We start from the raw sequence: 52,149 nt of genomic DNA, 5'->3' as shown, positions 1-52,149 counted from the left end.
AATTAGACTATGCATGTTTTGGTTTTTCTTTCATGTAAATGTTGAACGTTCTCATGTTAAGAAGTGCAGAAAAAGTGACATAACTACTGATTAAACAAAACTTCTTGTGAACATTGTCACTAATATAATGTAAAAATTCTTTCAGCAAATGCAAAATTATAAACAACATGTTGGATTTTATTTAAAAAGTCCTGAATTGCATCTAAATTGTAAATTATGACACTAAATAACAAATTCCGGTGAGATATTTTTCAATGAAGATAAAAATATGTTAACAATATAAAGTATAGTAAAATAAATTACAGAAATAAATTACCATATTAAATTAATTATGTTGAAATATATATTAAATATATTAAACTATAATATATTCATGCATAAAGGAACATAATCAAGTTGAATAACATGTTGATTGTCTTGGATATTTCTGCTATATCATCTACCTAAACTTCTCTTTCTTATGCTTTGACACTTCTCACATCTTGTGGTATCATTGTTTATGTGGAGACAAACGGTACAAATATACCATGTTTCTTGGTCATTAGAGCTTGGTGATTGTGTTACCTCTGATCCACTGGGCATTTCGCTGTCAGTGTGCATTCCATTCTGCATTCCATTAACCATCCCAGCTTGCTCTCCATTGGGTTGCGATGCCTCATTGCTGTTTCTTGCCATTGTTGAACGTAACAAGTTCGCTCTCGTTGCCCTATCAATAACCTTGATGGCGTGTATGAGAACACCAGAGCAACCATACAGTATCCGTTGTAGATTTAAGACATCTTCTCTTGGAAATATCCTTTGAGCAATTCTATGTTTGATGGTATTGGCCTTCTACTTGGATAGGGATATTGGAGCATATTAGGAAATCCAAGTAATCCTGGTTGCTGCTGTGGTTCGTTTTCCGGTTCTGGTTCCTTTTCCGGTTCTGGTTCCTTTTCCTGTTCTGGTTCGTTTTCCTGTTCTGGTTCGTTTTCCTGTTCTGGTTCGTTTTCCTGTTCTGGTTCGTTTTTCTGTTCATTCATTTTTCTATATATTGTTTTTTTTCTCTGAAACAATGACATATTTCAAATATTAATTTTTGCTCATACGAACATGATTCATAAAAACTTTGAAGCAGTTTGGCACGTCAATGCTTGAACAGTGTAAAGACTAATCTTGTTTATGAAAAAGCTGGAACATAGAAGGCCAATTCTCCAAAATACAGACTGCGTGGCAACTTGCATGCTCAAAACTACGTTTATAATGTTTAAAATATGTAGATGTGTCTATTTCAAGTCAAATTATATGATAATTGGATATGATATTTTATATGTTTTCATCACTATTTCATTTATAAAGTGGTATAAATTGTAACATACCTTTACGGAACCAAGACACTTCTTTTTTGCTTTTGTCGCTGAATGATCGTTGAGCGTGTCTACAGGAGAACAAGCTTACTTGAGAACGCTACTTTCTTGTTCGGCTACAAGCTAGTTAATGGATCTGTAAAAAATTCAACGGGTTAATCTACAGCATTCTTGAATTCTCATTACTGCATCACAACCAATTGAAAATGAAGACTGGCTGATTTGTATTCAGAAATACCATATTGACGTTGTCAGCATCTTTTGGCAGCAACATCAATCATTTCTTTTGAATATATCGACTGTCAACTTGTGTGGTACAGACTTCATTACAATTCTTTGTTCACTAAACTGTAAATTTTTTTGAAAAAGTTTGGACAGGCGTTCGATAATTGTAGGGGCCCAAATTCATAGATGCACGACATGCCGTATTAGTTTCTTTTGAAATCCATTGTTTTTTACGGATTATAAAATGTATGTATGAATATACCTCCCCCCCCCCATTTATCCTTCTGGCTACATGCCTGAGTTTGGACACAAATGAAAGCACTATAAATTCAATTTTGCAATGTTTTCATAATAACTCTTGAATCGTTGGCAATCGTGGCAAGCATTGGCATCGTGTTTAAACAATACTAAATTTCGTTGCAAACGTCTGTTGAAATAAGTTAATAACTCCATCTCTCTGTGAGGCTCCTGAATTCCTTATATGCTCATGTGTATTCGACATCGTCTTTATATGATTTAATTTTATTGAATGTAATAATAATAAACTCGGTGCAGTCTCCCAAAATCAGACGCCACAAAATTATCTCACTTTTCATAAACCACAGTTAAACGTGCGTGTGTGCACACCAGGAAACTGAGGAAATGAAATTCTCTGTGACTATGAATATCGTATTCACTACAAATGAACTTTTGTATTTTAGTAATCTTACGTTAGTGTTTGTTAATGTTATATTGTTATGTAAATATTTATGATAATTCGGATATGTAATTGAACATTAATTGTTCGAAATTAGCATTAATTGACGACCATGTTTCACAAGTGTTGTTTCCTCTTTATTTCCTGCTTTGAGTACAATTCTGTTTTTCTATTGTAGCATAACGCGTGTCTTTTTGTGTAATGATAACGAAATTGGTGGATATGGCTGGATTGTTGTTTTGCAGTTTAGTATGTGTTGTGAGATTCGTAATGGTTCTGCTGCCCATGGGACACATTCAAGTGATAGTATCACCATTGTCTCTGGAGGCCTTGAAGATACACGTTGCGATATACTCGAGCTTGAAATGGTGGACTATAAGAGGTTAAATTCACCCAAAAGATCAGGTAGAGTACAATTTCTTGTATTCTTGTATGTTTGGATATTGATGTATTTATTCAACAATGTCGTACAGATATTTTCTTGTGAGAAGCAGAAACATCATTTCACGATTAAATAAGTTGCATGCAATACAATTCAAAAAGGCAACTATAAAAAACAGGTGCGGTCTTCTTCATGCGTTCAAAGTTCTTTTATAACTTCTGGTGTATGGTTTGTTTTCTAAAACTTTTATATAATGTAGCTTATTATAATTTATATATACATTGAACTGTGTCCGAAAATCGCCAGAGTTATTTTTACTTTTATCATAACACGAGACAAGGGATTAAGTATAAATATCTTAAACAGTGCAAGCTAAAATTAATCGCGTGAATTATAGTCTTTGCATAAAAAATATACTTTTGCTGCAATTATTAACTCAAGTTATATAAGTTAAGAAATGATCCTCACTTGATCTGTACGAACAGTAATTTAGAGCCAACAGAGTTTGATCGATCAATTAATTTGATGTGTGAATAATCGTCGTTTTTTTTCGTTGTTACTAAATACAATTAATTTTATTCTTTTAAAATGAAAATTTGCTCTTAGTTTAGAAAATCGAAAGTTGTTATCATTATCGCTGCAGTTTTGCGGAGTAGCTGTGACGAACTATTCAAAACGAAAAAGATTGTACACCCGACAGGGTTCGTGTTTCTGTTTGATAAAAGTTTTCATTGTAATAGTTGAATACGGTTGAATTTTCTTGGTAGTGGTCATCGTCACAAGTTGGTTGTCCTGCAGGATGCGGACACTTGTATTTTATGGCATCTAAGGGTTATGGCTCTGGGATAAAATTATATATAGGTCTATCCCTATTAATGAAGAATATTCCTGCATAAAAGAGCGCTCAATATCCTATATATTAGAAGAGCGTAAGATAAAATGAAATAAAATGGACAAGTTTTACTGTCGCTACTGGAGTTTCACGCCGTAGGGCGATCTTCAGGTAGGTCTATCCCTATATATACTAGGTCGGACGAAGTCCGACCTATCCTTCGTTGGTGGTTTACAGCATTCTGAAGGATGAAACAGTACTAGGTCACGTGATAGCATTACATCATCAACAACCAATCAGCTTTAGGGACGTCATATGTGGTCTATATAAGCGGCCGTCCTTATCGGACATGCTCTTTCGGTTTGGATGTACCGAAGTGGTTGCGCCAGCTCTAAAGTTATGCCGGATTTTTTCAAGAACTCTCACCTTTTGGTCTGTTTTTCAAGTAAGGGCTTTGTATCAGATGTATTGGATTGGCTTAACAATAACAAAGATGAATACATTTGGGTCCTTTTTTACCATCCTTGCTCCGACGGGACAAGCTGTCATGGTGTGGCTGGGGACCACTATCATTTCGTCATTAGCTGGGATGGCAACAAACGTTGGGATGATATGAGTCTGAGGTGCATTTCGTCGTTTGGCGAACAAGTATACTCCTCAACAGGCATCGCGTGATGGTTCGTTTCGCATGTTTGCCCATGTCAAGGCAAAAAACGTACGTGCGTGTCTTACGTATTCAAGATGATGTTGCACAAATGTTACAGCCCAGACTTTAAAGTTGAAGAATATTTTGATAGTATCGGAGATGAACATTATCGCAGGATGGGAGATTATGTTGATCGTCGTGACCGAGAAGGACAGGACAAAGCTCCTGTTGAAGAAATTACAGCCGAAGTTGGCAAAGTTGATTTGCAGTTTGTAGTGGATGCTATCCTTGCGGACGGTTGTTACAGCTTCGACCATTAGCAAGAAAAAGTTTTTATGCTTCACCCGGAGCATGATTCAGAACAACGTAAAATGCTCATACGCACCCTTCAATGTGGTCGGTCGGAATACCACCAACGTGCTACTACTGGTTATCTCGCTAAACACTTTAGAAATTTCGATTGGGTAGAGAGCATGATATATCAGAAACCCTTACTCTACAAAGAAACGTATGACGGCAAGTACTTAGACATTGACGAAAGCCAACATTGGTTACGTAAGATACTTAAGTTTAATCACATTGACCCTGACGACTTCATTAATAATGTATTTAGTGTGTGTATGAGGAGTGACAAGAAGATTAACACTTTGTTTTTGTATGGAGAGAGTAATGCGGGCAAGTCCCTTCTTGCTCGTAGTATTTTGAATGGGTTTTGTACTGTTGGTAACGTCACACGATCAGAGACTTTTATGTTTATGAACTGTGTTGATAAACAGGCAGTTAACCTTGAAGAGATACAAGTTACGAAAGAGAATGTTGATAGTATGAAGCGTATGTTTGAGGGCTCAGAGATGCAGGTAGACATTAAAATGAAGGCGTCACAAAAACTTCCGCGCACGCCGGTGATTGCGTCATCTAACTCTCGCTCTGAGCGATGGGTTAATGAGGAGTACAACGCTTTGCATAACCGGATGTACTTCTACACTTTACACACATGCAAACTTCTTAAAGGTTGCACACGTGACATCAATCCTTTAGTTTGGCTTCACTTTGCAATGAAGATGGAACTGACTGAGTTTAACGTGAAAAAATACCTTGAAGCTAACCGTCCTTCAAGGACGGTGAAGCGCAAGGCTAACATTATGGACGATGAGAACTATGACGTAGAGGACGGTGACGTAAGTGTACATGACGATTGTCAACCTTGTAATGCTAGACCTAAAAGTACAGATGTACTGTTGAGACTAATACTGAGAAGGTTGAGACTCATGTTATTGAGGAATTTCTAGATTCTGATAGCGAGAGCGAACACAGTAGTCAATGCAGCACGCCCGGTGTCCGACTAGACTCCACAGGACCAAGATCTCCCGATCTCCATCCTGAACGAGATAATGGAGACACCGAAAAAGCCGAGGGAAAAGAATGGATCTTTGAGGGACACATTTCAGCGCTTCTTGAACTCCAGAAGACGCTTGACGATGCCTCCACCCAAGACGAGATGGAAGATGTTGACGAACTCCTTGCTCTTATCAATCGTAGTCCTACTGGTACGCATTGTTGCGGGTTATGTAAAGACTACGCCAAAATAAACAGACTTTGTGATTGTGATGATTTAAATGTAATGTGTACTTGTATTGATGAATTAGATGAAGACGATGTAATGGAAGAACAATAAATTTATTGAATAACCCATTTATTTTTGCAATGAAATCATTTATGTCTACAGCATTTTTTGGTTTACTACGTGTGAAAGATACGTTTTTATAGTTAAAATATTGATCGTCTGTTGTGTCCTCAACTTGTTTGTATGGTGCGTAAGGATCTCGTTTGAAGATGTCATGCCAATTCTGTATTTTTCCTTTTCTTGTTCTGTTGCTTTGGAAGTAGTATACCTTACTTGTATTAAAATTCGAGTCGTACTCATTTTCGCTCAGCTTTAAATTCGCGCGATTTAATTTCGCGCACTTTGTTGACAATTATTCGCGCAAGTAGTTTAATGTGCTCGTTCTTTTTGGTTTGTTCAAAAGAACTATTAATAATTAACCTAAAGAAACGTGACTCATCATTGACTATTGTGTTGGAGAAATGGAAAGCATTTGCATCGTGTGCAATTATTTAACAAATTACACTTGTCTAAAATGCAAATCATTTGTTTGTAACCGAGGAATCAAGTGTTCAATCCCTGCATCTGAAAACTATCCTGGATGGAAAAGTGGTTCGAGTGTTGCTTTATGTGAAGCGTGCGACGCGAAAGAAAATTACGCATCTGATTGCTTGCTTCAGGAAACCCACGATTCAGGAACGGATGATTCTAATTCAGTGAAACTGAGCCCCGAGGGACATCGTTTTCTCTGGCTTGCGCATCACGAGGTTTTCATGAATACAGAAAAATCTGGGCTCCAAGAATCAACCAGCAGTTAATAATAAAACCAGAATCAGGAAACCTATTCGACCCATATGCTATTGGTCTGTTTAGCAAAATCAGAGGCAAGATTGAACCATTGTCACTGGTCGGACATTTGCCTCGAGAGATTTCCCGATTTTGCAAGTTCTTTTTGAATATGGGGCAATATAGAAGCATGTGTGTGTGACATCAAATTTCGTCGATCCCCATTACCACAAGGAGGCTTGGAGATTCCTATTACCCTAACAGTCATGCAGAACAATGCAAGTTTTAGGATATACAGCAAAATGCAGGCATTCGTGACGGAATACTACGTAGAACCTGAGAATATCCCGACTGAAATTGCACAGGATGAAAATGAAGACATTTTGATTTTTAATGTTACCAGGACAACTAAAACATATGTCAATTTGTATGTGCGTTAATAAAACAACTGATTTGCATAACCAACAATGAATGTCTCATATTACACTACAAAGCTTTTCGCGCGGATTTTATTTCGCGCAGTACTAAAATTCGCGCACTCAGCGCTGCGCGAATTCTAGTACTGCGCGAATTTTAATACAAGTAAGGTAGTCTTTTGCATGAAAATCCGTGAACTATAGTCTTTTGCATAAAATGCGTGAACTATAATTTTTGTCTGAAAATGCGTGAACTATAGTCTTTTGTCAAAATGCGTGAACTATAGTTTTTCTGAAAATACGTGAACTATAGTCTTTGCATGAAAATGCGTGAACTATAGTCTTTTCATGAAAATACGTGAATTAAACTTTTGCATGAAAATGCGTGAACTATAGTCTTTGCATGAAAATGCGTGAACTATAGTCTTTAAAATGCGTGAACTATAGTCTTTACAACTATATTCTTTACATAATTAATGTATTATATTCTTTTTTGTAAAAAAGCGTGAACTTTAGTTATTTGCATGAAAATGCGTTAACTATAGTCTTTTGTGTGAAAATACGTGAACTTTAGTCTTTTGCATGAAAGTGCGTGATCTATAGTCTTTTGTGTGAAAATGCGTGAACTATAGTCTTTTGTGTAAAAATGCGTGAACTATAGTCTTTTGCCTGAAAATGCGTGATCTATAGTCTTTTCCTTGAAAATGCTTGAACGATGGTCTGTAGTAAGACAATTCGTGAAATATAGTCTTTAGTCTGAAAATGCGTGAACTATAGTCTTTTTTGTGAAAATACGTGAACTATAGTCTTTTGTGTGAAAATACGTGAACTATAGTTTTTTGCATGAAAATACGTGAACTATATTCTTTTGTATGAAAGTGCGTGAACTATGGTATTTTGTATGAAAATGTGTGAACTATAGTCTTTTACATGAAAATTAATGTATTATATTCTTTTTTGTAAAAAAGCGTGAACTTTAGTCATTTGCATGAAAATGCGTTAACTATAGTCTTTTTATGAAAATACGTGAACTATAGTCTTTTGTATGAAAATGCGTAAACTATAGTCTTTTATGCGAAAATGCGTGAACTATTGTCTTTTTTCTAAAATGCGTGATCTATAGTCTTTTGTGTGAAAATACGTGAACTTTAGTCATTTGCATGAAAATGCGTTAACTATAGTCTTTTGTGAAAATACGTGAAGTTTAGTCTTTTGTGTCAAAATGCATGAACTATAGTCTTTTCATGAAAATACGTGAATTATACTCTTTTGCATGAAAGTGCGTGAACTATAGTCTTTTGCATGAAAATGCGTGAACTTTCGTCTTTTTCCATGAAAATGTGTGAACTATAGTCTTTTACATGAAAATTAATGTATTATATTCTTTTTTGTAAAAAAGCGTGAACTTTAGTTATTTGCATGAAAATGCGTTAACTATAGTCTTTTGATGAAAATATGTGAACTTTAGTCTTTTGCATGAAAGTGCGTGAACTATAGTCTTTTTGTGAAAATACGTGAAGTTTAGTCTTTTGTGTCAAAATGTGTGATCTATAGTCTTTTCATGAAAATACGTGAATTATACTCTTTTGCATGAAAGTGCGTGACTTATAGTCTTTTTGTGAAAATACGTGAACTATAGTGTTTTGTATGAAAATGCCTGAAGTATAGTCTTTGTTGTGAAAGTGCGTGAAGTTTAGTCTGTAAAATGCGTGAACTATAGTTCTCATGAAAAGACTATAGTTTTCATAAAAAGACTATAGTCTTTTTATGAAAATGCGTGAACTATAGTCTTTTGTGAAAATGCGTGAACTATTATCTTTTCTGAAAATGCGTGAACTATAGTCTTTTGTCTGAAAATGCGTGAACTTTAGTCTTTGTATGAAAATGCCTGAAGTATAGTCTTTGTTGTGAAAATGCGTGAAGTTTAGTCTTTGTGTAAAATGCGTGAATTATAGTCTTTTTGTCAAAATACGTGAACTATAGTCTTTGTGAAAATGCGTGAACTATAGCCTTTTATGAAAATACGTGAACTATAGTCTTTTGTGCGAAAATGCGTGAACTATTGTCTTTTTTCTGAAAATGCGTGAACTTTCGTCTTTTTCCATGAAAATGCGTGAACTATAGTCTTTGTCTGAAAATGCGTGAACTATAGTCTTTTGTTGAAAATGCGTGATCTATAGTCTTTGTGTGAAAATACGTGAACTTTAGTCTTTTGCATGAAAGTGCGTGAACAATAGTCTTTTGTGAAAATACGTGAACTTAGTCTTTTGTGTCAAAATGCGTGAACTATAGTCTTTGTGTAAAAGGCGTGAACTATAGTCTTTTCCTTGAAAATGCGTGAACGATAGTCTGTTATGACAATGTGAACAATAGTATTTTGTGTGAAAATGCGTGAACTATAGTCTTTTACATGAAAATGCTGAACTATAGTCTTTTTCATGAAAATGCGTGAACTATAGTCTTTTGCATGAAAATGCGTGAACTATAGTCTTTTGTATGAAAATACGTAAACTATAGTCTTTGTATGAAAATGCGTGATCTATAGTCTTTCTTGTGAAAGTGCGTGAAGTTTAGTCTTTTTGTGAAAATGCGTGAACTATAGTCTTTTGTGAAAATGCGTGAACTATAGTCTTTTGTCTGAAAATGCGTGAACTTTAGTCTTTTGCATGAAAGTGCGTGAACTATAGTCTTTTGCGAAAATGCGTGAACTATTGTCTTTTTTCTGAAAATGCGTGAACTTTCGTCTTTTTCCATGAAAATGCGTGAACTATAGTCTTTTATCTGAAAATGCGTGAACTATAGTCTTTTGTCTGAAAATGCGTGATCTATAGTCTTTTGTGTGAAAATACGTGAACTTTAGCCTTTTGCATGAAAGTGCGTGAACAATAGTCTTTTTGTGAAAATACGTGAAGTTTAGTCTTTTGTGTCAAAATGCCTGAACTATAGTCTTTTGTGTAAAAAGGCGTGAACTATAGTCTTTTCCTTGAAAATGCTTGAACGATAGTCTGTAGTATGACAATGTGTGAACTATAGTCTTTAGTCTGAAAATGCGTGAACTATAGTCTTTTGCATGAAAATGCGTGAACTTTCGTCTTTTTCCATGAAAATGCGTGAACTATAGTCTTTTGCATGAAAGTGCGTGAACTATAGTCTTTTTGTGAAAATACGTGAACTATAGTCTTTTGTATGAAAATGCCTGATCTATAGTCTTTGTTGTGAAAGTGCGTGAAGTTTAGTCTTTTGTGTAAAAATGCGTGAACTATAGTCTTTTGTCTGAAAATGCGTGAACTATAGTCTTTGTCTGAAAATGCGTGAACTTTAGTCTTTGCAAGTGCGTGAACTATAGTCTTTTGCGAAAATACGTGAACTATTGTCTTTTTTCTGAAAATGCGTGAACGATAGTCTTTTGTATGAAAATGCGTGTACTATAGTTTTTTTGTAAAAATGCGTGAACGATAGTCTTTTGAATGACAATGCGTGAATTATAGTCTTCTGTGTGAAAATGCGTGAACTTTCGTCTTTTTCCATGAAAATGCGTGAACTATAGTCTTTTGTCTGAAAATGCGTGAACTTTAGTCTTTTGCGAAAATACGTGAACTATTGTCTTTTATGTGAAAATGTGTGAACTATACTCTTTTGCATGAATATGCGTGAACTATAGTCACTATAGTCTAAAGTCTGTAGTTCACGCATTGTCATTTCGCTAGTTCGTTCATTTTTACGGAAAGACTATAAGTTCATGCATTTTGTTGAAAAATACTATGGCCTAGTTCATGCATTTGCATGCAAAAGACTACATGAAAGTTATTTTCACGCTACAATTCACGGAAGGTAGAAAAAAAGATCGACAAAGCGCAAACAAAAAGGTTGACAGAAATGTATAGACATAAAGGTGGAAAAAACGGTGTGAAGAAAGGTAAACACAGTGATAGACTAAGAAGTAGAGAAAAATGTTAGACTCGATTGACATAAAGGTAAACACATATAGGTACATAAAAAGATGGACATAAAAAAATAAGCTAAGTAGAAACAAATGTTTGCACAAGCGTAGAGAAAAAGTGTGAAAAAAAGATGGAGAAAAAATTTATTAAGAAGGCAGACAAAAAAGAAAACAAAAAAGTAGACACAAACTTAGACAAAACGATAGAAAGAAACGTAGACACAGACGTCGACACAAAGTTATACAGAAATTTACATTAAAATAATTCAAAAAGGTATAGACACAAATGTCGACCAAAAGATGGACATGAAGGTACACACAAAAGTGACACAAAATTTAACAAACTCTTTCACAAGAAAGATTGACAAAAGACATTAAAAGATAAACTTCAAGGTCGACAAAAAGAAAGACAAAAAGGCAAATAAAAAGAAAGACACAAAAGTAGACAAAAAGGCCGACACAAAGATAGAAAATAATTTAGACAAAGGTTAACACAAATGCACTATTGACACGAAAGTAAACAAAAGTAGATAAAAAGTAGACAAAGAAGTAGACAAAATGGTTGACGAAAAAGGTAGACAGAAAATTAGACAAAATATTAACATAATGGTAGACACATTGGTGAACAAAATGCTAGACAAAAGGAAAAATAGAACAAGATAAAGAAAAAGCTCATAAAATTAAAAAAAAATGAATAAAAGCAAAACGTAGATATGAAAGTACATACAAAAGTAGACACAAATTTTGACAAACACTTTGATAAAAAGGTAACAAAAAAAAGGCAAAACAATTGACATAAAAGAGAGGCTTACGACATCAAAAGGATAAACTTTGAGGTCGAAAAAAGTCAAAAGTTGACAAAAAGGCAAACGGAAAAGTTGGCGCAAAAGTATGTACACCAACGAGTAGTTTGAAAATTGACTTGAACTAAAAGAATTCAACTCCGTCAGGCAAATGTGAAGCGTTGCTTGTATAACATATATACATATTTACATTCATACATTTATAACTACATATATATGAATGTCTTGATGAGAATTGACTTTTATCAAATTTCGTAAAGCCAGCAACGTCCAAGATTGTAAAAATATACACAAAAATCTTGTCCATCAAACAATTTCAAGAAATTTAGAAAGGAAGAAAATAATTATGCAGCCATTTTATATGTCAAGAAATGATTTGGAAAAGGAAAGATGCAATTTGTGTTTTAGGCTATCTTTAAGATTTACACAAAATGAGCTGATGTCAAAATAATTGTCTTCAGACACGACCATGCATATTTCTCTACAAAATTATATCTGGGAACGTTATTACTTTATATATGTAACCACAAATGCGCTCTATTGTAAAACAAAGTACATATCACAATGTTTGCGTGCTTTACAATATAACACAAAATTAACTATGTTTCCATGAACACATTCAATCTCGACTGAAATATGAGTTACATGTTTGTAAATGTAGATCGTCCAAGTTGGTATAGTCCTGAGAAGGACTGTTTTTGTTGTTGTTGACTGACGTTTCGACAACCTTAGCGGTACTCATCTTCAGAGTCAAAAACTTTAACGTGTTTCCACTATACAAAAAATCACCACATTTTCATAACCAAGTATACAAAACGAAGAGGCACCAACAAGTGAGGGGAGGGGAGACTGCTTTCCATATTTCCCATACGAAGGTCTTTTTATATTTATCTTGAAATTATCAGTTAAATAAAACAGTTCGTGATATGTGTAAGTAATATTACGGAGTGTTTTGCCTACCCACAATACTAAATCCTGCAGGCGTTCATGAGAAGAATATCAGAATCAGAATGTTTTCATTACAACATTAGTAACTAACAAAATCTTTGGCAATAAGTTACAAGCTGCCTAAAACAAATGAAAATGTGTCAATTAGAAGTCTGATTTTAGTTGATTAGGTAAATCGAGAACTGGACGCCAAGTTCAGTTCTACAGTCTGTCTAGTCAACATAGCTATTAGCTAATGTGTTTTACTTTTTGAGAAATTTCGTCGAATTACGGAATGTAAAAATAAAATACTGCTTACCTACATAAGATAACTAAAATACAAAAGTTTATTTTTTGTAAAATATTATCTAGATGACTGGCCTTCTTCACGTGCAAGCAAATTAATCCCATAAAAGTTTGACCATTGTTGCTAGTGTTGTCCAAAACCACTCGACCAAATCTGCCTGTCAGCAAAATGTTAACAAGTCAAGTCATCTATTCATAGTTGCAGTCAGAATTTCATTCAGTTTCCTGGTGTGAAAACACACATACTCAATAGTTGTTTGTGAAATTTCAAATGATTTCTATAATGTCACATTTTGGGAGACTTCAGACTTGCACCTAATTTATTACCTGGCAGTCTGTCTAACATTCTTTAAAAATAAATCATAAAAAAATGCAGCAAACTCAACCAAACATCATGTATATGCATATATTTTCCAGTGGGGATATAAAGTTACTACTGACATCAATACCATATCCTTTAATGATTTTCATCAATAACAGGGTCGATCAAAAAGACTAGAGGAGAAAGCGGCCATTTATTGATATGTAAATTGTGTTCGTTTTAGACGGTGCTGTTTGAATTAGATTAAGCTCTTAATTCTGATGCGCGGCAAAATTCCTTGCCACTGTTGCAAATATCGCTTTTTTATGAATAATTACTTATTCGAAACTGCTATTAAGAGCATAAACTGCTATTAACAGCGCATGACAGCAAACCAGGAATGAATCAATGAGTCATTAGACTCCTAGGCGCCATGTAGAATTTTACGGTAGGTTGATTTTACTTAGTTGTGCTTACATTTATGATAGTTTAAATGTTTAAATTGAGCAATAATTGTTCTGCATTTGCATCAAAATGCTGCTAATATTTTATAATTGTTGTTGATTCTAGTTACTACCTACTTCTGAATTTTACCATTTGTTCTATTGTAAGCTGACGCGTGTCTCTTTTCTTAATAAGGAAAAACTTTAACTTAAGCGACTGTTTTTTTAGAGTTTTAGCGAAGTGTCTTGAGAACCATTTACTTTACTGAATACATTTTTCGTACGTATAATAATCAAAACCATCAATGAACAGGATTCAATTTTTTCAAATTAATCTAATGTAAATTTTCTAGCGTGTATGTTTGCAGTTCTTTTACAATGTGTTATTTTGATGAACAAAAATTGTAAAATATAAAGATTTCTTTTAAGTTTTGATAAATTCGCAAGTAATTTTTCTATTGACATTCGACGTACGCCCGCCATTAAAAAGCAATTATGTTACAAAAGAACCAATCAATTTATTGAATGCGGGAAATACAAGATTTGGCATAATACCATTAAAGCGTTGGATTGTTAAATATATGTTTTGATGCGTATAAATGACGCGTTTTGTTGTAAAATGTATCATGTAAAACAATGAATATTTCGGCTTTTGCCTCCAACATCAAGTTAACTGACGCTGTTTGATGATATGGTCTGTCATAATGTTAAATTTAACACAATGCATAAGCAACTTCCGTAATTAGGAAGATGATATAACATTGCACTGCGTCTAGATCTACCACACATGTGCTTGGTGCTACTCACAGCAAGATCTTAATCGGAAGACGGTCAAGTATAATTTCACTTAATAAAAGAAAGAGAAGATGAGTAGTTCAGATATGGATAATTCATCTTCAGGTCGACGAACACATAATTGCGCTAAATGCTTCAATCATGGCATTATAAAGCCACTACGAAATCACAAAAAATTCTGTCAATTTAAAGATTGCCCTTGCAATAAATGCAAAATTGTGTCGAGACGGCCAACGAGAGAACGTTCAATAGAGCCTGTTGCCCAACACAGAGACGAGCAAGAAATTGTTGAGCCAATGTTCGATGGCTATGACGAAGAACATGTCCCTGAATTGAGTGGATTGCAAATGAATTCACCTAGACGATCAGGTACTCTTACATATTTGGATATTGATACATTTATTTAGCAATGTCGTACAACTATATTCTTGTGTAAGCATCATTTCATGATTACAATCAAGTTGCTTGCAATACAATTGTTTTAAAAGGCAACTGTAAAAACACGTGCGGTGTTAACTCTTCTTCCTGCGTTCAAAGTCGTTTTAAAACTTCTGGTATGTGGTTTGAAATATCTTATTTATAAAAGCGAGCATAATAGGAAAATTATTGTAAAGATATTTCGTTAGACGATACTGCTGTAAATTTTCGACAGTTAACGTTTTCTATTTTCTAATGACTTTAACATCGAACCTAAAATACATGAATGTCATGCAGTTTTATGAAATAACTTCATATCGAAGGCTTTAAATAAACTCAACGCTCTATTTCGCGTAAATTTTAAACCAAACAGAGTTTGTTCTTCATTTGTATGTATAAACTTCAACTGTGCTAACAAAACATTGTTAATGTAATTTATGAATATGATCTTGCTGAAATTGTCGACTTTGAGTATTGACGTCTTTAACTTAGCAACTAAACAATAACGCGGACATTAATAACAATGAAAGAAATAATGAATAAAACCGCTGTATGATCCTTTGTAATGTGATATCCCATGAAAACACTGACTCAAAACTCATAAAGTGTAAGAAAGAGTAGTGAATGCTTTGCGCATTTTGTGTGCACATGTTTCAAGACGAAAAGTTGCATTTTCGGGCTTTAAAAATTCTATTAAGAGGCCCTAGGTATAACCTCCTTTGCCTTTCTTTATCGGGCTTGTGTACATTGTGCGCTTATCTCACTACACCAATTTTGTAATATATCGGTAAATTTTCGATGAAATCTCAACCCAAAGTTTTGAAAGGTTCAAAATTACACTAACGCTTCGATATTATTACAAATTTACTCCAAATAAACATTAGTCAGCGTCATTATAAATAGATTTTCAGCTCAAAATGTGTCCCACGATTACTAATAAACACTAATGTTTGCCCTGGTGTATGTTTTCAGAGAAAAGAAGACGAGATTTTCTTGTAGAGTGGGAACAGCCAGAAGCCAAAAGAGGTAGAGGTTCTGTTGGACGCCATTTAACCAACACAAGAAGTACAATAACGCCACAAGATGTACAGCAGCTGATTGATATCTTTCCTGACGAAGACATATGTGTGCTCCAGTGTATCTATGAAGCTTGTGATGGTGATAACGATGTTTTCGTGCAGTTGATATTAAAGAATTTGCGCTCTCGTAACCCTCGTAATCTCTTTGAGCCTCCACCACCGCCATCATTACCAACTCCCTCGTCAGTGGTGATTGCCAATCCAATGATATGGCATAATCCATCCAACGATAACCACTGCAATCCATATTTTTATCCCTCGTTTTCACCACAGCCAGTGCAGCCAGTAAATCCGTTCCCTACTCCTCCTGATTTCAGCCATTTCACTCCATATTCCAGGGGAACCTCTACAATAACGCGTCCAAGCTTTCTCTCAACAAACGGCCAAGAACGAAACAAAACATAAGACATTGAAACATTTCCTTATGACATGGACACGATAGAAGAATAGGTCATGGACAATCACGCTTAATATTGATTTTAAGCTGTTTCATTCACAGACCTAGATTAACTTTTACACAATAGCACTTTAACTATTTTAGCACAAGGAATTTATTACTCAGTAGCTCTTTTTTCATTTCATTTCATGATGACATACAAATAATTATTCTTATTTTTTTATTGTGAAGATATCTACGAGAAAGGAGAATTTTGGTTTACTTTAATTCATCTTTGTAATAAATCCTTTTATAAACATTTTAAGTATTATTATTGTGTTAAACGAGATCTTGTGTGAGATTGATATATTTAAACTTATTTTTCGTTTCATTCAAACTATTTTTGTAAAGTATTAAAACTTTAACGTGTTTCCACTATACAAAAATCACCACATTTTCATGACCAAGTATACAAAACGAAGAGGCACCAACATGTGAGGGAGGGAGACTGCTTTCCATATTTCCATACGAAGGTCTTTTATATTTATCTTGAAATTATCAGTTAAATAAAACAGTTCGTGATATGTGTAAGTAATATTACGGAGTGTTTTGCCTACCCACAATACTAAATCCTGCAGGCGTTCTTGAGAAGAATATCAGAATCAGAATGTTTTCATTACAACATTAGTAACTAACAAAATCTTTGGCAATAAGTTACAAGCTGCCTAAAACAAATGAAAATGTGTCAATTAGAAGTCTGATTTTAGTTGATTAGGTAAATCGAGAACTGGACGCCAAGTTCAGTTCTACAGTCTGTCTAGTCAACATAGCTATTAGCTAATGTGTTTTACTTTTTGAGAAATTTCGTCGAATTACGGAATGTAAAAATAAAATACTGCTTACCTACATAAGATAACTAAAATACAAAAGTTTATTTTTGTAAAATATTATCTAGATGACTGGCCTTCTTCACGTGCAAGCAAATTAATCCCATAAAAGTTTGACCATTGTTGCTAGTGTTGTCCAAAACCACTCGACCAAATCTGCCTGTCAGCAAAATGTTAACAAGTCAAGTCATCTATTCATAGTTGCAGTCAGAATTTCATTCAGTTTCCTGGTGTGAAAACACACATACTCAATAGTTGTTTGTGAAATTTCAAATGATTTCTATAATGTCACATTTTGGGAGACTTCAGACTTGCACCTAATTTATTACCTGGCAGTCTGTCTAACATTCTTTAAAATAAATCATAAAAAATGCAGCAAACTCAACCAAACATCATGTATATGCATATATTTTCCAGTGGGGATATAAAGTTACTATTGACATCAATACCATATCCTTTAATGATTTTCATCAATAACAGGGTCGATCAAAAGACTAGAGGAGAAAGCGGCCATTTATTGATATGTAAATTGTGTTGTTTTAGACGGTGCTGTTTGAATTAGATTAAGCTCTTTGTTCTGATGCGCGGCAAAATTCCTTGCCACTGTTGCAAATATCGCTTTTTTATGAATAATTACTTATTCGAAACTGCTATTAAGAGCATAAACTGCTATTAACAGCGCATGACAGCAAACCAGGAATGAATCAATGAGTCATTAGACTCCTAGGCGCCATGTAGAATTTTACGGTAGGTTGATTTTACTTAGTTGTGCTTACATTTATGATAGTTTAAATGTTTAAATTGAGCAATAATTGTTCTGCATTTGCATCAAAATGCTGCTAATATTTTATAATTGTTGTTGATTCTAGTTACTACCTACTTCTGAATTTTACCATTTGTTCTATTGTAAGCTGACGCGTGTCTCTTTTCTTAATAAGGAAAAACTTTAACTTAAGCGACTGTTTTTTTAGAGTTTTAGCGAAGTGTCTTGAGAACCATTTACTTTACTGAATACATTTTTCGTACGTATAATAATCAAAACCATCAATGAACAGGATTCAATTTTTTCAAATTAATCTAATGTAAATTTTCTAGCGTGTATGTTTGCAGTTCTTTTACAATGTGTTATTTTGATGAACAAAATTGTAAAATATAAAGATTTCTTTTAAGTTTTGATAAATTCGCAAGTAATTTTTCTATTGACATTCGACGTACGCCCGCCATTAAAAAGCAATTATGTTACAAGAGAACCAATCAATTTATTGAATGGGAAATACAAGATTTGGCATAATACCATTAAAGCGTTGGATTGTTAAATATATGTTTTGATGCGTATAAATGACGCGTTTTGTTGTAAAATGTATCATGTAAAACAATGAATATTTCGGCTTTTGCCTCCAACATCAAGTTAACTGACGCTGTTTGATGATATGGTCTGTCATAATGTTAAATTTAACACAATGCATAAGCAACTTCCGTAATTAGGAAGATGATATAACATTGCACTGCGTCTAGATCTACCACACATGTGCTTGGTGCTACTCACAGCAAGATCTTAATCGGAAGACGGTCAAGTATAATTTCACTTAATAAAAGAAAGAGAAGATGAGTAGTTCAGATATGGATAATTCATCTTCAGGTCGACGAACACATAATTGCGCTAAATGCTTCAATCATGGCATTATAAAGCCACTACGAAATCACAAAAAATTCTGTCAATTTAAAGATTGCCCTTGCAATAAATGCAAAATTGTGTCGAGACGGCCAACGAGAGAACGTTCAATAGAGCCTGTTGCCCAACACAGAGACGAGCAAGAAATTGTTGAGCCAATGTTCGATGGCTATGACGAAGAACATGTCCCTGAATTGAGTGGATTGCAAATGAATTCACCTAGACGATCAGGTACTCTTACATATTTGGATATTGATACATTTATTTAGCAATGTCGTACAACTATATTCTTGTGTAAGCATCATTTCATGATTACAATCAAGTTGCTTGCAATACAATTGTTTTAAAAGGCAACTGTAAAAACACGTGCGGTGTTAACTCTTCTTCCTGCGTTCAAAGTCGTTTTAAAACTTCTGGTATGTGGTTTGAAATATCTTATTTATAAAAAGCGAGCATAATAGGAAAATTATTGTAAAGATATTTCGTTAGACGATACTGCTGTAAATTTTCGACAGTTAACGTTTTCTATTTTCTAATGACTTTAACATCGAACCTAAAATACATGAATGTCATGCAGTTTTATGAAATAACTTCATATCGAAGGCTTTAAATAAACTCAACGCTCTATTTCGCGTAAATTTTAAACCAAACAGAGTTTGTTCTTCATTTGTATGTATAAACTTCAACTGTGCTAACAAAACATTGTTAATGTAATTTATGAATATGATCTTGCTGAAATTGTCGACTTTGAGTATTGACGTCTTTAACTTAGCAACTAAACAATAACGCGGACATTAATAACAATGAAAGAAATAATGAATAAAACCGCTGTATGATCCTTTGTAATGTGATATCCCATGAAAACACTGACTCAAAACTCATAAAGTGTAAGAAAGAGTAGTGAATGCTTTGCGCATTTTGTGTGCACATGTTTCAAGACGAAAAGTTGCATTTTCGGGCTTTAAAAATTCTATTAAGAGGCCCTAGGTATAACCTCCTTTGCCTTTCTTTATCGGGCTTGTGTACATTGTGCGCTTATCTCACTACACCAATTTTGTAATATATCGGTAAATTTTCGATGAAATCTCAACCCAAAGTTTTGAAAGGTTTAAAATTACACTAACGCTTCGATATTATTACAAATTTACTCCAAATAAACATTAGTCAGCGTCATTATAAATAGATTTTCAGCTCAAAATGTGTCCCACGATTACTAATAAACACTAATGTTTGCCACTGGTGTATGTTTTCAGAGAAAAGAAGACGAGAATTTCTGGTAGAGTGGGAACAGCCAGAAGCCAAAAGAGGTAGAGGTTCTGTTGGACGCCATTTAACCAACACAAGAAGTACAATAACGCCACAAGATGTACAGCAGCTGATTGATATCTTTCCTGACGACACATATGTGCTCCAGTGTATCTATGAAGCTTGTGATGGTGATAACGATGTTTTCGTGCAGTTGATATTAAAGAATTTGCGCTCTCGTAACCCTCGTCATCTCTTTGAGCCTCCACCACCGCCATCATTACCAACTCCCTCGTCAGTGGTGATTGCCAATCCAATGATATGGCATAATCCATCCAACGATAACCACAGCAATCCATATTTTTACCCCTTGTTTTCACCACAGCCTGTGCAGCCAGTAAATCCGTTCCCTACTCCTCCTGATTTCAGCCATTTCACTCCATGTTCCAGGGGAACCTCTACAATAACGCGTCCAAGCTTTCTCTCGGCAAACGGCCAAGAACGAAACGAAACATAAGACATTGAAACATTTACTTATGACATGGATACGATTGAAGAATAGGTCATGGACAATCACGCTTAATATTGATTTTAAGCTGTTTCATTCACAGACCTAGATTAACTTTTACACAATAGCACTTTAACTATTTTAGCACAGGGAATTTATTACTCAGTAGCTCTTTTTTTTTATTTCATTTCATGATAACATACAAATAAGTATTCTTATTTTTTATTGTGAAGATATCTACGAGAAAGGAGAATATTGGTTTACTTTAATTCATCTTTGTAATAAATCCTTTTATAAACATTTTAAGTATTATTATTGTTTTAAACGAGATCTTGTGTGAGATTGATATATCTTAAACTTATTTTTCGCTTCATTCAAACTATTTTTGTAAAGTATAAAACTTTAACGTGTTTCCACTATACAAAAATCGCCACATTTTCATGACCAAGTATACAAAACGAAGAGGCACCAACATGTGAGGGGAGGGGAGACTGCTTTCCATATTTCCCATACGAAGGTCTTTTTATATTTATCTTGAAATTATCAGTTAAATAAAACAGTTCGTGATATGTGTAAGTAATATTACGGAGTGTTTTGCCTACCCACAATACTAAATCCTGCAGGCGTTCATGAGAAGAATATCAGAATCAGAATGTTTTCATTACAACATTAGTAACTAACAAAATCTTTGGCAATAAGTTACAAGCTGCCTAAAGCAAATGAAAATGTGTAAATTAGAAATCTGATTTTAGTTAATTAGGTAAATCGACAATTCGACGCCAAGTCCAGTTCTACAGTCTGTGTAGTCAACATAGCTATTAGCTAATGTGTTTTACTTTTGGAGAAATTTCGTGGAATTACGGAATGTAAAAATAACATACTGCTTACTTACATAAGATAACTAAAGGAAAAAAGTTTATTTGTAGTAAAATACTATATGCCTTGTTAATGGTTTGCAGACGCAAACAGATTAATCCCATGAGAGATAACCATTGTTGCTAGTAAAGTAAATGGTTTGAACCCGGGAGTATCGTTACAGGTTTGTAAATGTCGATCGTCCAGGTTGGTATAGTCCTGAGAAGGACTGTTTTTGTTGTTGTTGACTGACGTTTCGACAACTCTAGCGGTAGTCATCTTCAAAGTCAAAACTCGAGTCAAAACATTTTGACTCTGAAGATGACTACCGCTATGGTTGTCGAAACGTCAGTCAACAACAACAAAAACAGTCCTTCTCGGGACTATACCAACCTGGACGATCGACATTTACAAACATGTAACGATACTCCAGGGTTCAAACCATTTACTTTATTGAAATATGAGTACTCTGCAATTTCTCATTTATCTCATTAACAACAGTGTATTGGGAGTCGAACCCAAAGACTAAATTGTACTGTCATGAATAAATTGGACTATTTAGATGATTCAGAAGATTTTTAACAAACTGCAATTTACTTTTTGATTGTATTATTAAATTTTCTCAAATTCTAAGTTGGTAAACATTCGCTTGACTGTAATAGTAAAAAACTTGTGCCAGAGCCAAGTAAGAACGCTTTAGAAAAGATCCATTCACACGATCTTCTTTAAAGAAAGGCTGTTTTGTGACATAGCACACTGTTGGGTCATCTTCTATGAAGAATGTCCAATGCAATTTTTTTCTTTTTAAAAAATCAATAGTACTCTACTTACTGAGCATCATTTACTTTTAATGAAAAAATATCACTCGTGCATATAAAGTAATAATAATAATATTGCTTCTTAGGTGACTTCCTGAACAATAGTTTTGTTCGTGTGGTGCAACATTGAAAATAGTTAAAATGTTTAACTTTAAGCCACGAAAATACACTTAGATATTTTCAAATCATCAAATATATATTGCATTAGTGTTTAAAATCGTCAAAACTTTTCTAAATGGCCGTTAGTCTCAAGAATTGGTTAAAAGTTTGTTTTACATATTTGATGCATAAGGCATATTCAAATTGAATTTACTTCCGATGCTTGTATATAACATGAAGTACAAGTATAGTCTCACAACCAGGACACTGTTTTTTAAGACTTAACCGCAATCGAAATCCCTGATGAAAAAACCTGAGCAGTATAAACCAAGACCGAGCACTGAGGCACGAGAGCTAGGAGAATACTGAACAGGAAAAAACACCAGGGATTTTAGCCGAAGTTCCGCACCCTGGGGGACCCATATAAACAACTAACTTTACGTACCTTTTCAACGATGCACAAAGCCAAAAAAAATTAAAAATTGACTTGCACTTTGAAGCCTAACAATTCGATAGTCTTTTTGAAAGCATATTTGTTTTTAAGTAATACGCCATCGTTTCCACTTTTAATCGAAAGCCGCCAAATTTCAGTTTTACCGCACGTAACCGCTGACCAAAAACAATTTTCTACTTTGAACGAGAAAATTGTGACATTGATTGGGAATTTCTCTAAACGTGTGCTCTAGTCACATCTAATCCACATCCGAATCAAATGCACCTAGCGACACCTTAACGTCCCTATTTTACACTGTTTCATTCAGTGCTTTGCGCGCCCGGTGCCACTAACGCTTAAAATCAAAGCAAGCGCTTGCTGCATGACGTGGATTAGATGAAAGTATTCGGCTCAAGATTATAGAGCCGGATAAGTTCCACTTCCGAGATAAGGCGCTAGTGCTTTTTAAAAAATTTTAATGATATAAAAACGAAAATTTCAAGCGTAATCACTTGAAAAGCACATGTTAAGTTTGGTTACCGTGGAAGTGGGGATGGTTTAACCAAACATCCGGAAGCGCTTGATAAAGTTATGTTTTAGTTTAACGATCATCACATAGTTCACTTTATAGTAACGCGACTGGTGAACATGGAAACCTTTGTGTAACTATTCAGTAAAATACGTGAAAACGTCTACGATTTGTCTTCATAATAATCATTAAAAAACAGCAATGTACTTTCATTAAAAGTGTATTTCTTTATAGATTATTATGAAGGCATACCGCATACTTAGACCTGGTGTATTAATACTTTATTGTTCTGCTTGCTTTCGCTGTGGCTTGCAGTATTGAAATTCCCATGAATGAAATCTTCTTTATAAGAAGACAACATATCTATTCTTACATTTACAGTTAATGCCACGCTGTCCCTAAACTGTAAATGTCTTAACAAATTGAATACTTTTCTCGAGTTTCAATTTGCCGATGGTGAAATGACTGAAAGGCAGATTGGAAATTTCTTCCATTTCCAAGTTTAGTCATTTCTGTCGAAAGTGGGTTTTCCCCGTACAATTCGTAAAGGTACTAATCCCACGTTCGTTACCTAAGCGTAGCAACTACTCGCCGCAACTATAGCGCATGCCTGAGCTATCTAAGCTTCCTACCTGCGCATGGCACCGGAATTCCGCCCTGAAAAGGAATGCCCCTTGAAGGAGGTAACCCATCATGCCCTTAACCTAACTTAACCTAGTGCATGTTGCACCTACGGGCGACCTCCATCCGGGGTGGGTTGAACTACTCATGCATTATAGGGGATCCCAGAGCGCCTAAATAGTCACTGGAGAAAGCCGTTCATGAAATTGGCCATCTACCAGGACTGCATGCTCCTACCTTTCTAGGGGAGTGAAATAGGTTGCATATCCTTCTACCAAGCAACCACGATCTTTGCTGTGACTTGAGGTCTTGCTCGCTAGATCCAGTCTTCGAGGGTCTTCTTACAGATGCTATTTGCATCCTCTACGCTAAGGTACCATTTGTACCCACTAACCCCAAGTAGAAGTTGCCCTCCTTTGGCCAAACTTCACTTGCATGACCGATCTAAGCTATGATCCTGTCTAATCTTCGCGAGGCAACAACTGCAGCGACCATGCGCGCGCTCCTTAAAGCAGTATATTCACACAGAGGTTTTCAAAAGTAAACAGAATAAAACAGACTCGATCATAAGAAAAACACAAGCTAATAACCGATTGTACAAATTCACACCAACTAAAGAACATATTCTAGTAGGAAGTCAATCAAACCAAAACACAAATCAATTGTTTGCGTCAAAAGAACATTTTTATCGCCTCCTAAAACAAGACTATTTTTGAAAATGCATGAGACAACTTTCATAGAGAAGAGTGTAATTATTTGTTTCTCTGCATTAAAAAATAGCCTTTTGTGGAATATACTGCACACCAGGATTTTTTGTGGCTTTTGCCCGATTTATTTAAGAGATCTGGCCTGTTAGCAGGCTAACCTACGTAAAAACAAGTTTTCACTTACGGTTTTCAAAGAATCCCTTGCCAATTATGAAGACAGACGACGTATCCCTTGCCAATTGTTACGATGAAATGATCTGATGATGAGTTCGTTGAACCACTTAAAGCCCAAATTAATTTTTTGAAAAATTCTAGAGATTGATGGTGCACAACCATCGTATCCAATTTTCAGGCTATCTGACGAACATTCCCGGTTTCATGTCGACGACGGCAAGCACAGAAGCAAGATTGGCCATTTCTTACAACTATGTATGTCGCATACGGCATAAAATCGCAAATATCGACGACAGTCAGTCGGAAAATTAGGACTTTTAAGTTTTGTATTTCATGTTAAGGAAATTCCATGTTCTTACCACGCAATTTTTTAATTATATAATGTCGAAATTAGGGCGTTCGTGGTATAGGAATGAGGTTTTATTGATCTGCAAAGGAAATGAAATTTAGTATAAAATTAGATTTTAAGTAAACTTGAACAATTGAAAATGACTTAGTGGTGTTTATTCTATTGTCGTGAAAAGCTTTTGGCTCTTACAATGGTAAAGCATTGCGTAAAATTGACTTTCTGTTGCCAATGACCATTTCTTGGTTTTAGCTGAGGAAAGTGGCCATGAAAAACGTTTTGGAACGGCCATAGTCCAATACCACATTGACTCATGTCCATGAAAATGTGTGCTAAACTGATGGAAGCTTTGTTCAAGAGCATGCATACAGTTGATAGTATTTGAATGCATTTAAACTGCCCATGTGGACGGCCTTGAGGACAAAACAAGCCACGCGTTTTTCAATTTAAGTAAAGTATATTGTCCATTTTAGATCATTGTTCAGAGGACTTCTTTAAAGTATTGTGTTCATTTTTGATCATTGTTCAGAGGACTTCTTTAAAGTATTGTGTTCATTTTTGATCATTGTTCGGAGGACTTCGATAATGTATCATGTCCATTCTTGATCATTTATCAGAGGACTTCATTAAAGTATATTGTCCATTTTTGATCATTTTCAGTTCAGAGATTTTCTAAATGGTAATAATCATAACTAATATTAGTTCACGATGTATTTCTGTAAAGAAGTAACGTAGATAATATACTTACGTTGAGCATTTAATCATTTGTAAAGCATTTCAATGGAAGTAGAATTTTAACCAAAGTTACAGGACCTACAGCTGCGTACATCAAATTGTTCGGTTTTAAGTTTAGATCAACCTCAAGAAAAGGGTCAACTAAAGCCACGATGCTCATGAACCGCTGTTAACCAAAACTACTTTCTTTAATTGTGCGAGTTCACCATCACGGTGATTGATGAATATAAACTACCAACAATTTCTTGTTGTTTCTCAATCTTATTTGGTGACCATTTATCGTCCAACAGAAAAATGTTAATGTCTAAAATCAACCATAGAACAAACATTAGTTAACCATTAAATAAAAGTTTCATCGAAAGGCATATTGCATTTTCATGAATGACCATAAATGCATGTGTCGTTGTCATTTTACAAAATCAAAGTTGAATACACTCTGTAAAAAAAGAACAGTTAAAAAGATATTTACCTAAACTTGGATTCTAAAACATCAAGAGATATTTGACCAACGAATGACTTCGACTTCAGATAAACATTTCTCGTGAACGTGCTGACTTTCACATTCAAATGCCCGTTCTTCGTTTGAGTTGGTTTCTGAATAAGCAACAAGTTGCAAAAATAAACGTGTTGTGTTCTGATTGGTGAGTGACTGGGTGTGCCGCCAATTGCTTGGTGCCTATAGGTTGTTATCTGAATTCATTTTCATATTGTACTTATTAGCTTTCATTTAGTAAGCCTAATTTCCATACCAACATTAGCATGAGAGAGAGAGAAAAAGCAAACCATACCCTACTGTGCGATTGGAAGAAACAAAACAAAAAGGATTTTATTTTCAATTTGCTTTTGTTCTTTCTTATTCTTGAGTCAACATGTTGTGTTTGTGTTTATGCTTGTGTTGATTTATGTTTATTGCTTTCTTTCGCATTTTCTTTTGTCTTTGATTTCCTCAAGCTTAACCAGGCCTTAAGCGTAATTTTCACTAGCGACGTAAGCATAAGGAAAAACAAAGATAAAAGAAAAAAAAAGGCAATGAAGTGACTGACAAAAGCATCAGCATAAGCATAAGCACAGCGACTTGACACAAGCAAAAATAGAACAAAAAAATTTGAAAAGAAAATCCTTTTCTTTTGTTTCCTATAATCTCTGAAGAATATGCTTTGCTTTGTTTTATCGCTTGTGCTTATATCGCTTGTGAAAACTAGGCTTTACAGGTTAGTTTCGTACAGGGTGTCTCAAACAAAATTCTCCCCTTTGAAATTAACTGACGTTTGGAATTTGTATGATTCATCCGTAATTGATCCTCAAAGACCTGTAAACGCAATTTAAAACATTAACACATAATCAGCATTGCACGAAGAGTATTTTATGGGTACATTCTGTATATTTCATAGAAGGAAAATTAAAAAAATTTAAGCATATTTAACAAGCCTTATTTAAGAGCTTTCTTGAAGAAAAATTCTTGAACATAACATTCATAACTTTCGGACAATCTTTTGCTCATTGAACTAATGATAACAAACTAAGTAAAACATTCATCTTGAAAATTATACATCGTCACGTTGTTAACTTTTTCGCCAAAGTCGCATGTCTTCAATGTTGGGATTTTTCCTTAGTGCTATTTTTCCTAGTTCTGTACTTATTGCCGAAGTCTATTGACCATTTTAAAAAGACTCAAGAAATGTGCAATATATGATGTTCAATAAAAACGTTTTACTTTTTTAAAGTCATATAATTCCTTTCTCTTTTTCTCAAAACTGAAAACTCCCCCAAACATGACTCAGTCATAAAAGTTAGTAACGTGACGACATATATGTATATATATAAACGTGCCAACTGATTATTTATTAAGTGGCAGGACTGGCTCAAATTATCGTTTAAAGCCACTACCCTAAAAACAATAATACTCTCGTTAACTTTCGTCGGAATTACTGTCATGGTAACAATGTGGGTAAGTACTCATAAACATACAATATAAACTAACGAAACGACTTCCACATTGTTTTCCCAATAAATTATCTGATAAATATAAACACCATGACCTCCCTTTTCCTTGAAGTAAATTTCAAAAATTCTGTAGTCATAAAAAAGACCCATGTTCTCTATCTATTGCGGATACTGTCTGGGAAGATGGTTCTCCATATTTCATTCTTGAAGTCGAATTTTTTGAGGCATAAATACCATCTTTCGTGGTATTGCCACGTTTATTTTATACTTTCAAATGTAACCCCAAAATGAACTAACTTACTCCAAAACTTCTTCTCAAGACATCACCCCTATGCTTCCCTCCACCAGCAATCCCCTTTTTAACATTTAAGTGATCGAATGGTCTCTCTTCTGTAAAAAGATTTCTTTAACAATTTACTACGATATGAAACAATAAAAAACTCACTGCTGACACAAATATAATCTTTATTAGATCAAAAATCACCAATATGGCTAGAGCGTACTCAAAACAGTACATAATGTAACATACAAAAAACGTATGGTTAATAAAAGTCTAACAAAATTTAGACAAAATAGGAGATAATAAACCACGACCGTTGTTGAAAGGATCACTACGGAGGCAATGGCAGCAATTCCTTGTAACAACGGTGATGATTTTTTACATCAAAATCAGTTATTCAACATAATTTGAACAAAATCAATTTACAAAAATATTAAGTGGAGAACATTGACTGGCAAGTGCTTCAATACTGACAAATTTAAATTGTAGTCTGAGAATAAAATAAGTGAAAGAACTATAGCGAAGAATAGAACATAGTCTAAAAGAAATATGACCTATTCATTATCTGCATGCTACCAAAACAATGTTCCCTACCTACTATTTCGGTAAGAACTATACCCCCAAAAGTTAATCATTAGATAAATGGTGTAAAATTTTGCGAATTTCAGGCATTGAATAAAATGGAAATAATCACGGAGATGATACAACAATAAAAATCCTGACATTTCCTCCAAAAAGTTCATCGACAAGAAACGAGACATGTGTTGACATGGACCTTACGCTCATTTGACCGATACGGAGATACCAAGATTATTACTGCAGCTTGTTGCCTCGGGTGACTCTACTAATTAACTTTTGAAAGTATATCTAATTGGACAGAACAATCACAAAACTTCTGCATACATGTGTTGAACTTTGAAAATAGCTACTTAATTTTTGAAATGAGTATTAAATTTTTGGGTAGAATGTCTTTTATTTTAGACGGTGAGAGGATGCTATGGCGAGTAATATCAAAACACATGTATGAAAAAGTTGAGCTTTGGGAATGGATTATATGTTCAGATTGTGGTGTATGGAAACATGCAACTCCGCCTCATATAGTCCATTCCCAAATTTAATTTAGAACACGCGATACTTAGCTTTGTTGACCAAAGATGTGCATTAAATAATTGGCAGTTATAGGAAAGTCTAATTTACATAACATAAGAACTAAATTCATCATTATTTCATGGAAGTTTCATCGCAGATCAAGATCAAGCCAAATATCGCGCATATGTGAATGACGTCATGCAAAAGCTGGAATAGTAGCAGTTTTCTTTCATTCGTCTCAAAACAATGGTGCAAATGCGTCATTGTTTAACTGTGTACAATTTGAACTTTTTTTGTTCGAAGAGACGGTTAACTCAAGATAAAGTAAAGGATGAAAAAAGGAAGTAACGTGTCTACGTTACATCGTGTGCAAAACTGCTTAACAAATCCGAGCTTCATACAAAACGTCATAATTTTACATTCCTAATTTGTGCGCAGACACATTCATCAAAAAATTATGGAAAAATTTCGAACATGTACAAACATTGAAATGGACATTGATAAAACACAGCAACAACATTAACGCTATGTCGATAGCAAAATTTTACATTTTTCAATTTTCCGGGATGAATCACACCCATTTATACAACCAATTTCGAATCGATAAATTCAAGTGTATCGACATGCGTCTTAAGACAGTGGTACAACATACAATATTCCACGTGAGCCCTATCAACAGTTATAGGACAGGTTACATACCAACAAATCATACTCAGGACAATCACTTCCCCTTTGGTGCAGAATTTAAACCTTGCAAAATTCATAAATCATTAATGAAATTTGCATGAAAACATAAAAATCGTCATTAAGACGACATATAACTTTAAAAACACAAACGACAAAAAATTTCTAAGAATGATACAATGATAGTGTAATAATTCACGACGAATATGAATAAAGAATCACCAGTATGACCAAAAGGCATCTCCAAAACCACAAATGCAAATTCCCCAAAGCAACTCTTACTTGTATACCACTACGAAGGCGGCGATAGGGGGGACGATGATCAGATGCAAGACGTGTAACCACATTGCTTGTCAACAATACCGTCATGACCTGACAAAGCTAACGGCATATGATCACGTTTGATCACATGACTATCGTCGTCTTCGTCTCCTTCACTAAATGACAAGTAAATATTAAATTGGTGTGATAATCAAGACATTTAAAGATAAAAGGTTGTAAATTTTACAACAAAATTACATCATATGATCTCAAGATTATAAAGTAACAAGTAATCAAGTCAAACAAGGAAAAGGAGATCAGTTTCTCCATAATAAAATGCTTGATTTGACATCATTTACGTCATTTTCTTACGTCTTTCACACAGGCACAGTAATTTTTATGAAAGATTGAAAATGCCCCTCTCCAGGATTTGAAAGGATTTGTGGAAGTCCAAACTGAGGACGTCATAAGAACGTGAAAAATCAAAATACGAAACTCCAACGACCTTCAATTGTACACCAAACAATCGCAATTCCACGAGAATCAAACAACATTTGATACACAGAATTTTTAAATTTTTCTAACTTGGTATATCTAATTCACCAAGCTATATAGCGAAAGAATTTTGTTCGCGATTTTTTGAACACACATATTTTAAGCAAATGAGCTCGGTTGCCATCTTTTAAAAACAAATAGAAAAATTTAATTGACAATCAATACTCATTATACCACTTTTACTTAAAACAAAAATACACAAAATATAGAGTGACTGATACAACACGTCAGTAACAGTCAATCTTAATAGAACAAGCATTGCTCTAAACGTCCTTGAAGCAAATTCTCATCAATCAAGTTGTAATTAATGTCAATCCAACGCTCATTAATGGTGCATTGTCTTCAGCTAAACTTTATCAAACGATAAAAACATGTCAGGGCATGAAAGTCCGAGTGTCAATAAATGTAATCTTAGAATGTCATATTATTGAGCTCCTAATGACCACATAACTGAATTCCACGGACATTTAATGTCAGCATTGAATTGTATGCTTTTCATTTAACGGTTTTAGAAATAAAAACACATCTTGGCCAATAACATAGAATCTAGTAATTACCTCTTCATTTTTGTTTCCAATGCAGTCTTTATAGTTAAAAGAAGATCATAAACTTCCCGGCTGCTAGTCTAAACAAAAAATTGAAGCTGTAGCTAAAGATGCTTGCAGTCAGTGTCATAGAATAACACAATGTTGAGGTAAGTAGCTGGATTTTCCCATTCTTTCCAACCAATGAAAATGGTTGCAGAAGAAATTGCAGAAACCTGATAGTCATGAATAGCGCTTTAAGCAGATTAAAAGAGTATGAGCAAAAGGCATCTCCAAAACCACAAATGCAAATTCCTCCAAGAAACTCTTACTTGTATCAATACTTCTCTCTATCGAAACTACTCTACTACTCTATCGATACTATTTTTCATCGTACGATAAAGGACATTTATCAGAAACATTCAACAAAACAATGTGAAATCTTACTGTTAATATAAACTCCTCTTGAGAAGTCTTTTTCATTTTCTTACGACCCTGACCTTTTTGTTTCGAAGCTAAAAGCATACACAAACCAACAAAAATTACAACATTCTGCAAATTTAGACTACAATTAATGTAAATTTTTTGAGTATAAATTCGCCACCTCTTTTATTGCTTGACTTTTCCATGTTTAATTCATCAGATCGGCGATCTCTTCCTGGGCATGCACAAACACGAATCTCAACGCAAGATCGACCAAGAATTGCTCCACTGAAAAATAAAAGAAAACCACTGTCAAAATTTTACAAAGTGTTTTGGATGAATATTCATTGCAATCTTACGTTTCGCCATCTTCTAGTGTGAAGATGATTTCAATTGGTTTCCGTCCATGACCAGATGCACAAGAACTGAAGCATTTGAATGAAAACATCTCGGTGACAAAGTTCGTACCAGCTATAAAACAAACGTTGACCACATAAGGTCACAATTTTGTCTTGCACGATGCGTAAATATTTTTTTATACCAAATTAGTTTCAAATCGCAAGTATTATTTTTGAAATATTTAGTAAATTAGTTAAAACCATTTATCACCTTGAGGTCCGCTGTATGGAACAAGAACGGAATGTCTGCCAGTTTGAGGGCATTCGAGGTATACAGCGTTTGCATTGTTGCTTCGGATGAAGAAATTGCTTCGAATTTGAGGATCTAAAAAACATTGAAATATGTCAAACATAAAAGGCGACTTGCTATGTGAAATACATATAAGACATTGCCGTGCCCTATACTACACATGATCATATAAAAAAAATCCACAAGTTCTATTTAAACGACTATGATATACTGCAGTCTTGTCGACATGTATTTAGTCGTTTCATTCATCTATAAACTATGCGAAGCAAGTAGACTTGAATGTCTTTCCATGATATGGAAAACTGTCAGTCATGACCTACCTTCGTGACTGTTCTCAGCATGATTTGCACACATTTTTACGATATCGTGAAGATTACTTGATCCTTTGAACATCGCAACAGCTCGAATATAGGCGGGCTTCATTGAGTTACCATTTGTTTTAAACTGGAAGGGGCAGTATGAGCCGATATTAGTGTACAGTTTGGAGGTTTTGGGTGAGTAAGTCCAGGTTGCTGATTTCGGGGCGGAGTCCGTTGGTGGTCCAAATGAGATTTCAAAATTGTAGTCTCCTACAAACTGCTTTGATGTGGGAACAGTTGGTAGTTGCGCTCGTTGAAAAAAGCCAGCGGAGCTCATGGGAAAGGATGAGCTAACTTGGTTATCACGGTAAGGAGAATGCTTTAAACAAAAATACGTTCATAAAATTCTATCGTAATCACAATAACGAGCCCATAAATAAAATATACACATTAATACTTCTTGTAAAATCCTCAGACAAATTTGCACGGAAACTTCAGTAAATTTTGAATCAAACTTTGTTGCCAAGACAAAAAAGTTCATCATGAATTTAACAAGCACTTGACTTTTTGCTAAATACGTTATTAAGTTTTAAGTTTGGAAACGAAGACTCTCAAGAAATTTCATAAAATTTAAACGAAAAGTTCGCAGAGACCGATTGCGAACAAAGAGAATGAACTTGCCAAGCCCAAATTTTGATGGAGATCCGAGCATGACTTCAATCCTAAATTTTGGTAGTTTTCGTTGTTCTCAACTTAAAGTAATACCTGATAAGGTCTAGAGCAACTGTTTTCGCTGGATGTGACTGCAGTGATTTGATGTCTAGCACTTGATTGCATACTTGATGTAAGAACGGGTGGAAATGATAAAGGAGACGATGGTGTGGGAGGCAGGTACTGATGTGGGTCACAGCAATCCTAGAGCAGACGAATTAACATTGATCAGAATTAGGATACAAAACTTAATCCGACATTGTTAGACATATATATACACAGGTGTAAAAATCAAAGTTTGCAATTAATATTGAAAGATAATCAGCATTTCTAAGAAATTATTGAATTTCAAAGGACAAATTACATGTCGCATAGGAATACAATGGATGTGAAAACTATAATCCATATGAATCGAAACATTTGATTAAATCAGCTTTCAAAGGTTTTATAGATTATATGCGCGAACATAATGCAACGTTTATGTCTATGGGATACGTTTGTCAATAGGCTAATAAATTTCACGTATCCTGCAAAACAAATAAATTCCCTCTCAATCACGAATTAATCATAAATATATATTCTTGCTTAAAATCGCAATATTCTTATTATCTTTAATATGAAATTCATAATTATGGACCTGTCGTAAAAACATAGCTCGTATAACTGGTCTATAAGCATGAATTGGTCAGAAACAGAAATGGCCTTCGTCGACAAATAAACAGAACAATCTCTTCCTTGTACTTACGTCTATATTGGCTTCCTGCTGACGCAAGAACTCTAGATCAAATTGAAAAAAAGACATGTTCAGACAACAAAATAATAATAATTTTTGTGTAATATAACACAGATGGTGCGCATTCAAGATTGGTTGGTAAAAATGATAACAAACGGTTGCATGACTGAACAATAAATCCTGAAAAACCTAATACTTCTTAGCTGGCTTTCCTTGACGTCACTTGTTGACAATTGAAATTCCATAAGAAACTTCCAAAGGTTAAAATCCTTAATTGACACTTGACATGATGAAGTTAAGCGTGCGTGGGTTTCAAAACAAAATGATGAACTAGCGCGACGAAATGGCATTAAAAAATGGCATACATATCAACTATCTGAAGTATTCTTAATGATCTAGATGCACGAAACACATCTGTTCATACAAAATTATCATTTTGAGGATCAAAGTCTGGTCTCAGTCGTACTAGATATAGTTTCTAACCAAACAAATTTAAATCCTCCGTAAACATTAACTTTATTTGAATAGTCTTGTGACCGTTGATAGAATGTTATCGTCAAAGTTTTAACTATACGTGACTGAAAATTTAGGAGACGACAATGGGATGTAAAACAAGGGAGATTAAAAATAAAGCCACTGCTATTTCATGTGAAGATATCGTAAAAAGTTAATGAAAAAACAACTTTTCCTTAGAACGTTTTTTCAATATAGAAAAAATCCTTTTCATGTTGGTAAATGTTCTCCCAAATGAGTCAAAAGCTCAAATGTTCTGCGCATGCATCGTCACTAAATAGTGAATTTCAACAAGCGGATGTTTTGTGTATTTTACCGCTAATGATATAAGATTAACTTTGCATTCCACAAAAAAAAACCATCAAATGCACCTTCCTTAAATCCAAAAAACTAAATGTCACATTAACAAGAAACTTAGCTTACAATCAAATGTTTAAAAAAAAACAAGTGTAAAATATATTCACAAAAAAATAGGCGTGGTGTAAAGTTATTTTCAGTGTTTTAAATGTTTACACTAAACACAACATCAAAGTTAATATCGGTTTACTTTAATTGTTATGCACGACCGTTAAAAATAGAACCGAAAAACAATTGACAAACAGCGGTCGGCAGTTGTATCGATTACTCAATGAGCTCATGACATGATATATATAAACAAACGAATTTCTGCTAAAAAGGTTTTTATTTCATAGTTCAAAAAAATGGAAAGTTAAAATTCTTTCCAAAGTTTGAGATGAATAAATTTGCCCTGTTATTCATGGTGCTTCTATCGAAGACTATCATTTGGAGAACCATGCATTTTTTTTGTGGATCGCACCACTTTACACGTGACAAACTCGAGAACTCGCTTTACCCGCAGCTATGTTTTAAATAGTAAATTCACACTATTTTAAGAAAAAATGATGCTATGTTTTCCATTAACCTTCATATATAAATAATAAAAAAAAACTTTAATACTTTGACGATATAGCTAGCTATATAGATTATTAAAATTTGAGCAAGGCAATTTCCACAAGAATAAAAATATTTTTTGTAGTGATGACCCAAATAGAAAACACAGAGAAAAGAGAAATTTGCTACTTGTCTTACCGTCTTGAGCCATAGCCATGCCGGGATTAGTGGTAAAGAAATTCCTATGCAATAAAAAACCAGTTTGTATGATCATAAATTTAAAAGAATTCGAAAAGACAAACTTCGACTAATAAAACACACAAAAACTAATTTCCATAATTTTTTTCTAGTTCAACAAATAGTTTTGAGACAACCATGTTGACAAAACTCCCCAGAAAGAATAAGATTACTTACAAGGTTGTAAATATTTCACTTTTGACTTTTGGTTCAAAAGACATTTGTTTTAATCTATACCGGCAACACAAAAACTTTGAAATAAGCAAACAATATACACTTCTCCACGACGAGAAATCGTTTTCGAAATCAAAAGACAACTTTACCCGTAATATTACATAATTACAACTTCAAATGTCTGACTATAAATATATAGTTGATTCGTCAAATTCTATTCATTCGTCATATATTTAAGACAAATCCTAGTATTGTACATGTTGGAAATGAGTGAGAATAGTAAATGTAGGGAATCGTAAAATTAATTCAACATTAGCTTGACGAATTGCCCAGTTAGTGACTAATTTGTACCCACCTTCCTGCGTCGCTGGGGTCAATGTTGTTGAAGAAGATTTGCTCTTGTGGTAATTGCATATTTGTAGGTTCGGCTCTGTTTTCCATTGATTTATTCTAACAAAAAGTTTACTAAGTTAAGTTTAATAAACACCAAGAGATTGGGATTGAGTTCGTATGAATGAAAACCTTTAGACAGTGGAGTCCCCAATGTTGCTAAAGGTCTTTAAAAATTCATGAATACGTTAAGAAAGCTAGACTTGCATAGTCACAAAAAATACTCACTATAATCCCAAGGAGATTAAGTTTGAGAGCACATAACTATCTTTTTAAGCGTTAAATAACAACAAGCGCCATGAGCCACACACTTCAAATTTTAACTCAAATTTTGATTATTAAAAATCCACAGCCTAATTACGTGCAACTAACAACAATTTCACTTTCATCGATTTGTGTGAAAATATATCTCACCGCAAATTCATTAAAAAATGATTGCATCATTAGTACGTGTTCCCTAAAAATTCATTGTCGGAAAAATATTCGAGATTTCCAAGTATAATAATATATAACAACATTTTCTTGCTCCAAGTTAGTTAGAAAAAAGTGCCATGTTTTTCCCGGTGAACTTTTGAACTTAACAATAAGTCAATAATCGTGAATGGCACAACGAAGTTGGAAATATATTAATGAAAACATTAAGGTTACAAAAAAACAGAGTGAAGCAAATTCATATTTCACGAGTTCGCATTACAGGGTTTTCTGAACGATTCGCATAACCCCTTCTCTTTCTACAAAGACGATTGTCGGTGAGTTATCCATTTCATTAGCGAGTATGTTAGTTTAGTGCACAACGAGGAATCATTATCTTAAAGCTTTGACACTATGTTGCAAGTTGAGCTGTCGTGTAGTTTTCAGCACAGAAGTAGACGTATGGATTACGAAAAACATGTGACTTTAAATGCCACTGAATGTTTGCGTGCCAAGAAAAATTTACAGTGACCATGTTTGTATGACTTGTTTGAAATGGGACATCACATGATTTAAGTATGAGGAAATTGCAAATACTGAAATGAGCCCAAATATTATACACAATTTGGACGACTCATTTCGTTCCGCTTTGCAACATAAAATTTTCTATAAGAAACTTCGATGAGACATTCCCAAGAAAACTAGCCACACAAATGGATTCATACGACTGGCAACACCAAGCAGTCATCCAGCGACAGATACAATGTACAAAAAAGTGCACTATGAAAAATATGCATATAATAAATTGGGTTAAAAGTCTTCAGTTTGTAAGTCAGAAAAACGAGAAAGTCGAAAAATATTCTTAGAAGCAAGGGGATCAATTGTTTTTATCGTGTTTACAATCCTTCAACACCGTTGACACATAGTACTAATGAATTGAGTATAATGCTCTAAATATGACGTCGTGCCCTTTGACTGAAGAGCCGATGTATCAAGAAAATATCGTAGTGCACACAAATCAAATTACGTGTAGAAATATGAAATGGGAGAAATCGAATTTGTAGTTATTAAGATACAATACTAAATGCAAGATCCATTTGTATAATTACTAAATTCTGTACGCTAGCCTTCAGTTCGCAATATTGCTTGTAACTCGATACACATAGTCAGCCGATAAAAAAGCTTAAACACAATCAACAATTTTTAAATTTTGAATGGTTTGAAACGTAGTGTTTGAAATTAACTTGCTTGAAACGTAAAATTTGATCAACAAAATCACCTATTCAAAGTAGCAACATCGTCAAGCCATTCATAAAGTGTCATAACAAAGTGCAATACCGGGGGCTTTAAACGGTTCAAATCAATTCATAGCAATTGATATAAAAATGTTTCCTCATCAAAATATTCATTCAGAAACGACAACTGAATAATGCTAATTCCACATATTAAACGCATGTAAATGATAGTGTCGTCATAATGATACTTTTAAAATGTGAGTATGAGTGTAGCAAATGATCAAACGTTATCTCCTTTAACAACGGACGACTGTAATTTCCGCTTTTATGTTTAATAATCGACGTCTATGCTCTTAAATACATGCATGTACTAAGCTAAATCAAGCACTAAAAATCATGAGTGAATTTGGCACTATTGGCAATCTATAACAACAATCAACTGTTTCAGTCGCAGCAGCAAATTAAGTATGAATGTTATTCTCTACGAACGCTAATTGCAATAATACTTGTACGTTTATAAACAAACGAACGTCATTCCATACTATAACCTGTAACTTTCGAAAAACTTTGCAAGGCGTCGAAAATTTTCATTTAAATGTATTTAATAAGGCACAAATTTCATCATTAGCGTTCGATAAAATGGAGTTTCAAATGTCGGTCGGCATATTGTATATTTAATAAATATAATAAAGAGAAGTGAAGATAAGAGACTAGCTTGGTTTAATGGCGTAGAAAAGCTTCTGCTGAACAATATAGAGTAAAGATATAAAAAGCCTACCTGGTGATTTCAAAGTTGTTCCTTCCTCACCTTCTCTCATATACCTCTTGGTTGCTAATGCGTCTAAATTTTCGAGGAAGAAAATTAACATTCGAAATCGGTTTTGTAGGCACGTGTTTAGAGATATCACGTGAGCCATCATGTTGACATTATTGGTTATAAAAGTTTTTGACGGGGGGTGTATAAAATTACACTAAATTAGATCAAATAGAGAAAGGAGCAGATGTTAAATAAAGGTTCCTTCGTAAATAAATTAAAAATCCCTCTAAGGCAATTCGGAAAGCAAATTGTTTCCAAAGTTTTTGTGTCAATTTAATGTTTTCCTTTTATTTGTTGCTTTATTTATCAGCTTTATTTATCAGTTTATTCATGCGCGAAAAACAATTCTAGCAACTCAAAAGTATTTTTCTGGCTAAGGTTGTTTTAAGTTGCACAATACTATTGAAGTGCTTAGATAAATTCACTTAATATAATAGTCATGATGATTCAGTTTTGTCGATTTTGGAGTACCTCGGGCGTGGGTTTGGATGTGTTATTAGACTTGAAAAAACAGCCAGCATCCTCATATCATTATCATAACAAGATAAAATTCAAATATTTAAATGCCACAACTATTGTGCGGCATTGATACAAATATTTACCGTAACAGGAAGAGATCAAAAAAGTATAATTAATGAGGCGTTAATCCCCTTTGCAAAAATGTCATTAATAATTTTATAAGTCACACTTGGTTACAGTATACTCATTATAATGTGCCTAAAATCAGACAAGTCTGTGCAAGGTCTTTGCTTTGTAACTTAGCAACAACAAGTGTCTTAATTAATCAGATATGGCAAACTATATACTATTTGTGTGAAAAACACAAACAGAAAAACTTTTAATGCCAACTGAACGTTTATACAATGCTATACCTGTCTTATTTGTCTCCTAAAAAACTGAATATTGCTCACACTCGTAATGTAAATGTTTCAAGACTCGACTCATTGGGAAGTGGCAGTTGAAGATTGAATGTATGTTGAGGAGGAAATAAAAATTGCTACCCATGCTGCAAATCATACCTAGATATTATTAAAAACAGATTTGTCCGTCAATCAGTCAGAGGGAGTCTCATTGTTAGACGAGCATTCCCAAGACTCCAACTGAAATACGTCTTTTTGGTCGTAGGAGCCAAGTATATGCTCAAGCATGTGAAACACACGAGATTTCGCGGCATCCTGTGTATCGGTAATGTCTGTCTGCGTGTAACCCAGAAGGCTAATTGATCATTTTGGTCGCATTTTGCCTTCTGTTTTCTAACTTTTAGGTAATCTCAAAAGAGGCAGTAAGAAATGTTTGCCTAGGAGCAGAAAAGATTGTTGACGATGTTTATTGATGCATTTCAATTAAAAATTAAAACATGACACACCACTAAAAATTATTTATGAACACAATTAACATTTTGCCAGTCATTTCTAAGTATTTTTATGTCAATTTCCGAACAAGTAGCATCTTTGAGGTAGGCATTCAATTGAAAGTTTGACATAAGTGACATATAGTGAGAAAAAAACTCCAGTTAAATTGCACAATCCAATCAAATCTTTCACTTGTCTATTGGCCAACTTTACCTCCTAACGAGAAACTAAAAATTAAACTGTGCTGTTGGTAAAGCATTTGCAAAATATTATTTAAGTTATATAATCGACGTTATTTTTCATGTAAAATTCAAAGTGCATAGACTTGAGATATGTTGTCCCATAGAAGAAGAAAGATTATGCAAAAATTGCATAATGGATCTCCTATCAGCACAATGCTATAAAGATGAATAATACTCTGTATATTATCATTACGATTAAATTTTTTGAAGGACCAAAATACAAGATGTATCAATGTTTTCATTTGGCTCAGTGATGACATTTTATAAATAGGCATCTCTTTCCTTTAGATTTATACAGTAAGTTAAAATTGAGACAACCACAATCGCGTGGTTTAAGACTGTAGTTATACAATATCAAAATTCACACCCAACTGACACATGCATCGACTCGTCAACGATGGCCTTTTGACCGAAAAGACAAATTATTTTGTATAAAATAACTACTTTACCTTCACGAAAACATTCTAATTATGAATTTAGTAAATAGCAATGCTCCATGCTGTGTTCAATATCAGATGATTTAAATGTGACTGTACACATAGCACCGCAATGACAAATCATTTGTATGAATGCAAAAACTATTTCCAAAGTATGTGCTAACTTTGTCCAAATTTTGACTACAGTAACGTGTGTGTAAATTATGTCCAAATAATGTCAAAATTGTTGTCAAGCTTTGTCCAGTCGTCAAACCTTCAAGATCGTACATAGCTGATGTTTTCTAAGTCTTCACGGTTATTTATTTGTCAACAATATTCTGTGGTTTCTATTTTATATTGGTTCCAAATACATCATTTAACTTTCAGAATTTTTTTATGTCTTTTGTGAAAACGTTCAAACTTATTGGTGTGGCACCTTACTGTTGTTTTATTTACTTTTTAAAAACGATTGTTTGTATTGTAAACAAATCAAGTCAACTCAATTCAGTTATTTTACTGCAGGGTGTATCTCTTTGACACGTGAGTATAATCAGAAAATAATTGGCAATAAGATTCAATAAGCTGTTGACCCTTTCAAATGCTGCTTTCAAAGGTTTTATTATCGTTTTCTCCTTACTTCGTGACTGCAACACCTAAACTTGAATTTACTGTTCAAACGCAATCTGTATTTTTTAAATGTACCAATGCTTCTTGTCATAGCAAAAAAAATAAATTAAATATATATTGACAACGCGACTTGCAAACAAAATCAATTCAAAAATTATATTTTCTTAAACGTCTAGCCAATTTTCATAGGAATGCAACCTACAGCTGTGCAATGTTGCGTTCACAGAACAGTTTGCATTCCAACCGTCCCATAGTACGCCTATTTTCGCACACTCATTCCTTTCTTTATTTGCGTTTGTTAAAGACAAAATTTAAAAAAATGAACATCAATACGAGGTGCAATAGTTCAGCTCAACGCATTAGTAGATTATGGCGTTTTTTCCAGTTCTTAGCTGATGTGTTTTTAATACACGCATTTTAAGGCATGCCTGGTCGCATTTATTTTTTCCAGATTGTCCCACGGTGATTTTGTGTCAAGGTCTCTTTTCCAGCCTCTGTCAAACCCCTTGTGTTGAAATTCTCAGATAATTAAATATAGTCTAATTAGAATTTGTTGACTCCTCCATCTTGCACATGTTCATTTCATGTGCGTGCATTGCTGTTAATAATTTTTTAAAAAAATGTGCACGATTAGTCCATTGCTGTAAGTGAGTGAACAAAAGCTGTAATGCGGTAACGATTGAAGCTAAGACTCCGGGTGCGTTTGCATTCTTGCTTAACGACGAATTTCCGTAGTCCACATCTTCACGGCAGTATCGCACGATAACTGTGAGAGATGACGTGTAATCATCCAATATAAACTTATGAGGACAATGCCGAAAGGACAAAACGCTATGGGTAATATTGTGACGGGGAAACTCAGTTAAGACAGTCTCAAACAGAGGTGATCATCATTTGAAATTTTCTTTTAACAAATGCTAGGAGTTTTTGTTTATTTAAAGCGTTCTCGTAGAGACAAGCTTCCAAATCGCTGGCGTCAATGATGCCATAGTTTATCGTAATCGTGCACTTAAAGACTTCGTTGTAACATGATGTATGCAGCATGCTGGGAATTGCATTGCTCAAAAAACACAAAATCATACTTAACAGAATTGATACTTTTGTCATTTATAAGAAAAACTAGTTGATGCGATAAACTGGTCACGTGATAAATTAGGCAGATTTTCACAACATTTTGAACTTTAAAATTGAAAAACTCATTTACGATGATTGTAAAAAAACAGGTAACGTCAATAACAGTGACGTTAAAATACAAGGTTTTCTTGGGAAATCTTGAAAAAAACTATAAATCTATGATGACACAACAAAGCTTACGTAACCAACTTTCTTCACTTGCTTTGCCAAAAATAGAGAAAATTTTTTTCTTTGTAGAAGATTAGTAATCTTATATGCATTTATCTGGACATGCCAAGTATGTGAAACTTTGATGTAGCTTGAAAAAATCAACGAAGCTGTCACACGGAAATTCGCGTTAAGGTATTTAAAATGAAACACGCAGAAAGTAGAACAGTTTATGTAGATTTTAATAATTACGTTCACTTGTACGTAAGTATCCAACAAACAATCCAGGCAGACACGTTAAAAAACAATTTATGTTGGTCATTAGCAATTAAGAAACTCTACAACAAATGTCATCTGAATGGTAAAATTTCCATAATTTCGTAAGAGCACAATGGTTATAAGACATTTAAAATAAACGACAAATTTTTTTAAAGCTAACATGTTTCGGCATACTTTATGCCATCTTCAGTGCGAAGTGAATAAATACAACAAACAAATACAACATCTTAACACTATCTTTGACCTGTAAATAGCTATTCCTACCTTATCATATATTTTTCATTTTCTTTGTAATTTTTTTTTTGTAATAAAACCTAAAACAAACAATTTATAACACCTCATTCAACTGTAAATAATTATTCATAACTAATCTATATTTCCGCTTTATCACTTTCACTTATTATCATGTAAACTTCCTGTATTTATTCACTTCGCACTGAAGATGGTATAAAGTATGCCGAAACATGTTTGCTTTAAAAAAAATTGTCGTTTATTTTAAATGGTAAAATTGTGCATCCTTTCAGTTTATGAAGACAAAGATAAATTGGTGAAAACATAATTCATGCTAAAAACAACTCATAGTAACAGAAAGTCTTTGAGCGATCATCTTTCCAGAGAGCAGTATGCAAACTCGTTTGAGCACGAATTCTGTTTTGCTAATCCTCATAAACTGAAAGGTGTCGCAACTGAATAATTAATTTGGCAAATAATAATGTGGATAATATGGCAAATCTTAAAACAGGAAATGTTTCTGTCCACTAAACTGTCTACCATCTGCGCACAACTAAGTACTAAGGAGTAAAATAAGACAAAAGCGTACGAATTGAAATTGCATGAAAGATGTCCGTACAAACATAAAAGAGAAAATGTGATGAAATGAACGAGAACCATACAATTGAGTATAAATTGCAAATTGCACTTCGGTTTAAGTACGACGCATATTAATGCATACTTAAAACTAACTGACAAATGAGTGGTCCAAAGCAGTGTATATTTTTGTTTAAAAAGTTAAAGCTCGATCTGCACTGATTTTGCAGAATTGTAGCAAACACATTAACATAAAATTGAATAGTATTGTCAATTATTATTGCACCACTACTAGATGGCAAGAGATACAATTTTCAGCGAACAACCTGAAAAGTAAACATTCACAGTATTTCTGGAAAAAGGCGGTCAAACGTCAACGAGTTGAAGTTTCAAGTGATGATTCATTAGATAATGACAATATATATAAATATATATATAATATATACAAAGTGTATATACAATGTGCCCTCCCGGCTATCACCACAGTACAATGGTGACTCCTGCACTTGGGACACAGGACGTACGGTTACACATTGCATGGATTGTATTGTAGAGTATATATTATATATATATATATATACATCAAAATATTTTCATATTCTGCGCTCGTCAGAATATGGAATATTATCGTGAGGGTGGATCTTAGCGCTTTAGAGATTCATACAGTTGTTGGTTGGCTAACTGCTCCTTTGCAAATAATCACTAAACAAATATGCTTAAAAATTACAAGAACGTTTTGTTGGGAGTTTGTAAAACTTGGTTTGCGCATATTTGTTCGCATTTCTGTGGGAAACCAGTCATACAAGTGCAAATGTTATAACAATAGGGTCTCAATCTCGTTTTGTAGATTCTTATGTTTGAGAGGCTGGTAATTGCAGGCTTAAAGTAAACAATGGCAAGTACACTCTGCCAGTCGAACTTCATAGTAATTTGGGAATGCTGTATTATCATTGGCAACTCTATAACACTGTAAAAATTTTAGTATATGCAAATGATGAAATCATTATAAATGAAATTATAGCTATGCATTTTGTGGAATGTATAGCTATAACATATAAAAATTAGTATAGCTTATGCACTTGGGCAGCAAAAGAATATGCATGGTTTAAAACACCTACCAAGTCACACTTCCTAAGGTTGATCTTGGTTTCTATCAATCATCATCAATAATTGACTGCTTTGAGATTTTCAATCTGTACCACATCATACACCTTATACAACAATTACATCACTATCATGTACACGTGCAAAATACACCTTGAGCAACACGCTAATACGTAAATATTTTTTTACTTATGGCGTTATCATTGTGTGAAACCTAATGCCTGTTGCTACAAATCTTTACACTCGACAACAAGCTGTGCATGGCCTGGCAAATGTATTAAAAATCCGAGGTGGTCTATTTCTTAAACATAAAGCATGTTTCTTAAACGCCTGCTAGCAAAAGCATATGAGTAATATATGTATTATTTAGCATGCTTTTGCATCTTTATGTTAAATATCTCTTCATGCGTCTACAAATACCACAATAATTACTAGCCAAACTTTTTGCACCATCGCAATAGAAACTAGGTTTGGTATGTTTTAACTGTTCGCATTATTGCAACTAAAATACATGTTTGTTTGTTTTTTCAAAATATGTTTCCGAGGTTCATTCTGGTAAATGAGGCTGCATATTGTTTACGAAATCAAATGGATTTACTGGTGTTATTTGTGAAAGTGTTAAGTTGTAGAGTCATGTTTTTGGCACGTGAGTTTCGTACGTCAAGTAAACCACACGTCATTTATTAATATCTTGTATGCAACAAGTGATTTCACGAAATCAGGTTTAAGACACGTGAGTTATGAAAATCATAAATGAATTATTTTAAAAGCCAACATATACCAGTATGTCATGTAAAAAACATCATTATATGGCAAGCTTTCTTTCCGGCTAAATGACTCGCTTTGATTGGCTCAGAAACATTTTTGTCCGTCCATCATTTTCCGTAATGGACCACGGTCCAAAACACGTAATTTTACAGTCAAATGTAAAAAAAACTTCGTCATGCAAACAGCAAAAACGCAAAAAAAACGAAACAAAAAACTATTTACGAATGTGAGTGGAAGGAAAAATGCTCGGAAAACAGTTTAATTATCGAGACGATACAATTTGACACAATTTATTTTGAAAAGTGAAACCCAACTGGTAAAAAACAGCAAGGACGACAAAGAAAGCAAGCTTCGTTTGAAGTGAAATAATGCCATATAATAAACCTTTATATAACCTTGCTTTCTCGGTGTTTACGGAGAAATATCAGACTCCTGTCTTTTTGTACAAACCTCGCCAGGGATTGGTCTGTACAAAAAGACGTCGGTCTGATATTTCTCTGTAAAGACCTCGCACTCGGTTATTAAGGGCTTTGTATAGATCAGTGGCGAAATAAAGGTGTCTTGCACATAGAATACAGAACATAGAATTATCGTTATAGGTTAGTAGCTTGTCAAATTGTCATTAATTGCCAGAGAAAGTTGCAGAAATGAAGGCTTACTTTTCAGGAATAAATGAAACAAAAATAAAATGCCCAACATGAAGAAATCTAAGGTAATTTTTTTAGTCGCTAAAATATTTTTTGTAAGTCAAATATTCAGATATTTTAACTGTGAGAGGAAGCAAAACTTAGCGCACACTACGTGATAAGCATTCTAAACGTCTTCTCGATGCCATAGACAATGATGACATAAAGGTTATCAACACAAATGGAGCAGATCTTTTTGACTATCTTTGGTATTTTTATCTAGAAGGTTATTACCACAGTGCCCGCATTGCCTCTAAAATAAGAAAATCTATACGGGTTCCTGGCTGTAGGTAAGTCACCCCCATAATCCGCCACTGCTAAAGATATATCTTCCAAGATATATTGGATATTTTACATGCAGTTTTGCAAAAATTGTATAATAGAAAGCAAAAAATACACAGTAGAAAGCAAAAAATACACAGTAGAAAGCAAAATATAGGTTCAGGATGGAAAGCAAATCTAGTGCATGTGAAACCTTTACTTGACATAGTTGCTCAGTGAAGCAGGTTGTTCTCATACAGAGTAAGGAAAGATCTTGTTCGCCGTGAACAGTTCGCGTTTTGAATTTGTTTTTTTGCTGTTTCTGTTAGTTTGAGGTGATAAAATTTTTACAGAAGAAATTATGACCTCCAACACATACAAAACAAAATAAAAGAAATGCCCATTCCTTATATTTTCTGTCCACATATCCTTAGCCAGCCAAAAAGTTGACGACAGTTATTATGTGAATCGTCTCTCCATGATATTGGAAACTAAACCATGGGAATATAACTACCAAAGAATAGGTGCATAAACATTGATTCATTGAACGTCATCAATAAGTTTTTTTTTATTTATAACCGAGTTAAAGTTTATACAGTAACTAAGCAGGCTTTAACATTTGCGATGGGGGCGTACTTTTGAACGCCGAAGAAGTGAGGTTTTTTAGGGGGGGACAGAGGGCATGCTCTCCCTAAAAAAATGTTAAGTATTCATAGCGACAGTGTTTCTGGGTGCGATTTCTGAAAGTTATTTGTTACAGGAAAAACGTGATTTTTATTGTTTACTTAAGCCTAACCACTTTCCAGTGTAACGTAAATTCCAGTGTTTCTGTGGGTAAAGGTGAGAAAGAAAGTTTTGATGGTGAGAACGAAAAGTCAAGGGTGAGGTTGAAATGTTGAGGGTGAGAATAAAAGTTGTGAGTTGAAATAAAAAGTCAAAGGTGAGGGTGAGAATAAAAGTTGTGAATTGAAGTAAAAAGTCAAGGGTGAGGATGAAATTTTGAGGATGAGAATAAAAGTTGTGAGTTGAAATAAAAAGTCAAGGGTGAGGATGAAATGTTGAGGATGAGAATAAAAGTTGTGAGTTGAAATAAAAAGTCAAAGGTGAGGGTGAGAATAAAAGTTGTGAATTGAAGTAAAAAGTCAAGGGTGAGGGTGAAATGTTGAGGGTGAGAATAAAAGTTGTGAGTTGAAGTAAAAAGTCGAAGGTGAGGGTGAAATGTTGAGGATGAGAATAAAAGTTGTGATTTGAAGTAAAAAGTCAAGGGTGAGGATGAAATGTTGAGGATGAGAATAAAAGTTGTGAGTTGAAATAAAAAGTCAAAGGTGAAGGTGAAATGTTGAGGGTGAGAATAAAGTTGTTGAAATAAAGTCAAAGTGAAAATGAGGTGGAATAAAGTTGTGAGTTAAATAAAAGTCAAGGTGAGGTGAAATGTTGAGGATGGAATAAAGTTGTGAGTTAAATAAAGTCAAAGTGAGGGTGAGAATAAAGTTATGGAAGTAAAGTGGTGAGGTGAAATGTGAGGTAAATAAAGTTGTGAGTTAATAAAAGTCAAGGTGAGGTGAAATGTTGAGGATGAAAAGTTGTGGAAATAAAAGTCAAAGTGAGGATGAAATGTGAGGATGAGAATAAAAGTTGTGAGTTAAATAAAAGTCAAGGTGAAAAATGTTGAGGTGAAATAAAGTGAAAAGTCAAAGGTGTGAAAGAATAAAATAAAGTCAAAGGTGAGGGTGAAAGGATGGAATAAAGTTGTGAGTTAAATAAAAGTCAGGTGAGAATAAAGTTGTGAGTTAAATAAAAGTCAAGGTGAGGATGAAATGTTGAGGATGAGAATAAAAGTTGGAGTTGAAGTAAAAGTCAAGGTGAGGTGAAAGGATGAGAATAAAAGTTGTGAGTTGAAGTAAAAAGTCAAAGGTGAGGGTGAGAATAAAAGTTGTGAGTTGAAATAAAAAGTCAAGGGTGAGGATGAAATGTTGAGGATGAGAATAAAAGTTGTGAGTTGAAGTAAAAAGTCGAAGGTGAGGGTGAAATGTTGAGGATGAGAATAAAAGTTGTGAGTTGAAATAAAAAGTCAAAGGTGAAGGTGAAATGTTGAGGGTGAGAATAAAAGTTGTGAGTTGAAGTAAAAAGTCAAGGGTGAGGGTGAAATGTTGAGGGTGAGAATAAAAGTTGTGAGTTGAAGTAAATGTTAAATTATTCGCGATTCTGCAATAACGCTCGGAAAATGTATGAAATATTAGGATTTTTATTCTTGAAGAAAATAACAAGTATCTGCGAACAACAACATTACCATAACAAGTTCTGAATGTCACTTAATATGACATGTGTCATATCTACTTATCGCTATGTTGTTTATGTTTTTTCGTTTAATGTTCGTATCTTAACACTTCCTTTCGAAAAATATAAACTAATCACTATTCCTTTAAATGTTTGTTACTCCCATATTAGATCTCATTCATTGAAATACAGTTTTTCCTAATGGTTTCGTTAACATATCAGCAACCATTTGTTGTGACGTACAATATTCAAGTGCAATTTCTTTCTTCAGTACTTTGTCGCGAATGAAATGATATTTTATGTCAATGTGTTTCGTTCTTGGATGATATTTCGGATTTTTCGAAAAAAACTTATTGCTCCTTGATTATCCTCTTTTATGATAGTTGGTTTCTTTTGAGTGAAGTTTAAATCACGTAGTAATCCTCTTAACCATATTGCTTCTTGACATGCTTGTGATGCTGCAACATACTCAGCTTCAGTAGATGAGAGATCTACAATACTTTGCTTTTTGCTTGCCCAACTTACCAATCCACCACAAATCATGAATAGGTATCCTGAATATGATTTTCGATTATTTGGATCACATCCCCAATCAGCATCAACAAATCCACTTAATTTGACTTCAGATTCCTTATGTCCATCAAAGCAAATGCCGTGGTTAATCGTACCTTTAATGTAACGTAAAATACGTTTGGCAGCATTCCAATGGTTTTTGCTAGGGTTACCACAGAATTGATTAACTGTTGAAAGTGCTTGTGCCAGGTCTGGTCTTGTCGCTGTAACTGCATACGTTAATGCACCAATTAATGCTTGATATTTGGTTATGTTCATTGGCTCTCCTTCATTATTCAACAAATTGGTTCCGAGCTCAACGGGGGTTGCAACAGGTTTGCAGTCTTGCATTCCAAATCTCTTCAATAAATTCGTCAAATACTTTGATTGATGAAGTCGCATTTGTTTCTTTTCCCTGTCTCGTTGAATTTGAATGCCAAGACAGAAATGAATTTCACCTAGATCTTTCATTTCAAAGCGTTTCTTTAACATACCTTTCTCCTCTTCTAGCATTTTCTTGTTGTTACTTGAAAGGATCAAATCATCGACGTATAACGCTAAAAGCATGATATTATCTCCCTTTCGTTTAATGTACAGGCACGGATCAGAATTGGATTGAACGTAAGCGGATTTCTTTAAGAACTGATCAATGGTATCGAACCAGCATCTCGAAGATTGCTTCAAGCCATATATGCTTTTGTTTAATTTACAGACCTTCTGTTCTTGTCCCTTTTTCGCATATCCTTCAGGTTGCTTCATGTATATTTCCTCTTTAAGTTCGCCGTTTAGAAATGCCGTTGAAACATCCATTTGGTGTACGTCCAAATCTAACTGATTAGCGATTGCCAAGAGAGAGCGAGCGAATTGATGTATATTTTGCTACTGGAGAAAATGTTTCTTCATAATCCAAACCATATTCTTGTAAGTATCCTTTAGCAACTAACCGAGCTTTACGCCGTTCAATTGAACCGTCTGCTTTGTACTTTACTTTGAATATCCATCAAGAATCTATGGCTTTACGATTTTTAGGTAAATCAACCAATGTCCACGTATTGTTTTTTATGAGAGAGGAATATTCATTGTCCATTGCTTGTTTCCATTTCGCCTTATCTGGACTATCAAAAGCTTCATTAATATTGAGTGGTTCATCGTGACGGATAGATTCATCATCAATGCTAGCAACATTGTTCTGCCACCAATTACCTGTGATCACCACACAATGTCTATCAGGAGATTTGTGTATTCGTGTTGATCGTCGTGGCTGTTGTTGTTCAACTATCATGCTGTTGTTGGAACTATCTTCCATTTCTTCATTGACTTCATGTTCTTCATTGTCTTCTAATAGTTCATCATTCTGTTTTTCGGTCACAGTATCTTTATCATATCCATGTATTACTATAGTAGATTTCTTTCGTCGATCAAATGAGCTTTCGTCAAATAACACGTCTCTTGATATGTGAATTTTACCTGTTGAAGCGTCGTAGAGTCGATAACCTTTACTTGTGAGGATTACCCAACAAATGTGCATTTCTTGGTTTTGGAGTCCCATTTCTTCCTTGTTTCCTTAGGAACGTGCATGTAAGCTGTGCAACCAAAAATTCTCAGATGTGAAACATCAGGTTTCTTATAATGGAAACATTCGTAAGGTGTAACTCCGTTCACGGATACAGTAGGACTTCGATTTCTTAAGATGACTGCAGTATGAACTGCTTCAGCCCAGAATTTCTTTTGTAGTTTTGCGTTGTTCAGCATAGATCGTGCAGCTTTTTGAATGGTTCTGTTCATTCTTTCAGAAACTCCGTTCAGCTGTGGCGTTCTTGGAACACTAAACTGATGCTGAATTCCCTTATCCTTTAGATATTTTTCAAACATTTGACAAGTGTACTAACCACCGTTATCTGATCGAAGTACCTTAATTTTCTTGTTAGTGAGACTGGTCACCATTGCTTAAAACTCTTTAAATTTCTCAAAAGCTTCATCCTTTCTCTTCATAAAGTAGACTGTTGTGTACCTTGATTTATCATCAATAAATGTTATGAAATATTTATTTCCACCAAGACTTGTCTCTTCCATCGGTCCACAAACATCGCTATGGACAAGATCGAGTACATCTTTAGCACGCGTTGCAGGTTCTCGAGGAAAGGTTGCTCGTATCTGCTTTCCATGTGCACATCCTTCACAAACTTCAAAGTGATCATCTGACTGAAAATTAAGACCTTTAACCAATTTTTGATCTCGAAGTAGACGTATATTCTTCAGGCTTAGATGGCCATACCGTTGATGCCATATTTCTTCGCTAGTATCACTTGTAGAAACATTCGCATGCTTCGAATCATCCTGTTCTTCTTTAACATCAAGAACATACAGGTTATTCATCATTCTTCCTGATCCAGATATAGATCCATTTTGATGAAGTATCAAGCAAGTATGTTGATTAAATTCAACTGAGTATCCTCGTTTTGCCGTAGCACTAACTGAGACGAGATTTTTTCCTAAATCTGGAACATATAGAACGTCAACCAATCTTCTTGGTTCATACTTCTTCTTAGACTTAATCTCAATGTGTACATTTCTATTTCCCAGTGCTTGAACTATTCTGTCATCTCCTAGCTTTACCTTTTCAGGGGATTTGAATGGGATGAAATCAACCATGATGTCCTTATTATATGACATATGAGATGATGCACCTGAATCAATGTACCATGCAGATTCTTTGTTATCTGTAAACA

General features: G+C 34.3%; 2 protein-coding genes and 3 long non-coding RNA genes across 5 annotated transcripts in view; 4 read left to right on the top strand and 1 right to left on the bottom strand.

Moving 5' to 3' along the window:
- The window catches only part of LOC124442536, a 7,056-nt gene extending 3,449 nt beyond the window's left edge, over positions 1-3,607 (top strand). Inside the window, exons 3-4 of the long non-coding RNA XR_006947281.1 lie at positions 2,447-2,673; positions 3,257-3,607. This is a non-coding gene — a long non-coding RNA (uncharacterized LOC124442536). The remainder of the gene's footprint in view (positions 1-2,446; positions 2,674-3,256) is intronic.
- A 10,912-nt stretch (positions 3,608-14,519) lies between these two features.
- On the top strand, positions 14,520-16,349 carry LOC124433284. Its single transcript, XM_046983048.1, has 2 exons — positions 14,520-14,817; positions 15,838-16,349. The coding sequence occupies exons 1-2, from the start codon at positions 14,520-14,522 to the stop codon at positions 16,347-16,349; spliced, it is 810 nt and encodes a 269-aa protein (XP_046839004.1).
- An 11,992-nt stretch (positions 16,350-28,341) lies between these two features.
- On the bottom strand, positions 28,342-38,794 carry LOC124439264 (cellular tumor antigen p53-like). Its single transcript, XM_046989490.1, has 12 exons — positions 38,730-38,794; positions 36,271-36,365; positions 35,703-35,746; positions 34,113-34,144; positions 33,422-33,571; positions 32,678-33,035; positions 32,319-32,432; positions 32,069-32,180; positions 31,891-31,997; positions 31,734-31,801; positions 31,320-31,387; positions 28,342-30,383 (listed from the first exon to the last, which is right to left on the bottom strand). The coding sequence occupies exons 2-12, from the start codon at positions 36,354-36,356 to the stop codon at positions 30,269-30,271; spliced, it is 1,254 nt and encodes a 417-aa protein (XP_046845446.1). The 5' UTR covers positions 36,357-36,365; positions 38,730-38,794; the 3' UTR covers positions 28,342-30,268.
- A 3,377-nt stretch (positions 38,795-42,171) lies between these two features.
- On the top strand, positions 42,172-43,039 carry LOC124439193. Its single transcript, XR_006946309.1, has 2 exons — positions 42,172-42,288; positions 42,777-43,039. It is a non-coding gene; the product is annotated as an uncharacterized LOC124439193 (long non-coding RNA).
- Positions 43,040-46,749: 3,710 nt separating this feature from the next.
- On the top strand, positions 46,750-47,714 carry LOC124439114. The gene is made up of 2 exons (XR_006946279.1): positions 46,750-47,524; positions 47,571-47,714. It is a non-coding gene; the product is annotated as an uncharacterized LOC124439114 (long non-coding RNA).
- Positions 47,715-52,149: the final 4,435 nt, after the last annotated feature.

Source organism: Xenia sp. Carnegie-2017, unplaced genomic scaffold, assembly GCF_021976095.1.
Source record: "Xenia sp. Carnegie-2017 unplaced genomic scaffold, XeniaSp_v1 HiC_scaffold_1, whole genome shotgun sequence".
In the NCBI taxonomy this organism is placed as follows: Eukaryota; Metazoa; Cnidaria; class Anthozoa; order Malacalcyonacea; family Xeniidae; genus Xenia; species Xenia sp. Carnegie-2017.
The sequence above is the reverse complement of the archived record's forward strand: the minus strand, read 5'-3'. Positions and strand labels throughout refer to the sequence as shown.

Excerpts from the sequence above, each read along its gene's own strand:
- LOC124433284 (XM_046983048.1), top strand. The coding sequence starts at position 14,520 with ATGAGTAGTTCAGATATGGATAATTCATCTTCAGGTCGACGAACACAT. Across the intron at positions 14,818-15,837 it reads GAATTCACCTAGACGATCAG|AGAAAAGAAGACGAGATTTT; the intron begins GTACTCTTACAT and ends GTATGTTTTCAG.
- LOC124439264 (XM_046989490.1), bottom strand. The coding sequence starts at position 36,356 with ATGGAAAACAGAGCCGAACCTACAAATATGCAATTACCACAAGAGCAA. Across the intron at positions 33,036-33,421 it reads GTTGCTCTAGACCTTATCAG|CATTCTCCTTACCGTGATAA; the intron begins GTATTACTTTAA and ends TTTTGTTTAAAG. Across the intron at positions 31,802-31,890 it reads AAAGTCAAGCAATAAAAGAG|CTTCGAAACAAAAAGGTCAG; the intron begins GTGGCGAATTTA and ends GTATGCTTTTAG.